This window comes from Henckelia pumila, chromosome 4 (genome assembly GCF_033568475.1).
Source record: "Henckelia pumila isolate YLH828 chromosome 4, ASM3356847v2, whole genome shotgun sequence".
In the NCBI taxonomy this organism is placed as follows: Eukaryota; Viridiplantae; Streptophyta; class Magnoliopsida; order Lamiales; family Gesneriaceae; genus Henckelia; species Henckelia pumila.
Genome location: NC_133123.1, coordinates 35964463 through 36036551, shown reverse-complemented (window position 1 = coordinate 36036551; position 72089 = coordinate 35964463). Strand labels below are relative to the sequence as shown.

Genomic DNA, 72089 nt, shown 5'->3' with positions numbered 1-72089 from the left:
CCAAGCCCGTTATTATAGAAATTAATATAAAATTCATCATGACTCCGATTGATAAACTGATTTCACCAATGTGCACAAAAACCATTTCTGCACCTTTTAAAGTCAAGATAATTTTTCTGAATCCGAATTCAGTGATTTCCAAAAATGTTCATCCCTATGTCATTTTAGGAAATTCCACTCCCTTTAGTTTAGAAGTCCAACTTCTCTTTCATTAAATTTAACTCTTTAAATTTCACTATCTCAACGGGGATTAGTAATCCATTACTTATGTAACCCTCAATGGTTCAGGGATACAGCTAGCCGTGGGCTCACAACTCCTTGTGACTCGGAACAACAATTTCCGACTTATCCATCGAATCATGGTAAGAGCACCTAGCAACATCGTCCCATGATTTCCTAGGTATCACTGATAGTGCCTGCAAGAACCAGTAGGTTTTGGTTAGCGTACAGTACGGTCCCTTCATCCAAATATCCCGATCGAATCAACAACCATTGGTACATCGAGAGTCGTTCGAGATTCGATAACTATGCAATGCATATTGAAGATCAAATAGTGACATCGCATGTGCTACTAGGAAACCAAGTAACCTAAATCACATCGAGTACTCTGGCCAGAGATTTGTCACACTAATATCTCCTCAGATCGCATAGGATATCCACACTCGCAAGCGTGTGGTGAATCCTTGACAACAAAACATCGACTCCTATATGTGTCATAACTGTACCCAATCCCGACACCTGATGACCCTCATAGAGTCGGTAAATGAGTCAAAGTATAGTACTAGCATATAGAGTCTCCATGATGTTTCAAGTAGTAAGGACTAATGGTGTACAACCAAAACCGCGGACTTATCCACTCAATTAATAATAACCACTTGGAAAGTCCGAATAGGTTAGTTCGATCATTCATCATATGAATATCCATTTGCATGCTTTAAACATCTCTATGTTCCATACCAATGAAACGTGGTACTCGACATCGCAAATGCTAGTCTCAATCTCGAGCGATCCTTATCCTTATTTGCGGACGGCTCAATTGACTAGGAACTGTTTAGAATATACAGTGACTATAAGATGTGTTTTATGATAGTGATCTCTCTTTATTCACTATCTCATCTTACTTACACTATAGTATATTCAAGGTCTTTATCAAAACAACAATAGTATATCACAATATAACATTATGAAGAAAGATAAAGAAAATGCCATTAATGAATATAAATTATATTAAACAAATATTGTTTACAATAAGATACTCTCAAAGCCCTTAGCCACAACTTGGCTAGCGGAGCATCAACTCTTTCACATCTATTATAGGTAAAGGATACCTGTTCTTTACCATCGCTTGATTCAGTTGACGGTAATCAAAACAGAGCCACATAGCCCAGGAAGGTATGTCACTCAATATCCACATCAGTGGAACTCAAAGCTCAGGCAGGTCTGATACTCAAAGTTCACATCAGTGGCCCACATCAATGGAACTCAAAGCCTAGGCAGGTTTGGCACTCAAGGTCCACATCAGTGGCCCACATCAGTGGAACTCAAAGCCTAGGCAGGTCTGGCATTTAAAAACTCACATTGATGGTACTTAAAAGGCCAAGTTTGGTTCGATCTTAAAGACTGCAGTAAGGCTTAAATAGTTTTACTTTGTGGTTTCTCTCATTCGGCCAGTCCGGGTACACGTAGGTCGGGCTTTAATGATTTACGCTTAATAAATTTTGGCTTAACTATCATTCGCATTCATAATGAATAAAATCATGTTAGAATATAAGTATCATTGTAGAAACCCAAATCGGGCAAAAATATGCATTCATGAAAAGGAGTAACAAGCAATGTATCAGCCCGACCTGGGCAACAACCAAAATCAATGACCGCGCAGGGTCTATAATACGGATCATATTGTTCAAAAAACCAAAAATAATAAGCAGGGGCTTTGAGCTCTGGTCGGGATCTGTTGTTTTCTCCAGCTAGGCCTCCTCCGAATCTTCATCGGGCATATGTCATCAAGAGCCTTGGTGCAGTCCAGGAAAAGAGTGGGGTGCTCGGTCTCCGAGTACCCGTTAGCTCGGAACTGGGCTAAGCACCCCTTGAAGCCTTCATCAAAGAAATTAGCTGCCTTCTCTGCTACTGAGCTAGCAAAATCTGCGAATTCAGGAACTCTTTCTTCCCGACTTCCTTGGCAGCCTCAAGCTCTTTGGTCAGGGCCCGCACTTGTTTTTTTTAATTCAATTTTATCAATCTCCAATTCAGCGGCCTTTTGTGGGAAGCCTCCAGAGCATCTCGCCCGGACTCGATCTCCACCCTCATCTCGGTCACTTCTTCATCATGTTCGGCCTTCATTTCACGGGCTTTGCAGGTCAGCTCGGAAATACGTGTCACGAAATCCTCTTGGTTGGTTGTATGTTCTTCTCGGGTTTTTAGAGACCGAGTGGTAATCTCACCTCCCCAAGCAAGATCCTGTAAAACAGAAGAAAGAAGTTAAGGAATTAAGTCACGGGATCATAAAGTTTTTGTAGTAATTTAAGGCAGAAATATACCTGCATAAACGCCAAGGCAAAATTTTGCTCTGCCTCCAGGTCGGGCACCGCTCACAAAATTCTTAAATCTGAACAGGAAATCAGGTTTTGCATTATGTCTAGGCTTTCTTTGGGGTCGGGCTTGGAGAAAAAAAGACATATCTGGGACCTCGGGCTGATTAGAAATTCCTTGAGGCTCAGCATCAGGTAGGGATTCGAACTCCACTACTGAGTCCTTGCCGTGAGCCCGGGATGAAGAAACAATCAGCGGTTGCTGAATTTCGGGCAGACTAGTGTTGCGTTGATCCTTGGCCTTGGAATTTTTATTCTTAGATGGCTCGGTAGGAGGGAGCTCGGGATGAGCACTGACCTCGCTATCTTCTATTTTCTTCCTCTTCAGATTCTTTAAAGCAGCTCTGAAATTGGCAGGCATGGTGGCAGATCTGATCCTGTCGTCTGAGCAAATAGAAATACATTAAATAAATAAAGTTTTCAAAAGGTTAAATAGAGGTAGTACGGGTACAGGTGTACTACCTACTTCCCCTTGGATCTCTACTCCCTTCTCACTGAAGCCGTAATGACAGAGCAGATCATCCTTAATCAGGCTCTCAATATCAAAGGTTTGCGCTGACATTGTGTTGATAAAGTTTGTGAAGTCATGAGTGGGCGGAGCTGGGGGTTCAGGAGTTGTGAAATTCATAGCCCAGTTGGACCGACATTCCCAGGGCTGGTTGGGTTTAACAAAAAAAATATCTGCTTGTCCAGCCTTTATGTGAGCTAGGCTTACCCCTCAAAAATGCGTTTTTAGGTCGCATGGAAATGTAAAAACGGCCCGGGGCAGTTTTCTTAATTTGCAGGAATTGGAAGAAATTTCCTATGTCTAATGGGATTCTAAAAAGCGTAATAAAACACCCAAATAAAGAACAGAACTAAATGAGTTCGGGGACAACTGACTGGGACACACGCAAAAGTATTGACACAAGTGTAGTATGTAGTCCGGGATGGGAAACCTCAAACCCATTTTTACTTGATCTAGGCTGAAGCTCAAAAAGTCAGGGGGTGGTTTGTGAGCTCGATCTTTACGGTTTGGGATTATGAGGTCATAAGTATCGGGCATGCCCGATCTCTCCCTAATGAGGGGACCTAGGTCAGGACTTAGATGGGAGGCCAATACCTTAAACCATTGTTTACCCTCTGCAGATAATCGGGCTTCGTCCGACCTAAGTCTATGCAATCGCTTCAATTTTTCCTCTCGAGTCTCAGATAAATCCAGGTCTGAGCTTGGATTATCAGAGCCGGAGGGCTCGGGGTTGTTTTGGGGAGAGTTGGGTGCTTCAACATAATCTACTATTTCTTTAACTGAAGTCTCATCCAGGGAGGGCATATTAACTAAACTAATGAAGGGATGGTAAGACTTACAAGTGGAAGGGTTGTAGATCGGGAATGATGAGCAGGCAGTCCGGGTCGGGAAAGATCTTGATATTTTGACAGCGTAACAGTGCAAGTGAAAGGTGAAAATCAAAAAATTTTACTGACCTATTTATAGAGGTGATGAATTGATCTCGACCGTTGATTATTGCCTCGATCTACGGCTCGGGACAGGATCGGTCAAGGCTATCTAGCTTTGGGAGGTGAACTGTTAGAAGTCATCTGGGCCGTTCGTTGAAAGCAAATCACACGGATCCTGATCGGGACCGTCCAAAGAAAACACATCACGCGGATTCAATTCTGGGCTGTTCGAACGAAGCACAAGGAGTTCGGAGTCAGGTTTGCATTATTGGTCTAAATTCATTCTTCTTTTAGACCAGTTCGGGAGGTACTATTGTTATCCCGAGAAAATATTTCAACCCGAGCCCGTTTATAATGGGTATACCTGGTATAGCCCAAGGTGGTAAGGTCTAGTCCAGTCCAAAATTATGTTGGACTTGGCCATGATCAGGGCTGGTTTTGTATGGGTTGGCCTGGGCTGGTCATTATGGGCCGATCTAGATTGTTTTTAATGGGCCGCAAGTGATATTTTCTAGTTCAAGTAGGACTCTGATATATATGAGATAAGCATGGATCTTTTCAAATATTCACGAGATAGAGATAAGCTTCCAAAGGGACCAATGGATGAAGAGTCCTATTACAGGACATGTTATAACTCGACTAGGTAGCTTACTCTATTTTCCCCTATAAATACAGGTACTGTTATGATTGTGTTCATTCATTACTCACTATTAATTATTCATCACACATTCACTCTCACTCTTATTTACGCACTCATATCTCTCAGTTTTCGCATTAATCATACCCTCTGCCTTCACAACACTGACTTAGGCATGGGAGGGGTCACGCCGAAAACACCTTCGGTGCCCCTTGACCTAGCTGTTGCTTGTGCAGATTTTAGAGGTGCCCGACCCGACCTGTTTCATAAAGGATTTGGAGGATTCATTCTACCAGACCGAACCCGAAGTAAAATTCCGACATCATCAACCTTGGTTCACACTTTTATAATTGGTATATATATATATATATATATATATATATATATATATATATATATATATATATAATGGCACAAAATTAATTGGGAGAACAAATAATATACAATATCCTTTATGATAAAAACTTTTCAATAAACTAATTTACACAGTTGAAAGATAACTCTTTAATTAAAAAGAAATTAAAATTTATGTTTAATTTTGTAAGTTCAAGTATTTGTGTTTAACCAAAAGTTATAAATCGTAGTAACAGTGTAACTCGAATTTTTTAAAATTGTATAGTAGCTTAAACATCATGTTTCGATTGCTGTACCCTACAGAAATAACTATTATACCCAACAAATTTTTTTTTAAAATACATATATATATACACATCCCAAACCATTTGAATTGCATGTATTATATTTCTTTAAAACATATGTAATTTATGTAGCATTGAAGATTAGAACAAATTACTTATTTTTGTTAAAGATAAAGAAAAAATGAACAAGTAATTTCTATAATTTTTTGCGTGATTTTATTTATTTATTTATTTTGTGATCCACTTGTTACCTCATTGTTAATTTAAAAAAACTATTAATATCATACAAAAAAATAAAATAAAAAGTAATATACTCCAATATAAGAGAAAACTTGTGTTTTATGTTAAAAATAAATAAATTGAAATAGATAGAAAGTTTTAAGGTAATTAGTTTGTTTTTTTAGAGAAAAGTTTTAATTAGTTTTGGTACCAAAATAAAAACTGGAACACTGTACTTACAGTTATAAGATTCGATTCCCATCCGAAAGCAGGACCATATAGTACCAAAAACAGAACATTATTCAATCTTCAATTTAAGATTTTGTAGGACAATGTAAATAACTTAACTTATTTTATATTAATCAAACAACGAAACTTATACAATTAACATTAACCCCTTTCTATTTTTAATTTAAAGTTGCATATTCAAAAAATTGTGTATTATATTCGTTACATAAATTAAAGTTGCATATTCAAAAAATTGTGCCTTTATTTTTTCCGACCATCAAATATTTTTAAATTATATGTTCAAATCAATTTAAACCATAACCAAACCGATACCACCTCAAAGTTTTGTGTTCCTACATACCATAATCGAAATAGTTGATTTTAGAACCACTACCACGCATAACACAAAAAATCTTGTCAGATCGTCTACCGAATTAATTTTGTGAGACAAATTTCATTCTCGATCTAACGAATTATAAAATTTTAAACCCTACTTTCAAAATAAATAAATAAATCAGTGAAATTACATTTTTACCATAAATTATAATTTACTTTTTTACATCTACACCCGTACACCATGTCTCAAAAAGTAAGGGGGTAAAATACAAAATAATTCCCAACGGCTCTTTGAAAAGACCATTGCTCAATTATGATCATATAAGATCCAAATTGAAGTTTATATAATTGATATTTTAGAAACGCACAAAATCAATCAAAAATCATTGTCGACTTTTCCTATATTTGCAAGACACCCCCCCTAAAATCCCCAATATTACACTACACCCCCAAGAAAATCCCGATGCTTCAGTAAAACCCCAATAGGTACTTTCCATCGAACCATTTTTTTTTTTGCACGACAACAATTAAGAAGCCTTTGGCTAATGAATTGCGATTTTATGGATGCGTTTTGGTAAAATGAACCAATAAAAATCAAAATTACAACATAAGTACTACTGTGGAAGCCAGATGTACAACGACGGATACTATTTGGAAGGTGGTACCAAAAGAACTTGTCCGAGTCGAGCCCCCAATCGCCAAATTTGCCAACCAAGACCCGTCCGCCAACATGGCTTCCGGCATTGAGCCGGACTCCGATCCAACACCCGAACCGCCCTCCGACTCGGAGCCATTTGCAGTTGCATCACTTGGTTTCGACGATTTTTTACTACAATAAATAAAAATTATGAAACATACGGTAAAAAAAACACGTAGAACCGCAATGTATAAAACAATGTGATCATATTCATGAAGTTTCTATTTTATAAATAATATCATTATAATTTGAACATGAAATAAAATAATTAAAACATAAATATTTACCGATAAATAAAATATTTATTCTTTTATGATAATAATAATAATATTATTATTATGATCATCATGATGAGGATTGATAAGAATTTGAGTAGGACATTATGCATTAAAGAGTTGTACCTTTGGTGGTTGGGGCAAAAGGTAATTAAATAGCTGGCGCCGGTGCAAGTGAAGGTGCTGGTGGCATCATCGTAGGCGTAACTGTAAGATTTCGGGCACGCATTCTTGAAAACCTGCGAGTACGCCGACGGCTTGCACGTCGCCGGAGACCCGTACTCCTCCCTGCAACAGTACTCCGGCGAGCCATACGCATCGCAAGCGCTTCGGCACGCGCCGCCGTCTTTAGTCCTCAGCTCCGCCGGGCACAGAATGTTCAGGTCCTCCGCGCAGCCCGTGGATTCGCATTGGCCGGAGCCGCCGCTGACGTCCACCATCACCGGCAAATTGTAGCCGTCCACCAGGCTCACGTCGTAGAAGTCCATGGAACCGGACCCGAGGGTGAACTCCGCCAGCGTGGCGGCGGTGGAGCCAGCCCCGTTGCACTCCGTCTGGCCGGAGCCGCAGTCCCCTGTGGCGCAGGAGCCACGGCCGGAGCCGTCGAAAGTGCAACCGGTTCTGCCCCAGAACCGTCCCGACCACCCGGTCGGAGCCTGGAAGGCCCGTGAGCCGCCTTTGGGTAGCTCGAATCCGGTGGTCTCCATGGGCGGATGGCCGAGAATCGCCGGCCAAACGGTCTGAGAACATTTGTTTAAGAATGTAAAAGTTGCAGCATCAACAATTCCTGCATGAAAGCAAAAATCATCACCATCAAATATCCAATTTTACCGAATCAATCTCGTCCCAAAATCTTTAACCAAAAAGTGATCCCGAATGAGTTTCGAGTCATCTATATGTGTACCTTTTTGCTGGAAAGTGCAGAGCAGAAAAATGGCGAATAAAGTAGTACTAGAAGAACCCATGAAAGATGAGCTTTAATTCTGTGAAATTTTAGCAAATTAATACAGAGCTTCAAATGAAAGGTGGGGTTTTGGCGGCGGCTGCGGCGGCGGAGTGTAGTGATTCGGCCGGTTAGGTGCAGAAGAAGAATGTGCAGAATGTATATGAATGGAGAGGAGTTAATGGGAGGGGAATCTTGATTATCTACAATATGCTGCTAATTATATATCTGTTATTTACAAAAAAGAGGATTCACCACAAAGGCGTGGTACCAATCTTCTTTAAATAAAATATAACTATATATGGTTAATTATTATTAACATCATATTTTATAATATAAAATAAAATAATTATATTAGAAAATAGAAACATCCAAAAGTCGAATAATATTAGGAATAGTGGACGATGTTGAGTGCTTCTTTCGATTTTATTTCCTATGATAGGCTGAAGTAAAAAAAAAAAGTTCACATGTTAATTCTCTCATATAATCTCCTAACTGGATTGGGAACTAAAATTTTATTCGGTCATTATATATAACCCGTTTGGTTCATGAATTGGACAATAATGAATTAATAATATAAAGATTTTAAATCAATATAACTTGGATTAGATGATGTTGCATGACACTAATCCTTGGAAGAACTTGAGCCAAACATTGGACAAAGTAAGGATGATTAATAAATCAATGTACTATTTTTCACACCAAACGATGCTAATTTTTGGCTAATTATTGATAATATTTTGTCGACGAGTTCGAAAACTTTCGTAATTAGAAAGTATTCAGAAATTATTTGTATTACAGTTATGATAATATGAACCTCGCTCTGACCCTAGCAAAGTCAAAAATCAATACCCAACCCTAAGTAGAGGTCAAATAACCCTGTTTTAGGACCATTTAGATTCTCAGACAAGATAAAAACCAGATAAAGCAGTTCTTTCTCCATAAAGAACATCAGCAAACCTCCGATTATTTTGCATAAATGATAAGGGATTAAAGGGATACCATTGTTGTTTCTAACGTCGTTCATGTGACGCCTAAGTTAAGAATTGTTAAGGAATGCGGAAAACAAATATTTGCTGAAAAGAACGATATGAGTGAATGAATAAATCGCGGATCGTGAGCATTTATGTTGTGTTGCATATTCCTACTTGTTTATTTGGTGCCATGATATTTATGTTACAATATATATCAAGATACTTTTATTGAGTAAGACTGGTTCAACCTATTTTTTTGGACGATTGGGTATCAAGAGTCACTCATTGATCTTACGAGACATAGTGCTACGATGACCTAGGACATCGTAGGTCTATGCCCTGATCGAGCGTGGGAGCCACCCATTGATTTTATCGAGCAGAGTGCTACACACTTAGACGCCTTTAGACTGAGTATAATGCTTGAGTATTAATTAATTTTGTTTACAATTATAGAGCAACTATTTCATCACCATCATCATTTTACAAGAATGTTAACCCCCCAATTTTCTAGTATATCATTGTAGGCCTCTATAAACCGGCCATTTCAAATATTCATTTTAAAAATGGTAAATGACATTTACTACAATAATTACTCCTTACAAACGTGATGACCTCGTTGTGATCTAACTTATTAATACGTGCACCAGTACTGAAAATCTAGAGATGATTCCTAAAATTTAACGAGATGATTGTCATTTATGTATTATTTTATCCAGAATGTTAAATATGTCTCTCATATATATAGCACTTCACGCTTATAGAACTTATCTTACGTTTTCCAACGTAGACCATAAACTCACTCATATAAATACAACTGCACAGTGAATTCTTATATCAATTCTCGTTCTATATACAAAATTGTTATACAAATCTTTATAAATAATTTTAAAACACGCATAACCACCTAGCTAGAGAGCTATGCCACAAGATTCAATGTTTTAAGCATTCTGCGATACTTTCTCGTACTAAAAAAATCGTAATGATTTATGGGATTATTCAATTGGAGACACTAAGAATGAAATATTATTTTTGTATCTTATTATTTTAAGTGTTTAATTTACTGTTTAAGAATTATGTTTGGTGGAAATTAAAAGGGTCCCCAACTATTAATGCTACTACAAACTACTTGTCTGTGATGCGACATGAGTGCTTTATTATTAATGGATTGAAAATGTAAATTCATGGACATATGATGATGATTTTTATTTTAAATATTTTGTTAATAAAATAATATTCTTTTATGCTATTATCTTTATTTATTTATTTGTCAAGTTTCACATCAGCCAATAGTTAAATCAAGGGTGAATTAATGTTCAGTCCCTAAATCCAAAAGCAAATTAAAAATCAATCCCTTGTCAGAAAAAATTTGTTTGCACTCCCTGGACCCACATTATTTTTCTCGGATAAAATTAAGTACAAAACATTGAAAATATGGTACAAATACAAGATATTTGAGCACTAATTGTTCAAGATCGAGTACAAAAAATATAATTTTGAGTATAAAATCTAAACATCTTTATTAATGTTAACTTGCAATATGTGTTTGAGTACTCAAAAATCATATATTTGTACCAGATCTAACACATTGGGTACTCAAAAATCACATATGCGTACCATATTTTCAATGTTTTGTACCGATTTTCATTCAAATAAGATAAATGTGTTATTAATATCAATATTTTTTAGTACTCAAAAATCATATATTTATACTAGATCTAATACATTTGATACTCAAATATCATGTATTTGTACCATATTTTTCATTTTTTGTACCAAATTTCATCCGAAACAAAACATGTGGGCCCAAGGAGTTTAAACAAAGTTTTTTCTGACAAAGACTGATTACCAATTTAAGTTTAAAATTGGGGACTGAATTATAAATTACCGAAAAATCAATGGGCCTGCTTTCTTATATAAAATTGGAGAAAACGTGTCATAATATAAGACAATATATGCTAATAATAATATGGTAGTTGATAAGTGAGTCATACGCAATAATTATAAGGCACGGCACCCACACACCATACCAATGTGTCCCAAATGTAATCAAAAATTTAATTTACTAGTGACTCGTTCGATATTGTGTGTTTGTATTATTTTTTTATTTTTTTATTTAATTGATTTGTATTATAAAATGTGAGTAATATTATAATTGTGGAATTTTACTTTAATTAGGGATGTGAAAGTAAGTTTATTTTGATATAATTTGGTCGTATTAATAAAAATAATTGCAGCTTAATAAGAAGGAAATTACTTTTTGCTCAAAGATGACAATGAGTATCACAAACCTGACCCGTCGTAGGATTTAGGCCACAACATCATCTCAAAATTGATGGTTTCGTTCCGTAATCAATGGTTTTTAAATTTCAATGAAATCGATTTGAACTAATTTATTTTTAGAAAAATTTAAGGAAAAAATTATGACGTACGATACAATATATAACAGTGAAACTAATTGTTCAAGAATCATACTTTTCTCCAAAAAAATAAAACAATGATAATAAAAGACTTTAAAAGAAAACAATGACGGTATAAAATACTGTTAATATTTCACTTTTATTCAAAAAATAGAAACTTAAAAACAAGGGGTTAATTCATATGGATCAAATATTTAATTACATATTATTAATTTAAAGTGTCTAGATATGCAACAAGATCATAAAATTTAAGAACAATTTAAAGTTTGGTTTTGTTCTGGTTTCGATTTTGGGATGGGTAATAGTGGAAAAATTCAACTGTGATGAATATTGTTGTAACTTGTAACATCTTCCGTTACATTGACAGTTAATTTCATTCGTTACGTTTCTATTGATGTGACAGTTTTTTAAACATGTAATGATGTGGTGGTCCCATGTGCGGTATCACGATATAGAAACTATGGAAATCGAAGAATAAATAGACACCAAGATTTACGTGAAAAACCCCCAAAAATTATTAGGGTAAAAACCACGGGCAAGACCAAAAAATTTCACTATAATATTTGGAGAATTACAAACTCTCTCTTTGTTTCCAAAAAGACACTCACTCTCTTATACAGGAGAAAACCTATCTCACAAATATATAGAAATAACTAGGGAGAAAGAAATGCACTCAAGAACAGAAGAATGCTTGAGGCTGAGGGATACTGGAATGAGAAGCGGAGGGCTCTATTTATAGAGCTCCTCCTCAGTATAAACAAAACAAAGCGAATTCAATTTTGAATTCGTTTTGCCTCTGCCACCTATCTAATTAATGAGGTAGGTACGTGGCAAGACTTTTCTTCCCACATTTGCCGACATTTCTCCCACTAGGATATTTGATTGACAATCAAACACATCTCCACACATCTTTTCAATCTTGCATTTTCCTGCTGCTTACGTTCCTGCTAGGCCACTTGAGGATCTACACCATTCGAACTTATCAGTATTCACTGGCTTGGTCAAAAAATCAGCTATGTTATCCATTGTATGGATCTTCAGCATGTCCACACTTTCTTCCTCTACTACTTCTCGTACAAAATGATATTGAACTCCAATGTGTTTAGTCCTGGAATGAAAGGCTGGATTCCTTGCAATGTGCAAGACACTTTGTGTAACGCCCCGTTTTTATCTTAATTGAACTTATTTGAGATATTCAGTGATTTCAGAATTAGAGAGCCGAACTTTTACTTATCAGGGACTATTTTGCAATTTTTGGATTTTCAGGGACTAAATTATAAATTATGATATTGTTATATTGTGTGAGTTGACTAAGTCTTTTCATTATCCTTCTCATCCCCTCCAAGACGCCATGCTCCATTGAAGGCGGTTCCAAAGCTTCCCAAGCTTTCAGATTTCAGTCTGAGCTCAATCTGTCTGATAGAATCGATTTCTGACTTGATATCTACGATCACAGCTTCGAGTGCTCCGTTTGGATGTAAGTTTATCTTAATTCTGAGAGTTTTGAACTTTTGGATGTTGTTAGAATTAATTTATATTCGGAGAGGATGATTATTAGATAGCTGTGACAGTATATCTAAGACGGTTCGAAGATCTAACGACGATCAGATTTGAAATGAATTTTCTTATTATTTTTGAAAATCTGAATTTTGAGATGTGTTGGTTTTGTTTTGGATATGATGTTTGAGGATTTGAATGAGTATATTGAATTGATATCCTGTTGTCTGCATTTCCGGTTTGATCAGTTTATAGCCGTTATGCCGTCAGTTTGAAGTTTGAATGTCGTTTTGATGCTTTGAGTTTTACCGAGTTTGATATGAGTTTTGATGTCGATTTTGATCTCTGTGACTTCTTCAGATAGATTGAGTTGAAGTCCATGAAGATTGTGAACCCGACAGTCTTGATCAGTGTAGAAGAGTTGAGCCAGTATAGTATCGATGTCTTTATTTATCGATCGATTGAACTTGACTTGGATATTGATTGAGGAATTTTTGTTTTCAGATTAAAGTTTTTGGAACGACAAAGAAGAGGTATAAGACGGCTTTGGAATGGAATAGGACGATTAACTCGAATCCGGAGTTGATTCGAGTGTCCTAGAAGAAATCACATATTGCATGTTTATATGCTTATTTGAATTATATGATTGAATTTATATTGAATGCATGAGATGACATATGCATTCATATTGAGCCGAAGATTATTCATTTTGAATTAGACGATCTAGGGATTGTAGTCGAGTGGCTTGGTAGGTGTAACGCCCGAAATTATTTAATTTTAATCCAAGAATATTTAATTTGGGAATATTGGGAATTTTAATTTAAATTCTAATTTCTTAAATTATTTAGGATTGAAATTGAATGAAATGAAAAGTTGAGGACCAAATTGCAATTATTGAAGACTTGAGGGACCAAAGTGAAAAATCCTTATTTTTAGTGGGACACTTGTTATTCTGAAAATTATTCACGTGTATGTTACAATATTTCATCAGAATTTTTAGAGAAGGAACCGAGAGTAAGAACAAGGAAAGCTTGAGTTCATTCTTCATCTTCAAATTGCAATATCTTGAGTTCCGGTTATCCAAATTCGATTCCGAAAAGTGTTTTGGAATCCTTGCGACGAGGCCTTTGAATTGATGTAAGTTTTCTTTTGATTCTTCATGGTTTGAGAATTCAAAAATGGCAGAGATCAGATTTGTGTATGAATTGGTGTTCTTGAGATTACATGTTTTGTATATTCAAAGGCGGATTGAAGATTGAATGTCGTTTGAACTTAATGTTACTTTCCAGAAAGTGTTTGAAAATTATGCCATCTGATTTGCTTGTTTATTGATGGTATTCTTGCTGGTATATATATTTTTATGAATTTGTGTTGAATGATTGAGTTGATAGGATTGATTTTCGGTTGCCGAATTTATACCGTTATGCCGCCGGATTGTGAATTGAGGCTGTTTTGCTATCTTGTATTGAGCTGTGATTTTGGTGAGTCCTAGATAATGTTGTAAGCTTTCTAAACTTCATTTCAGATTGTGTTTGAATACCATCGAGCTCGAGAACGTCACCTTCGAACCGATAGAGATTGAAGCAAGGTTTGAAGTTAGTTTACAATGGAGTTTGAATGGTTTTACATGCCGATTTTGAGACAAGGCTTGTGGTTGTTTATTGTACAGATTTGGACAGCTAGAAGACACCATAAACCTTACAATCGAAAGGTAAAAGTGGATTATTACTTGAATGGGATTATAACTCGAGATGGTTTGTATCGAGTTCCCTAAATCACATACTTATTTGCTTATTTGCTTTTATGTGCTCTTATATGAATTCTTGACTAAGGCTATGATGTAAATGAATGCTATATCGATGTTATATGTTGCATTCATCTTGTGAGACTTGTTCTTTGATTTTGAAATGAACGAAAACGTTCGAGTAGACGATTTGAGGAACTATATGTGTATGGCCTGGGTGGTTGAGATAGTCTAGCGTCTGATTTACATGTATGGTGGCTTCAAAGTCTAGAGAAGCAAGATAAGTAGCCCCACCTCGATCGGGAGAGTCGGTGGTTAGTTATGATATCTTCTTCTCGGGATCCCAACCGAAGAAACGAGAGAGAATTTTTGAGAGCAACCTATTTTTAAAGCATGCATTGTCTCTTATTTTATATCATGAGATTGATATATATGAATTGATTTGCATGTTAGTTGATTTTACTGGGAAATATGTTTCTCACCGGAGTTATCCGGCTATTGTTGTGTTGTATGTGTCATGGCAATAGGCGGGAGTGGAACAGGGCACAAGCGAGCTTGAAGAACGAAGAATGAGAGATTAGAGTGGTGATCCGAGTTTAGATGTCCTTTATGCTGTCAATGTTAGTGTTAAGTCTAGAAGCATGATCATGTTGTAGCTACTCTTACCAAGACTTGATGGTTGTGAAGTTGTTGTCTTGTGATATTTATAAGACTTGAGATGGTGTATGTAAATTCCTATGACTTAACTTGATATCACATGTATGATATATGAATCCATCTTGAGATTATTTTCAAGGCTTTGACATGATTTACTCATATCAACTTATATCATGTTAGAATGCATGTTAGCCTATGATTATGTATAGACCATGTATGAGTTGATGCTAGATGAAAAATGGATGAAGGGACTCGTTTTGACAGCAAAAGAACTTCTGTTTGTGTTCTGGACAAGAAGCCCGCTCGATCGGGTGAATATCACCGATCGAGCGAGGCCCTTGAATTGGAAACAGAGAATCGAGCATTTTGGGCTCGCTCGATCGGTGGAGATTACCCGATCGAGCGAGGCCAAAATAATTCCAACCCGAGAAGTTGGGCTTCAGGGCTCGCTCGATCGGGTGCTTTTACCCGATCGAGCGAGGTGCTCTATTTCAAAAAAAAAAAAAGAAAATTTATTTTATTTAGTCTTTGATGCTTGGATATTATTTATGATTATTTGGTGAATTGTATTGAAATGAGAGATTAGAACTCGGGTCGTCACAGTAGGCGATTTACTACCTCGTCGATTAACTCACTATGATGCTCTGGAGTCTAGAGGATTAAAACATGCCACGTCCATCTCGAGAGGGGAGTCGGTGTGATCGTTGGATGTTTTAACCTCGGGATCCTAAACCGAAGAGAGAAAGAATAGAGGAATTCCATTTGATTATCTGAGTCTGATAATCTAGAAGTTTTAAAGATATGCATATCATTTTAATTCAGTACTTGATTGTATTAATTGATTATATGGTGAATAGAATCATATCGTGACTTGATATGTTTATTTGATTGCATGTCAGTCTCTTTTACTGAGAATATCTATTCTCACCGGATTATCCGGCTGTTGTCTTTGTTTGTATGTGTACTTGGCAACAGGTGGGGCAGGATCAAGCCAGAGACATCATGGATAGGTGGATGAGAGAGTAGAAGTGAGGCCCTTGGTTTTAGGAGTTGAATTGAATTCAAACTCAATATGTATTTTGGTATTGTAAACCTAGAATTGAAGTATGTTCTATTAGTTTGGATGAATGTATAACTCTAAAACTACTTTGTATGGATTATGCATGTTGAATAAGTTTATGCATATTGTTGGTTTGTGTTTTGATTGAGTTGGGATTTGAAATTTTGAAAGAAAACCAGAATTATTTTTTGGTATAGAGCATCTCGCTCGATCGGTTGAATCTTACCGATCGAGCGAGCACCCCTGTACCAAGGCAGAGAGTTGGGCATTTCTTGTCCGCTCGATCGGTAAGATTCTACCGATCGAGCGGAGGCCTTTTATTTTCCCGGCAAATCTTGGAAATTTTTGGTTGCTCGATCGGTAAGATTTTACCGATCGAGCGAGCACCCCTTTCAAAAAAAAAAAATTTATTTCTTATTCCTTATTGTTTAATTGAGTTGATTAATTGGATTACAATTAATTAGATGATTAGAATCGAGGCCTCACACTTTGACTGTCACAAAATAGAGGAATTTTTTCTTGTTTGTGTCCAAGCTCCTCCAATAACCTTTTAATCCATATTGTCTCCTTGCAAGATTGAGTAGCTTTCATGTATTCTGCTTCCGTTGTAGATAACGCCATAACTGTTTGCAGTTTTGAAACCCAGCTGACTGCACCTCCTGCAACTGTAAACACATAACCAGTAGTAGATTTTCTTTTATCTGGATCACCTGCATAATCTGAATCCACATAGCCCCTGAGTCTAAAATCTGATCCTCCAAAACATAATGCAGCATCCGAGGTACCCTTAATATATCTAAGGATCCTCTTAACCATACTCCAATGCTCTTGTCCAGGATTCGCCATATACCGACTGACTGCTCCCACTGCTTGTGCAATGTCTGGTCTTGTACAAATCATAGCGAACATTAAACTCCCCACTGCTGATGCATACGGTACTCGAGACATCTCCATCTTCTCTGCTTCACTGCTAGGACACATCGTAGAAGATAACTTGAAGTTAATTGGAAGAGGGGTGGAAATTGGCTTACTATCTTGCATGTTGAAGCGCTGCAAGACTTTATTCAAATAATTTTTATGGGAAAGCCAAATCTTCCTATTACTTCTGTCTCGGTAAACTTTCATCCCTAGAATCTTGTTTGCTGGTCCCAAGTCCTTCATATCAAATTTCCTAGCCAACTGTGCCTTCAATTCTTGGACCCGAACTTTGTTGGGGCCTGCTACCAACATGTCATCCACGTACAACAGCAAAATGATATATCATCATCACCAGACCTCTTGAAATACGTACAAGGGTCTGCACTGAGTCTGTTGTACCCAAGGCTCATGATATAGGAATCAAATCTCTTGTACCAACATCTCGGCGCCTGTTTGAAACCGTACAGAGATTTGTTCAACCTGCAAACCAAGTTCTCTTTGCCTTTTTCTGCAAAACCTTCTGGCTGGAGCATATAGATTTCTTATTCAAGATCGCCATGAAGAAATGCCGTTTTCACATCTAGTTGTTCTAGATGTAGGTCAAACACCACACACATTGCCAATACTACTCTGACTGTTGAAAGTCGAACCACAGGAAAAAATATCTCATTGAAGTAGATTCCTTCTTTCTGAGCGTACCCTTTGACAACCAATCTTGCACGATACCGCTCCACTTTGTTATTGACATCACGCTTGATCTTATAGACCCATCTGTTACCGATAGCTTTCCTTCCTCGTGGTGGTGTAACAAGATCCCAAGTTTTATTTCTGTCCAATGCTTCCAGTTCTTCCTGCATCGCTGTCATCCACAGGGATACATCCGAGCTTTGAGTAGCCTCATGAAAACTCGATGGCTCACCATCCTCTGTTAATAGACAATATGCAATGTTGCTTTCAGTCACATAATCTGAAAGCCAACCTGGTGGTCTTCTCTCTCGAGTTGACTGCCTCACTTTGGAAACATTTGACTCAACTGGTTCTTGTACTTCATGCTCTGGTACTGCTTCACAAGAAACTTGATCTTTATATGTCTTATTTTCCACCTGAATGATAGTAGTTTCTGAATTCTGTATGTCTTTGTCTCCCTTCACTTTATTTTCCTCGAAGATAACATCTCTGCTGATGATAAGCTTGTGGACAGTAGGATCCCACAAGCGAAACCCCTTTACTCCATCAGCATAGCCCAAGAAGATACACTTTCTGGATTTGGAATCCAACTTCGATCTTTCTTGTTCATTTTACAACACGTACACCGGACTTACAAATGTATGTAACCGAGAATAATCGGCTGGCTTGCCAGTCCACACCTCCATCGGAGTCTTCAAATCAATCGCCACTGAAGGAGAACGATTGATGATGTAAGAAGCGGTTTTGACTGCTTCTGTCCAAAATGACTTTGGTAGACCCGCAGTACTCAACATGGCCCTTGTTCTGTCCAATAAAGTTTTGTTCATCCGCTCCGCCACTCCATTTTGCTGAGGCGTGTAAGCCGTCGTGAACTGTCTTTTGATGCCCTTATGCTGACAAAATGCATCAAACTCATCACTGGTATATTCTCCTCCATTGTCAGTCCTCAAACACTTGATTTTTTTGTCAGAATCAAGTTCAACCCGCGCTTTGAAAACTTTGAAGACTTCAAAAACATCTGATTTCTTCTTGATTGGATACACCCAACATCTCCTAGAGAAATCATCAATAAACGAGACAAAGTATCTCTCTCCTCCTAGGGATACCACCGGTGCTTGCCAAACATCAGAATGAATCAACTCCAATATGCCTTTGCTTTTGGCAGTAGATGTGCCAAACTTTAATCGGTGTTGTTTACTGGTAACACAATGCTCATAAAAGGGTAGAGTCACTTTTGTAAGCCCCGACAACAGCTTTCGTTCTGAGAGAATCTTCATTCCTCGTTCTGACATATGCCCAAGCTTTCTATGCCACAACACTGTTGATTCTTCTCCCGAACCAATTGACGCAACAACTAGTTTCTCCTCTTTGTGTGTTTCCCCCAACAATACATACAGATTTGCATCAACCTTTTTCGCCTTCATAACCACAAGCGCGCCTTTCACAATCTTCATGATCTCTTTCTCGATACGAGTTTTGCACTCAATATCATCCAATTGCCCCCAAAGACAAAAGATTCTTTGTCAGGCCCTTCACATGTCGTACTTCCTGTATGGTGCGAATAGTACCATCAAACATTTTGATTTTAATGGTACCGACCCCAACGATTTCCAAGGCATGATCATTTCTCATGAATAAAGATCCTTCCGAGACTGGTTCATACTGGTCGAACCATTCTCTCCTTGATGTCATATGCCACGTCGCTCCTGAATCCATAATCCATGCATCACAAAATTTGTGTCTGCCTTCCGCAACCGTTGCTGCTTCGCTGAATAATATTTCACCACCGCCTGAAGTACTGGCCACATTTCCTTGAGATCCCTTCTCAATGCTCTTCATACTCTCTCTCTTGAAGTGCCCTTTACCGCCACATTTAAAGCAGTAAATATTCTTCTTCTTACTTCTTGACTTGGATCTACCATATCTGTGGCTTCCACTGGAGTTATGCTCCGTCAATCTTCCTCTCGTCATTGGTAAAGCCTCTGCTTGCTTCGACGTTGCCAACCTATCTTCCTTGTTCCTTCGACGACTCTCTTCTCCAAGAACCGCAGTTAAGACATCGTTAAAATTTAAATTATCCGAAAGAACATTGTTGGTAACATTGATGATGAGCTGATCGTATGAATCTGGTAGACTCTGAAGTAGAAGCTCTGCACGTTCTTTTTCCTCTATTTTATGCCCCATAGACGTGAGCCGGGAAAATAGAGTATTCAGTGTGTTGATATGGTCGGTCATCGATGAGGATTCCGCCATCCGAAGAGTATAAAGCTTTCTCTTTAGGAAAATTTTTTTGTGTAGTGACTTGACCTCGTACAGTTTTGTCAGAGTATCCCAAATAACTTTTGCGCTTTTTATTTCAGAGATACTTGACAAAAATTCATCCGCTATAGCCAAGTGTAAATTGGCAACAACATTGTGATTCATCTTGTTCCACTTTTGATCATCTGTGATCTTCGCCGGTCTATCTTCAATAGCTTCCAAGCAACGCTCCTTTGTTAGAATTGCTTGCACCTTCAATTTCCACAGCAAAAAATTTCTCCCATTGAACTTTTCTATCTCGTATTTTGCCGTCATCTTGACTACAAGAATCCTGCCTTATAAAATCTTCAAAAAATCTTTTCTGATGTGGAAGATCAGTCACAGCTGCAACCACATAGCATACTCAGAATTTTAAGAAATTTTATACCAAGGCTCTGATACCACTTGTTGGTCCCAGGTGCGGTATCATGAGATAAAAACTATGAAAATTGAAGAATAAATAGACACCTAGATTTACGTGGAAAACCCCCAAAAATTATTAGGGTAAAAACCACGGACAAGACCAAAAGATTTTACTATAATATTTGGAGAATTACAACATCTCTCTGTATTTTCAAAGAGACGCTTACTCTCTTATATAGGAGAAAACATATCTCACAAATATATAAAAATAACTAGGGAGAAAAGAAATACACTCAAGAACAGAAGAATTCTTGAGGCTGAGGGATACTGGAATGAGAAGCGGAGGGCTCTATTTATAGAGCTCCTCTTCAGTGTAAACAAAACAAAGCGAATTCAATTTTGAATTCGTTTTGCCCCTGCCACCTATCTAATTAATGAGGTAGGTACGTAACAAGACTTTTCTTCCCACATTTGCCGACATGATGTAAATTATCACACGTGTCAATCAATATTGGTTTTTCTCGGATAATAGGGCCTACTTATTTAGTTTCTATTGGTGTGACAATTTTTTAAACATGTAAATTATCACACATATCAATCAATTATTCAGTTGTTGGTTTAACATAGAAGAATTTTTCCCAGGAAATGGGCTATGAGAATTGACTGGAAATACAATCGCTTTAAAAAATGTTCGATTTAGATTGAATAATTTGATATTATTTTATTTTACTATTATTATTATTATTATTATTATTATTATTATTATTATTATTATTATTATTATTACTACGCCAAATTAGTGCTGGTTGTTATCACAAGACTTTGGTCAAATTTTTTTATGAGTTAGATTTCCGATTTATTGGAGTTAGATTTCTGATCCTAATAAATCCTATCCAAATTCCATTTTAATCTTCTAATTAAAATTCTTCGAGTTCATGAATTTTCTCAAGGCCAAAATTAATATATAAATAAAATTACCTTGAGAAATGATTATATATATAAATTAACTAGTGTGAGAATGCTTTTAAAACAGTGATTAATGAGCTTTTCTTAATAGAATTTTCATATGTTTACCAATTCCATATATGCAAACCAGCAAAACTTACAAAATCATGGACATTCGATCAGGGGCAGATTCGGAAACTTTGTCGAGGGAGGGCAAAGAACCAAAGATAAAAAATAGTTCATATGTTTCAATTATATAGACATATTTTTTTAAACTCACAAATTAAGAAAAATCATTGAAAAAATAATTTTACACACAAAATTCATATTTTATCCTACTCGATTCATTCAAAAATGGTTATACTTTTTTCAAAACTTATTTAATAGAAGTATATATATTAGTAAAAGAGTAGAAATAAGATTAATAAATACATTAGATAAGCCTATATATTTGAGAAAAAAAATGTGACATATATAATCGAAACACAAACAAACTAAGAAATATATCATTTTCAATACACATAATTGAATTATTATTCAGATATTCATCTCTCATTGGATTACGAAGACGACTCTTAAATGACATAAAGAGTGGTAAACTTAGACTTCTAAATCATTGATTTAATTTTATGTCCATGATTTTAATTTTAAAATCTAAATACATACTAGTACTTTGACATCAAAACTCAAGGAGGGACATCTGCCCTCCCTTGCCCTTAATAGATCCGCCCATACATTCGATATACTCACTTTCCATACCTCTTTCCTCCAAAAGAAACCTTCACTAACACATCAAAAGAAGTTTTAAAATAACGCCAATAGAATTAATTACAATATCGTCCAACAATATATATAGTTATAATACCATCAAGGCAAAAATGGATAAGAATAAAACTAGGAAATGAGACGTGTTTGTGTGGTGCTTTGATCAAAACACATATAATTAAATGTCTCTAGAAAGTATTTTTATGCTTAACTTTCATAATCTTCTATAGTAATAAACTAGACAAACGTGGTCACGGTGGGCATGGTAACCACCAATTAGGACCCCCAATTATTTTTTATAAAATAATAATTGCAATTATAATAATTATATAATTTTAGTTAATTAGAAAAATGATATAACAAAATTAAGAAATTGGGGATATGTTTTTTGACAAAACTCTTCTCCTTTCCTCACGCGGCCTTGGAGACAATTTAATTTAAACTCAAAATTTTTTTCACAAACTTCATTGTTTCATAGGTAGGCGACTGTCAAGTTGAAAAACACTTTTTCAAATTAAAATTATTGAAACATTGTTTTGGAGTCACGAGAGATTGATTAATGGATTAAATTAGCTTCAAAAAATTTGAGAGAGTGCATTTTAAATAACATTGGTTGTTGGATACATTATTTTAAAAAATTATGTAAAACGTTCTTTTTAATATGTAGTTTCTTCAATCATATATTACAGTCTACTTTGATTTTGATAATCAATTAAGTTTATTTATTATTTAGTAAATACATATGTGTGTGTGACTTTTCAAATTTATGGAAACGGGGCTATATTTTTAGCTTTGCATACCTTGCATGTCATTGATACTTTAAAAAGACGAAATACAAAACAAAGTATAAGTCAATTATAAAGCATTATGTTGTGAAAAAGTAAAAATTTGCGTTAAAAAGTAAATACTTCAAAACTCAAAATATATCAAACTCTACACTTTATAATATTTTTCTCTCAACTCAATTGTATTTTTCATCACAAATGAAGACTTATTTATATATCCACATTTGAGATTAGTCCAAAAATTAATACATCATCATCTACATCATCACACACTAATTTTTCACATTTTACAACTCAATATTCAACATTCAATATTCAATATTCAACATAATAATAATAATAATATATTTTTCAACACTCCCCCTTGTGATGATGATCGTGATATGATGATTGTCTTCATTACGTATTTTATACTGACTCGTTAAAAACCATACTAGGAAAAACCCAGTGGGATAAAAACCATAGTAAGGAAAAAAGAGTGCAGCCACGTAAACTCCCCCTCATGTTAACATGAGTGATTCTTCACATATTCCGCAGATTGCGCATCCCAATGTTGTATATATGCTTTCTGAATATCGTCGTGGAAAGTGTCTTTGTGAAGAGATCTGATGAGTTCTCACTTGATTGAATATAACAGATATCAATATCTTTATTCTTCTCAAGCTCTTGAGTGTAGGCAAAGAACTTTGGGGGTTTATGTTTTGTTCTGTCACTTTTGATGTATCCTTCTTTCATTTGAGCAATACATGCAGCATTGTCTTCATACAACGTCACAGACTTCTTGTCTACTGATAATCCACAAGAAGTTTGGATATGTTGTGTCATTGATTTTAGCCAAACACATTCACGGCTTGCTTCATGTAGCTCAATAATCTCAGCATGATTTGATGAAGTTGTTACGAGTGTTTGTTTCTGTGAACGCCAAGAAATTGCGGTGCCTCCATGAGTAAATACATACTCGGTTTGGGAACGTGTCTTATGTGGATCAGATAAATATCCAGCATCGGCGTAACCAATGATACTTTGATTGGTGTCTTTTGAGTACAAAAGTCCCAAATCTGTCGTTCCTCGTAGATAACGGAATATATGTTTAATTCCGTTTCAGTGCCTCTTTGTTGGATATGAACTGAATCTTGCCAATAAATTTACAACAAAAGATATATCTGGTCTAGTGCAATTTGCAAGATACATAAGGGCACCAATGACACTTAGATATGGTACTTCTGGACCAAGAATAACTTCATCATCTTCACATGGACGGAATGGATCCTTTTCTATGTTTAATGATCTTACAACCATTGGTGTACTTAATGGATTTAATTTATCTATATTAAAACGTTTAAGGATCTTTTCTGTATAATTTGCCTGGTGAACAAAAATTTCACATTTTTTTTGTTCTATTTGCAAACCCAGACAATACTTGGTTTTTCCAAGATCCTTCATTTCGAATTCTTCCTTCAAGTACATCATAACCTCTTGAATTTCTTTATTCGTTCCAATGATGTTTAAATCATCAACATATACAGCAATAATTACACATCCGGATGTTGTTTTCTTGATGAAAACACAAGGGCATATTGGATCATTTACATATCCCTTTTTCATCAAGTGCTCACTTAGCCGATTATACCACATTCAGCCGGATTGTTTCAACCCATATAATGATCTTTGCAATTTTATAGAATAAAATTTTCTGGGTTTTGAACTTTGTGCCTCCGGCATCTTAAATCTTTCAGGGATTTTCATGTATATATCACTATCAAGTGATCCGTATAAGTAAGCCGTAACAACATCCATCAGACACATTTCCAAATTTTCAGACACTGCCAAACTAATTAAATATCGAAATGTAATTGCATCCATAACAGGAGAATACGTTTCTTCATAATCAATTCCAGGCCTTTGAGAAAAACCTTGTGCAACAAGTCTAGCTTTATATCTGACTATTTCATTTTTCTCATTTCGCTTTCGAATAAAAACTCATTTGTATCCAACAGGTTTTACACCTTCAGGTGTGAGGACTATAGGTTCAAAAACATTACGTTTATTCAGCGAATCCAATTCAACCTGGATGACATCTTTCCATTTTGCCCAATCATGACGAGTTTTACATTTACCAAAGGTTTTTGGTTCATGATCCTCGTTTTCATTTATGATGTCATATGCCACATTATAAGAAAATATCTCATCAATATCTTTTATATCTTTTCGGTTCCATATTTTTCCAGTATTAATATAATTGATAGAGATTTCACGATTCTCGTCAGTTTGTGGTTCTGACAGAACATTTTCATCATCAGGTGTTTTTTCTGGAACACCATTTTCTATTTTATGATCATCGTGTTTCTCTATGCCTTTTCTTTTCCGAGGATTTTTATCCTTGGAACCGATTGGCCTTCCACGCTTCAAGCGTTTTATGACATCATGAGTGTCTTCAATTTGTTTTTTTGGAATTTCAATTCGAGCAAGGGCATTTACAGCATGTAAATATGATTTTGTTACCCCTTTTGTGTCTGCAAATGCATCTGACATTTGATTTGCAATTCTTTGCAAGTGCACAATTTGCTGTATATCTTTCTCACATTGTTTGATCTTTTGATCCAAATGTAACAATGATGGTACATACCATGTGATTTCTTTTTCGATGTGTTTCTTTTCTCCCCCTAACATTGGGAAGATTTCTTCATTAAAATGACAATCAGCAAAACGTGCTGTAAACACATCGCCTGTCTGAGGCTCAAGATATTGAATGATTGATGGGCTATCATAACCGATATAAATACCGATTTTTCTTTAAGGACCCATTTTTTATCGTTGAGGTGGTGCAATAGGCACATACACCATACATCCAAAAATTATCAGATGAGAAATATTTGGTTCTTTACCAAATGCAAGCTGCAATGGGGAGAATTTATGATATGCACTTGGTCTGATGCGAATTAATGCCGCAGCATGTAAAATTGCATGTCCCCATATAGAAATAGGGAGTTTTGTTCTCATAATCATTGGTCTAGCAATCAGTTGTAGACGTTTAATCAATGATTCAGCTAATCCATTCTATGTATGAACATGAGCAACAGGATGTTCAACAGTAATTCCCATTGACATACAATAGTCATTGAAAGTTTGGGAAGTAAATTCTCCAGCATTATCAAGTCTTATTTTCTTGATTGTATAATCGGAAAATTAATTCCGCAATTTTATTATTTGAGTCATTAGTTTTGCAAATGCCATATTCCGAGTTGACAATAAGCATACATGTGACCATCTGCTGGAGGCATCGATCAATACCATAAAATATCGAAATGGTCCACATGGTGGATGAATTGGCCCACAAATATCACCCTGTGTTGAATCCGATATTTTGGTGATAACAAACAACAACTCATTGTATAGGAATGTGCTGCCAACCATTGTATTTCAGGAACCTACTACAACTTCTACCGGAAGCTTGTCAACCGCCTTTGCTCTCGACCGGCTGAAGTCACAAGCCTATCAACTGGCTATCAAGACCAGCAGAGGATAAATCTATCTACCGGAAGCTTGTCAACCGCCTTTATCTCTCGACCGGTTGAAGTCACAAGCTTATCGACTGGTTATTCAAACCAGCAGAGGACAAATATCTCTACCGGTAGAATGCCAACTGCCTATCTAGATATCTCGAGACAAGTACCTATGACAAGATGTTCTTTGCAGGATCTTTTATTAAAAGCAGAACCGGCGTTTCAGAAGATTTGTTGACTCCTGCAAATCAAGACAACAGGTTGTACCAAAATGGCAAAAACACAGAATGACTGCAGATAAAGCATTCGACCGTTTATTCCAGTTTTGGACCCTGGAAGTTGTCTGCAGTGTACGATCCTCATGCAGAATCATCAATGCATTTATGAGCATTAAATGTGCATTCAATGCAGCATCAGAACGTTCAAAATAAAGACGTTGATGATTGACCTATATAAAGGGAAGATTGCTCAAACAACAACAACAAGTGATACGAGACAACGAAGAGAGACAAGCAACTCAGAAAAATTTCAATCACTTGACTAATATCAGAAGTCCTCATCTGATATACTTGAGCACACTTACAAGATCAATCATCTGCTGCTCAAATAAACCCTCGCCTACAGTTCACACATCTGATCGTCAAGGATCATCCTAGGGTTTTCAAGCCTCTCGACCGCTCTGCAGTCTGAGAAGCTCAACTCAACTATACTCAGTGTTGAAGAGACTTGAAGCTGCTCTGAAAGCTTCCACCAGTCTGATAAGAACTGAGAATCTTATCTGTGTAAATCTAGGAGTTTCGGATTAGGCATTGGATAAGTCCTAAGTCTGAAGTGGGTGTATTACAAGACGTTGTAATAACCAAAGTCTTCTAGTGAATTCCTTCCTAAGTGGAAGAAGGGGAGACGTAGAAGGATTAAGCCTTCGAACTTCCATAAAATCGTGCTTTAGCATTTACTGCCACTTATCTCACATCCTGCTCATACATTGCATTATAAACTTTGCATCACTAAAACCTCTGAACTATTTCCGCACTATTTAAGTTGTTCAAAACGTTTTAGAAGTTGAGAAAACTGATTAAGTGAACTAAACTTCACTTGATCATTTTAAAGAAGTAGAAGAAAAGTTTCAGAGTGTATTCACCCCCCCCTCTACCCTCTGAACCGATCCCAACAAGTGGTATCAGAGCGGGTTCCTTTCTCAACTGCTGATCTGAAGTTTTCAAATCATGACTTCTTTCAACAGAATTCCTATGTTTTCTAAAGAAGAGTATGATGATTGGAAAATTCGCATGCAGGCACATCTTGCAGCACAGGATGATGACATGCTATATGTCATAACAGACGGTCCTATCAAAATTATGAAGGTCAACCCAGCTCTAGCCGATGGTGCAGGACAAATGATTGAGAAACCAAGAGCTGAGTGGACCACTGAGGACAAAAAGAAGGCCAATCTTGACAATGTGGCCCGGGACATCCTATACAAAACACTGGACAAGAATATGTTCAGCAAAATCAAGTCATGTTCCACAGCAAAGGAGATTTGGGAGAAGCTCACTCAGCTGTGTGAAGGGAATGACCAGACAAAGGAAAACAAGCTCACTCTGGCCATTCAAAAATATGACAACGCCAAAATGAAGCCAGGGGAAACCATGGCTGAATTTGATGAACGGTTCAGTAGTATCATCTGTGATCTTACTGCTTTAGGTAAAACTTATACTAACCGAGAAATTGCTGTGAAGGTTATGAGAGCTCTGCCCAAAGAATGGGAGATCAAGACAGTGGCCATGAGAGAGTCAAAAGACTTGAGCAAGGTTGAACTGCATGATCTCTTTGCTGATCTCAAAGCCTACGAGTTCGAGCTCAACATGAGAACAGAAGATGAACCATCCACATCTCAACCAACCAAGGCCTTAACCTCAACCGTGATACGTCCACCGGTCGAGGAACCTCCAAAGAGATCAGCTGAGCAAATCAGCAATGAAGCCATGACACTCTTTGTCAAGAAATTTGGTAAATTTATGCGTAAAAACAATTCTAAATTTAAAAATTATCATAAATCGGACCATACAAACGATGGTCCTACTTGTTTTAACTGTGGAAAGCCAGGCCATTTCATTGCAGACTGCACCAAGCCTAAGAACAATGATCAGAAGCAATTCTCCGAAAGAAGAAGGGGTAAGGAGGATAAAAGGACGTTTAGAAAAGGAAAAGACCAAAGGGTTCTAGTAGCAGATGAAAGCAAAAGCAAGTGGGCTGAGTCTGACTCTGACAACTCCAATACCGGAAGCTCTTCAGATGACAGCGATGATGAAAAAGTGGAATGCCTTATGGCCGACATCGAAGAAGAAGCTGAGGAGGTATTTGACTTTGGCTCACCTGAATTTACTCACAGTGATTTAGTTACTGCTTTACACGAAATGGCTAATGAATACAAAGCATTATCCAAGGAGTTCGAGGAAGTAAAGGCAGAAAGAGCTAATCTAAAAGATAAGTCAAGCAAATCAAGCTGCATGCAGCAAAAAGAGCTTGATGGTCTTAAGGTCAAGCTAAGTCTGCTGGCTACTGAGAACGACACCTTGAAAAGAGTATTCCAAGCTACCTTGATTGAAAATAAAAAACTACTTGAAACCATTAAGGCTTGGAATAAATCTTCGGTAACCATTGACAAGATTCAAGAAATCCAAAGATCGGTACATGATAAAACCGGTCTAGGGTTTGGAACAAATGAACAGTCTATGGAATCCTGTATTCAGTCAAGCCTGGACAAAGGCAATCTTAACAAAATAAGATTTGTCAGGTCCAGCACGATATATGAACACGATGAGTGCAGCTTTGACAAAAATCAGAAAGTATCGAACGAACGAAGCTCTAAGCATAAAGGGCTGGGATATGTGGATCCCCAGACCTCTAATCAAAGAGGAACTTGGATCAAACCAAAACCTAATGAAAGAAGAAAGGAAAACCAATCTAATTTCAAAAGGCCATGGAATGAGTCTAACTACTCTAAGAAAATATGGTCAAAGGTGAAGCCTTACCAGTACTTTAATTGCAGGCCAGTTCAAAAGAGGTACATGCTAACTGATGAAAATAAAAAGGCAAGCAGCACACAGCAACCTCACAAGCACACACATTTACTGCCTATCAACCGCACAGATTTCTGGACACACACACGGGCAAACCTGTAAGGGTGTTCCAGGTGTGGGTCCCGAAAGGGCTAATCCGACCTGGACCCTACTAGATATGGGTACCAAAAGTTCTTCACTCTTTGCAGGTACTAAAAGTCCAAACGGGCGAGAAAACCACTTCTATCAAGGACACTACCTGGTATTTAGATAGCGGTTGCTCACGACACATGACAGGGAATCCAGAACTTCTAACAGAAGTGGTGTTGTGCAAAGGACCAAAGATCAGCTTTGGAGACAACTCCAAAGGTAAAACCGTGGGTAAGGGTAAGATCATCCATGGTAACATCATTATTAAAGATGTGTTACTTGTTGACAAACTATGCTATAATTTGATAAGTATTAGTCAACTATGTGACAATGATCATTCGGTCGAGTTTCACAAACACACTTGCCTCATAAAAAATGACAAAGGTGAGACTCTTATGACCGGTGTACGAGACCTAAACACCTACAAGGTAAACTGGTCTTGCTCACATATTTCTTCACCCACTTGTCTTACTGCTCATCATGATAAACATTGGTTGTGGCATAAGCGGTTAAATCATCTAAATTTTAAGTCCATTTTTAACTTGAGGAAGCATGATTTGGTCTCTGGTCTGCCCGAAGGAGATTTTATAAAAGACAAAGTTTGTCCTGCTTGTCAACTAGGAAAGCAGGTGAGAGCAACTTTTAAAAATAAAGGGTGTATGTCTTCTTCCAAATGTTTAGACTTACTTCACATGGACCTATTTGGTCCTATACCAGTAAGAAGCATAGGGGGAATGAGATATGCTCTTGTTGTTATAGATGACTTTTCTCGATTTACTTGGGTCATCTTTCTCTCTTCAAAAGATCAAACTGCACCTCACCTGATTAAGCTTTTTAAACGCTTGCAAAATGAACAATCTTCTGTGATAGATAGAATCAGGAGTGATAGAGGGACTGAATTTTTAAACACCACTCTTATGACTTATCTAGATGATCAGGGAATCAAGCATGAGTTGTCAGCTGCTAGATCCCCACAGCAAAATGGGGTGGCTGAAAGAAGGAACCGTACTTTAAAAGAAGCAGCCAGAACTATGATTGCTGATTCAAATGTTTCTCAAAGACTTTGGGCAGAAGCAGTTAACACAGCTTGCTATACTCAAAACAGATCTATGATTAATAAACGATTTAACAAAACTCCATATGAGATCTGGAATTGCACAAAACCTGACATTTCTTATTTCAAAATTTTTGGGTGCAAATGCTTTATCCACAACAATGGCAAAAACCATTTGACAGCCTTCGATGCCAAAGCAGACGAAGGAACTTTTATTGGTTACTCAGCCGTTAGCAGAGCTTATCGAGTGTTCAATCAAAGATCACTAACGGTCGAGGAAACCATTCATGTTGTTTTTGATGAATCTACTCTATGTACAGAACAAACTCAAGGGAGCATAAATGATCTGAGTCACAGACTGGAAAACACAAATCTACAGGAAGAGAATGACAGTGATCTATATCCTCCAAAGAAGGATGATCCAGTTCCCTCTACCGGGTGTGATCAAACAAGGCCAGAAGTGGATCCACCGGTTGATAACAATCCTCCAGCCAATGATGATCCAGTAAACGAGGACGTTCATCAACCAATTAATGACAACCCTTTAGGGAATTATTTTAGGTGGAACAAAGATCATCCACCTGGGTTGGTCATAGGTGACCCTTCTGCTCCTCGAAAAACACGTGGTCAAATGATTAATGAATTCTTGCATGCAGCTTTCATATCTCAGGTAGAGCCCAAGAAAATAGATGAAGCTCTATCAGATGCCAGCTGGATTGAAGCTATGCAAGAAGAGTTGAATCAATTCACCCGCAACAATGTTTGGCATCTAGTTCCTCGACCGAAAAATCAAAATGTGATTGGAACTAGATGGGTGTTTCGTAACAAGCTCGATGAACATGGCACTGTTGTGCGTAACAAAGCTCGACTTGTTGCTCAAGGATTCAGACAAGAAGAAGGCATAGACTTTGAGGAATCTTTCGCGCCAGTTGCAAGACTAGAAGCAATCCGCATCTTTCTTGCTTATGCAGCCTTCAAGAATTTTAAAGTTTATCAAATGGATGTGAAGTCTGCATTCCTCAATGGTCTACTTCAAGAAGAGGTGTACGTTGAACAACCACCAGGTTTTGTCAATCCTACTCATCCTCAATATATCTATAAACTTGACAAAGCTCTCTATGGATTAAAACAAGCACCGCGTGCTTGGTATGACACTTTGCTAAAATTTTTACTGGAACATGATTTCCAAATTGGAACGGTCGATAAGACCCTGTTTAAATTTGTAAAAGATGATCATGTGTTACTAGTACAAATTTATGTTGATGACATTATATTTGGGTCAACTAACCCCAAGTTGTGCTCAAAGTTCTCTAAACTGATGAAGGAGAAGTTTGAAATGAGCATGATGGGCGAGCTAAACTTCTTTCTTGGACTTCAAGTAAAGCAACTTGAAACTGGAATATTCATCAATCAGTCCAAGTATGCCAAGGAATTGGTAAAGAAGTTTGGAATGGAACAATGCTCAACTGTATCTACCCCCATGAGTACATCAATTAAGCTTGATAAAGATGAAGGGGGAATTCCGGTCGAGGTAACCATGTATCGAGGCCTTATTGGTTCACTGCTCTATTTGACTGCCAGTCGACCGGATATCATGTATTCAGTTTGTTTATGTGCTAGATTTCAAGCCGCACCTAAGCAATCTCATTTCATTTCTACCAAACGAATACTTAAATATATTAAAGGAACTACTAATGTGGGTCTTTGGTATCCCAAAGATTCAAATCTTAATCTTATTGGCTATTCAGATGCAGATTATGCAGGTTGTAGAATTGATCGCAAAAGTACAAGTGGCACATGTCAATTCCTTGGAGATAGACTAATTTCGTGGTCAAGTAAGAAGCAGACATCAATTGCTACCTCGACCGCCGAAGCAGAATACCTTGCTGCTGGCAGCTGTTGTGCTCAAATACTCTGGATTCAACAGCAGCTTAATGATTATGGGATTCGGTCGAGTGAAGCTCCAATCTACTGTGACAATACAAGTGCCATAGCCATCACTCACAATCCAGTGATGCACTCTCGGACAAAGCACATTGATGTCAGGCATCACTTTATCCGAGATCATGTCTTAAAGAAGGAAATTAAGCTGGAATACATCTCTACCGATCAGCAAGCAGCAGACATATTCACCAAGCCTCTACCGGACGCTAAGTTTTCATATTTTCGAAATATTCTTGGCTTAGTAGATTTAAGTTAGTATGCATGTGTTTAGGGGGAATGATTGTCAATATGACATTAATAGATTAGCTGTTACGTTGCCATTAATATTGGCATATCATCCGCCTTTAACTAGTCTCTGACAGGCTTCGTACTAGCAGCTTGGTGCTTTGAACCAAATGACATTAATTGGGCGCCGTGATTATGCTCTTCAAAACTTTTTGAATTTCAAAAATACTTTTCATGACATCACCCTATGGCCCATAGGTTCCTATATATACTTCTTTACACTCGTATATCAATTTTTCACCTTTGCTAAAAACTTTCAGATTGTATTAAACGCTCCATCGAATTACTCTCAAGCTTTTGCTTACTCTTTGCTCGAGTTCTTATCTATAGATATCATGTCGATCCAGAAGACTTGCCTCGCCATCAACTTTGATTCCGTTGTTAAGGCAAACAACGCAGGAATAACTGAGGTCTTCACCATGCTTGAAGCCTCTGGACTGAGGAAATTTCTGGAATGCAGCGCCATCTGCGATTTGCCTGTTTTGAAGGAGTTCTTCGCAACCGCTCAAATCGAGCATGGGACTATCAAATGCTTGATCAAGACAGAGGTCTACTCCTTCAATCAGAAGTTCTTCGCCAGCACATTTGATCTGCCCTCCAGGGGTTTGACAAAATGCACGGATCTTCCAGATGGTAACTGCTCTTATTGGTTGAAGGAGTTCTCAACTACTGATGCTCCGATCAAACTGCCGGCCCAGAAGACATCTCTCAAAGCTCCATTCAGGCTACTGACTAATATCGTGGCCAAGAATCTTCTGGCCAAGGCTGGATCTTACGACAAGGTGACGCTGGAGAAATTTCAATACATGGCTTGTATTGCCTCCAAGATCAACATAAACTGGTCAGACATTCTGTTCAATATTCTATGTGAAATGATCAGGGGCAAAGGGCAATCCGAGGGATTTGCTTTGCAAATCTGCCACATCTTGGGCGTCCTTGGAGTGGACTTTTTCAAGACTGAGCCTCTGCATCCCACCAAATGGCTCAACAAGTCTACGATTCTCAAATTCCTGAACAAGAAAGAGACTGCGATCGACACCTTGCCCTCAACCGCAAAGGTTATTGCTATCCCTCAACCGCTTTCAACGGTTTCGGTCGTGGCCAAACCAGTCCATACCAAAAAGTCTGCCAAGCGTCAACTGATCATCGAATCTGACTCTGAGGATGAATCACGTGAGAATGTTCCACTGATTCAAGCTTTCAGCAGGTCATCCCCTTCGGTCTCCAAAGCAGCTGTGTCATCCACGCCTGCAGGCGAGAAGAAGAGGCAGCACAAGAAGCTAAAGTCTCTTTCTGGACTTGCTCCTACCCTGCCAACGGTCGAGACTACTACCGTTGTTGCTTCTACTGCTCCTCGTCCTACAAAAGGTGTGATAATCCGAGAAGGTGCCTCATCAGCTCCTGAGGTCACTCTAGCTGATCCCAAAGACAAAGGGAAAGGTGTGATGATCTACACACCCAAGGCTCAACCAGCAGCTACGATAGAACTCAATATGATCATCTCTCACGTACTCCGTACTATCAAGCGTCATCTACAACGTTTTGACAGATGGCATCACTCCCGCACTCACTTGACACTCGCTCAAATATTTCCTAAATGGAAATCTCTAAACGTCATTGAGCAGAAGATGCTTCTACTTGCTGATACTGAAGACATCGTGGAGGCTCTGGGAAGAAGACATCTCATAGACTTGAAGCTTCGAGGAAGCCTGCTATCACTGCTAATTAATGAGCGTGTCAAGAATTTCAAATCCAAGAGTCCTACCGCTGCCGATGACTTTGTGATTTTGACTGGACTACAGGATAGTCTACGTCAAATCACTCAACTACTTCAGCACTTCCAAGCTCTCAACAATGTCAAAACACCAGCTTCAGCAGCCTGTTTGCAAGCTTATGTGCTGGAAGCACAAGTGATGATGAAAACCTTTCTCACTCAAGATCAGGGTGAAGAAGACGTCTATGCTCTTCCTTCTTCAGATGGGATTCTGACCGATCTCATCACTGCTGACCTCTTTCAATCATATGCTCTAAGATCGAGTGTAGCAGCATCTTCATCGGTCGACCCCTCCTCAACCGCAGTCCAAGTAGTTACTCCACCGGAAGCAGTTGTGATTGCTCGCTCCTCTCCCGTGACGACCGCTCACACTTCTCCCGGTCATTCACAAGATGTTTTAGAAGTGGTTGCACAAGAGATACCTGTCACCTCTGTGACAGAGGCTCCTTGCAGTAGTGAAGCAACAGTGCCCCCAACGGAGATATCAAGCACTATTGTATCACCTGCATCTCCAGAACAGCAAGTGACTGATGCTGATCCAGCACTTCAACCGTCTCCATCTACTGAAAAGTTTATGGAAGATCTCATTATGGATGAACCAAGTGCTGATCCTGGTACTCCACCAACCATATTGGCTGCAGTCGAAACTATTACATCTCCCACTGTACCATTATTGGAAGGTCCATCGGGTAGCTCTCCAGCAAGTTCACCCGCACCACATCATCGTGAGTCTAGCCCTGTTTCACCAAGAAATGACTCAGAAGGGCAAATGATTCAGACTGATGATTCTTTAATTGAAGCCATGGCCGCAGCTCTAGATCATACCTTGATAAATCGGCTTCATGAGCTCATGCAAACGGTTAGGTCCTTCTCTCAAGACATAACAAACTCATCCTTATCGGTCGATAATTCACGCCAGACGATGATTCGGCATTTCGAGACCGTGTCTCGAGACCTCGCTCGTCTGTCCACAGAGATCACTAATCATCATCGCACTCAAATCAACACGCTCTCTACCGTCTCCGAACAAGTTATCCGATCCGAAAATCGCCTTCATAAGCAGTTGAATGATCGGATGGACACTATGCAAGCCACTCTACTTGCTCAAATCGATGCAAAAATAGACACTATGCAAGCCTGCCTTGGCACTCAACTCACTGAGGTCATCCTTCGGCTTAACCAAGGTGATGCCAAAAAGGGGGAAGAAGAGCAACGTAGAGCAGCAGAGGCAAGAAGACGTGAAGAAGAGTCCAGAAGAAAAGAAGAAGCCGACAGAAGAAGAAGAGAAGGCGATAGGTCAGGAGGAGCCAGTTGGTTCAAAAGATGAACAACTTATCTCTTCTTTACTTATCGCAGCCGCATCTTTTTTTCTGTAGGTGTAATAAAAATGCTTATTGTACTTAATGAAATTCATTCTCTCAATGAAGTTCATTTTAATGCTTTCATATTGTTCTTGGAGCACTTAAGTTTTGTCATCACCAAAAAGGGGGAAATTGTTGAATCCGATATTTGGTGATAACAAACAACAACTCATTGTATAGGAATGTGCTGCCAACCATTGTATTTCAGGAACCTACTACAACTTCTACCGGAAGCTTGTCAACCGCCTTTGCTCTCGACCGGCTGAAGTCACAAGCCTATCAACTGGCTATCAAGACCAGCAGAGGATAAATCTATCTACCGGAAGCTTGTCAACCGCCTTTATCTCTCGACCGGTTGAAGTCACAAGCTTATCGACTGGTTATTCAAACCAGCAGAGGACAAATATCTCTACCGGTAGAATGCCAACTGCCTATCTAGATATCTCGAGACAAGTACCTATGACAAGATGTTCTTTGCAGGATCTTTTATTAAAAGCAGAACCGGCGTTTCAGAAGATTTGTTGACTCCTGCAAATCAAGACAACAGGTTGTACCAAAATGGCAAAAACACAGAATGACTGCAGATAAAGCATTCGACCGTTTATTCCAGTTTTGGACCCTGGAAGTTGTCTGCAGTGTACGATCCTCATGCAGAATCATCAATGCATTTATGAGCATTAAATGTGCATTCAATGCAGCATCAGAACGTTCAAAATAAAGACGTTGATGATTGACCTATATAAAGGGAAGATTGCTCAAACAACAACAACAAGTGATACGAGACAACGAAGAGAGACAAGCAACTCAGAAAAATTTCAATCACTTGACTAATATCAGAAGTCCTCATCTGATATACTTGAGCACACTTACAAGATCAATCATCTGCTGCTCAAATAAACCCTCGCCTACAGTTCACACATCTGATCGTCAAGGATCATCCTAGGGTTTTCAAGCCTCTCGACCGCTCTGCAGTCTGAGAAGCTCAACTCAACTATACTCAGTGTTGAAGAGACTTGAAGCTGCTCTGAAAGCTTCCACCAGTCTGATAAGAACTGAGAATCTTATCTGTGTAAATCTAGGAGTTTCGGATTAGGCATTGGATAAGTCCTAAGTCTGAAGTGGGTGTATTACAAGACGTTGTAATAACCAAAGTCTTCTAGTGAATTCCTTCCTAAGTGGAAGAAGGGGAGACGTAGAAGGATTAAGCCTTCGAACTTCCATAAAATCGTGCTTTAGCATTTACTGCCACTTATCTCACATCCTGCTCATACATTGCATTATAAACTTTGCATCACTAAAACCTCTGAACTATTTCCGCACTATTTAAGTTGTTCAAAACGTTTTAGAAGTTGAGAAAACTGATTAAGTGAACTAAACTTCACTTGATCATTTTAAAGAAGTAGAAGAAAAGTTTCAGAGTGTATTCACCCCCCCCCTCTACCCTCTGAACCGATCCCAACACCCTGAATACGTTCAAGAAATATGGGTGATTCTGTTTGGATTTTAGCTGGCGATGGTCTTATAATAAGTTTTCCAAGAGAACATGATTTACATTGAAACTTATTATTCTGAAAGATCTTCTCGTCTTTCAATGGATGACCATGCGTATTTTCAATAATTCTTCGCATCATTATTGAACCAGGATGTCCCAATCGATCATGCCAATTGATTAATATTGAAGAACTATTAACCACCATATTTGATTCAATTGGTCTTATATGTGTATAATGCAATCCAGTAGGGAGCATTGATAATTTTTCAACCACATATTTCTTTCCTGATTTATATGTGGTAAGACACATATATTTCTGATTTCCATCAGTTATCGTCTCAGTATCATACCCATGAGAATATATGTCATTAAAACTCAACAAATTTCTTTTTGATCCTGGTGAATATAAAGCATCATTTATCAAAAATTTTGTACCATTAGGTAACAAAAAATGTGTTTTTCCACAACCTTCAATCAAGTCTACAGGACCTGATATTGTATTCACCATTGTTTTTGTTGGTTTTAATTCCAAGAAATATCTTTTATCTCGGAGAATGGTGTGCGTTGTACCACTACCGGGTATGCAAACTTCCATGAGTTTATCTTTGCTCATAGCATTTTCCATACTTCAAAAAATGCAATAAATAAAATCAAGGATAATATATATATGCAAAATATAGCATGTTTCATAAGAATGCATGAAAAATATAGCATGTTACATTTCAGTCCCACCAATATATTAATCAATGTTCTCGAAATCATTTGAAAAAATCGGCAGCATTGAAATAAGTTAAATGGTTACTGTTTTCAACAAAATTGGTCTCTTTTTCTTTCCCCTTTATCGATACTTTAAAGAGCTTACATAAGTGCTCAGGGGTACATGACCAATGTCTTGGAGTGCTATATTTATAACAAACACTCTCATATTTTTTTGAGTGATTTTTATTTTCACTCATATTTTCATGCTGCCTTTTTGGGTGGTTCGTGACGTTCTTTTGAGATTAGTTATTGAAGTAACTATCTCGATTATTTTCATATTCATGGCCATAACCACGACCACGATCATTTCTACGTCCACGTTCATGACCACATCCTCGACCTCAACCAAAATCTAGTTTATGCCTTGGATTTGGTTTTCATTTTTACTTACGACATTTGCTTCTGGAAATGCCGTAGATACATTGAGTCGGGATTGATGATTTTTCATTAACATTTCTTTGCTCTTTTCTAGTGATATCAAGAGCAACGAATTTAAACTTTGCCAAATTTGACATGGTGGTACTAGAAAAATAACAATGCATTTTATAAGTTAATTTTCATTAATATGAAAATACAAAATAATGGATAAACGATGAGTACAAGTACGTGTACAAATAGAAAAAAAGTATGTGGTGGAAAATCGTTGGTGAGTACAAGACTCGTGAGCATGATGATCATAGTCGTTATGAAAAATATCCTTAGAAATGTCATCATCTTCATCTTCGAAAAAAACCGAGGAGAAAATATTTTGAGAGAAAGAGTGAATTTTGGTGTGATTGAAAATGAGTTTGAGTGAACATATTTATAGGCCAAAAACTAGCCGTTTGTGACCGTTGGGGGTAAAGAAAAAATCGAGTATATGTTGAATAAAAATTCGTGATAATGATGCAATGCATATAATGATAAATTAAATAATTATGTATATCATATCACATTATTATAAGGTCAGTGTCGTAGACAGCCTTTTATATAATATTGTGAAATTATACCATTATAGTTAGTATAAAGTCAGGTATAGTATATCATATCACATTATTATAAGATCAGTGTCGTAGACAGCCCTTTTATAATATTGTGAAATTATACCAATATAGTTAGTATATATACATAATAAATATATATCATATCACGTTATTGTTTAAAAACTTTAGAGGCTTTTATACTTGTCGTATCCCTTACTGGGAGTGTGAGATGTCGTCTTAACATCCTCCCAGGATTTATAACAAGTTTTTAAAAAACTAATTTTTTTCATTTCTGATAATAACATGATATTATATATTAATATATACACAATAAAAATATATAAACAGTAAAATAAAAATTCTTACTTGTTGAATATTTTTGACTTCTTCTTGTATTTTGGAGCGTCGAAAATTATAGAGAACCTTCGAGCGATCGTGCTGATAACGTGTTGTGAAAAATTAAAAATTTGCGGTAAAAAGTAAATACTCCAAAACTCAAAATATATCAAACTCTACACTTTATAATATTTTTCTCTCAACTCAATTGTATTTTTCATCACAAATGAAGACCTATTTATAGATCCATATTTGAGATTAGTTCAAAAATTAATATATCATCATCTACATCATCACACACTAATTTTCCACATTTTACAACTCAATATTCAACATTCAATATTCAATATTCAACATAATAATAATAATAATAATAATAATAATAATAATAATAATAATAATAATAATAATATATTTTTCAACACATTACACATTCTCATCTCTACTTTCGCTCCTCCTATCAACAATTCATCATTTTTCTTTTGATTTGACTCTCATCCAAATTATTATTATTATTTTTTGTGTGTTTGTTTTATTTTGTTTTTTTTTATATTCTCTATCTTTAATTTTCACCTCTTCAGAATTTTGGTTTGCAATCTTGCCCCTTTTTCCTATCAATTAATTCTCACTTTGTTCCCCACAACTTTGAACATGAGAGATTTTGCAAATTTTAAAGTGCATGCAGGTTACTCATGTGCTATAGGAAAAAATCTCGGTTCAATCCTAAATATTTGAACACATTTCCGGTTCAGTTCTAAATATTTGAACGTTCCCGGTTTGGTCCCAAATGTTTTTCAAAAATTTTCGGTTCAGTCCTAAATGTTTTTATGTTTTCGGTTTGGTCCCAAATGTTTTAAAAAATTTCCAGTTCAGTCCTAAATATTTTACGTTCCAGATTTCGTCCTAAATTTTTTTCAAAATTTTTCGGTTTGGTCCTTCCATATACAAACAAAGCGTGATAAAAAAAACTTATAAACAAAATAAAAAGTTAAATAAAATAGAAGCTAATAATAATAAATGAACAAGAATTTCTTTCAAATGAAAATATAATATAAATTATGCAAAATAAAATTATAGAATAAAAAAATAATTGAACCGTGCAATCATATAGTTAAAAATATTATCAATCACAAACAAATAAACAAATGTTTTAGCAAATAACTAGTATTACTTATTTCACAAAATATTTGAAATTTTCATTAAATTTTTCAAGAGAAGAATACTTATGGTTAACAATTGAGAAAATATAATGAATTATTTGACCACCGTTAAAGTGGTGATATGAAATTAAGTTTTATTTAATAGTAAAAATTTCTCAAATACTAATTATTTAAATTATAAAAAGAGTTTTAAAAAAATATTTTTTTTTTCCAACCTCCAAATTTTTTCTTAAATGTCCAAGCATCATGAATGAGAATATAACAAAATTAATAGAAATGTGAAATAACATCATTAAATTTTAATTCCTCAAGTTTCGTTTATTTTATTTAAGTTTTTATTTTGTAGCATCATGAATTTAATATTTTTATTTTGAAAATTGTGTAAAATTGATTTAAATTTGGATAAAAACTCTAATAAATTTATGTTTTATTTACAACTTGTTTAATGTTAAATATATAATAAATAATATAAAACTCAATCATAAATGATATAACACTACGCGGTGTTAGTTTTAACACACGAGTAGATGGAAGGATCAAACCGGAAAATTTTGAGAAATATTTTGCACAAAATCGGTAATGTAAAAATATTTAGGACTGAACCGGGAACTTTTAGGAAACATTTAGGACCAAACCGGGAACGTATAAACATTTAGGTCTGAACCGGAAACTTTTGAGAAACATTTAGGACCAAACCGGGAACGTCCAAACATTTAGGACTGAACCGAGAATGTGTCCAAACATTTAGGATTGAACCAGGATTTTGGCCTGTGCTATATATAAGGTGGTTGATATGATATTTTGAAACGATACTGGAGGGGTCAATCATGTGCTTTTGTACATGCTGTTCATTTTTAAATAAGCTATGAATTGATATCCAAAATCCATCTCCATTTGTGGTTGAAGCTGACTTCTATAGTTTCTATCATCTAGCATCTTTCATCACAAGCTTCCAGTTGTATAGTGCATGCAACGTTGTATTAATCGAGCAGCATATGTTCTAGCATCTTTGAGAGTGTTTGTAACATCTTAAAAAAACTGATCATCGAGTTTTTCTTCACAAATTTGTTATGAAAGAATTTATTATATTCATTTTCTTAGATATTGCAAACATTACAAAACTCGGCAGATTAATAAGTCATATATTTATTTTCCTCAAATATATATATATATATATATATATATATATATATATATATAAACAGTTTTTCGATAATTTGTTTTATTTGAAAATTATATTAATTTATTATAACATTAATATCACCATGGCCATGGTCGATTAATGTTCTTATATTTTTGGATAAATCGTTTTTTTTTTTTTATCATGCTTGCTTTATGCTAGCTCGATCTATTTCTTGTTCAAAAATCAAAACTTATTTTTAGAGCACGGCCAGAGAAATTGATATTGATATTTTTTTGTTGAGCGAGTGATTTGTTACAATTGAGTCTCGTACTAGAGATTCATTCCAAAGTTTTGATAATGATATTTCATTTCAAATTTTGATTTTGATATCAGATCGATATGAATTATGAGTCATCGGATATAAATTAATGTATTGATCACAAACACATATATCAATGAATCTCAAGTATACACCCACACCCTCAGTATTATAATCTACATATATATATATAACATAATCTAACCATAAATGGTAGCAACTTATGATTTCACCAACTCCAACTAAATAATATGGTTCAAACACTAATTATCTTTAAATGCCAATAATAAAAATTCACCAAAAATCTTGACAACTTATCAATTTATAAGCTGACTGCAAACCCCTCGTGCTCTTGCTTTTTCTTGAATTCTTTATGCCTCCACCAACATCTAGGGACTCCATTAATTGATTCATTTTATTAGGATAAGATTTCTTGAGCTTTTTAAAGAATCTTTTTATATATCTCTCTTTTTTTAACTCATTTTCTAATCGTACTAATTCTCTTATTTATTAAAGATTTGCATCACCCACATTCATCTTTGAAAAACATTCCTTTTCCAAAAAGCTCTCGATCAGTTTTTGTTTCTTAACACTTTTGCAACTCTAAAAATACCTTTAAAAAAGCTAAAGTCTTGTATTTATTTGGGTAATCTTAAAAAGGATTTTTCATGATAACAATAATACAAATATATGATAATAAAAGCAAAAGGTAAAAGGGAAAAAAGTGGGTTATAAAAGTTCAATGTAGAAAAGGGTGGAAAATTATTTGTTTTGTCAATTAATTGTTACAAAAAAAAAAAGGAAAAAAAAAGGGAAATAAAGGGAGAGATCTCATTTATCGACGGAGACGGGGGATTTTTAGGGGAAACAATTCTATTTTTGTTTGTCAAGGTTCTATATTTTCTTTTTCTTTTTTTTTTAATCTTTGTTGTAGCTTAATTTTTGTAATACCTAATTTTCAGTCATGATAAATTACATATATCACTAATGTGAAATACCGAATTTGCTGATAACCCTTTGTTAAAGTTTTTTGAACTAATAATTCACTGCGATTCCAGATCTATAGCACACACCCTAACTCAGAATTTAATCAAATAAAAAATTATAAAAATGAAAAAAATTGTCTCTACTTAAATATTAATTAAATTAATTTTGTTTATAATTTTATATTTAATTGATAAAATATCAAATTTTAATAAATAATTAACCATGAAAATTATATATAATTATTATATCTTAATATTAGTTATACGAGAAATATATTTTAATTGTAAATTTATTTATTATATTAAATTAAGTAATTGGTTTAATTATTTTTTAAATAAAATTTAATGTTTAAATTAATTAAATTAATTGTATAGATAAAATTAATTGAAAACCTAAGTTAATGTATTGATTTTTTAATTAAAGATTTCTCATTTTCATTGTAAATTGATTTATTAAATTAAATTGAGTAATAAATTTAATTATTTTTTAAATAAAATTTAATATTTAAATTAATTAAAAGTAATTGTATAAATAAAATTAATTGAAAATATAAGTTAATGTATTGATATTTTAATTAAAATTTTCAGGAAATGTGATAAAAGTGTTCATAATTATTATTTAAGAGTAGTTTAGACATTTTTATCCAAAAAAACTTGGATATCGACGGATAATAGCGCGTGTAGTACAAAACTTAGCCGGAGGGATGTGTGTACTACTGACCTAAAACAACAGAAGATTATTAGCTCAAAAACCTTTCATAGAGAGTTATCAGCAAACCCGAGACTTCACAAGAATTAATATGCAATTTTCCACTTTTCGGTTAATTTCAATTTTTTTGTATTATAATTTCACAAATTAGAATCTACAATAATGGGGAAAATTTTTAATGCCATAAAATTCTCTTAAAAAATATCATCTTTAAAATTCTTAGTTTTGATATAATCTACAAAAAAAAGCTACATAAAAGTTTTATATATTTGTAGCTAGAATACATAAAAATTATTGAGTTATAAATAATTGTATACACAAAAAATTGATTTATATGTACATAGCATGTAGACAGAGAAAATAAAAAATGAATAAATTGCATATCCACACATTTTTGTTTTTGTCTTCAAGTTTGTTATTGAGGCTCGCAACCTGACATGAAGATAGTGTAAATGCAATGGCCGGCCTATATATAATATTTGATGCGAGGCCTAGCTCAAACATTAAATGTCCATCAGTTTCTGCAAGATATAAAAGTGATCGCATCACTAATAAAAAATTAGTTTTAGATATTCAAGCCTAGTTTTTTTTAATATTATTTATGCAAAATGAAATATTCAATTATAAAAATTCGAAACACTATTGACTACCAATTTTATGAATATAAATACATATATATATATATATATACACACACGCGCATATATTATAACATTCAAGACTTGAATTTGGCACAAATTAAAAATACTCGAGCTTGATTCAAAGCTTGATTTTTTTCTCGAATCAGAACTTGAGTTTGAGTTCGGTTCTTAATATCAAACACATTCAATTCACGAGCTATTTGAAATATTATTCGGAAACAAATATTTATTTAATTTAAATTTAAATATATAATAAAGGTATGAACATTGGCGAACGGGTTCGAAAATGCTCGAACATTTTTCAAGTTGGTTCAAAAAATTCGTTAGTTGACTCGATTTGTTTCTTGAATATCACCATGTTGGGCTTTAATATGGGTCAATCGGGAATATATATATATTTTTTCCTTGAAAATAACCAAGTTCCGAATTTGGTAATTTTTTTCAACCAAGACGAAAATAAGAGGAGAAAGGATTCAATGTAACGTTGATTTATCACAAAGGGAGGGAATGTCAACTCAAATTATGCCATAATATATTATATAGCATTGTATCAAAATTCAAAGCATCAAATTCTTTCTACACTTGAAAACATCATCTAAATTTGTTGTAAATGCTATTTTCAATATTTTAAAAGTAAAAAAAATTGCCCGTGACGTCTTTGATAATTTGGTGATTTGACAAATAGACCCACCTGAACATTAATTTCACAAATCTAACATTCTCGAGATTAATATTTTAAAATTATTAAATGTTAATTATTAAGTGCCAAAAAAGAATTACTAAATTTAGACAAGTTTTATCCTCAAGTCGAATTTTTGGACGCACACATGAGTCCATGACCATTTCCAACATGTTAATGTCATGGAAGAGGCAATTTCAGCACGAAAATCCAAGCATGGAAACTATATTAGAATAAAAATATTAATAATGTTGATCAAATATTAAATAGTAGAAAATTTTAAATTTCTCAAATCTTAATTATCAAGTCTGAAAAACCAGTTATGGGATCCTAATATAGATATGAAATTCATGTATTTCCATTCATAGTCCATCTAAGAACAACCTCGGACAAGTTTTCGAGCAAGATATCTAAATTAGTAGTCCTTCAAGATTTTAAGTTTGTCCGATTTTTTTTTTTTAGTTGGGAGATGAGATTTTTGTTGCAATTGGGTCTCGAACTCGAAACTCGTCCCACATTTGGAACTTTGGTATCAAATGAGCTACACATCATAGACAATTTGTCCAATTTTTTTTTTCGCTTTAAAATCCCCCATTTCAAGAGAATTAAGATCAATACTTGCACTCTTGTTACTTTTTCTATAATTTTAAGAGACATAATTTGTTGCAATTTGTACATATTTGTTGTGATAGTGTCGATATTGCTTTATACAATAGTGAAAATAAATTATTACAAGAAATAAACAACACGAGGAAAAAGACAGATTACGGGCAAGAATCAGTCTCTTGTTGATATTACAAAATAAAATATCAATATTATTTATGTATGCAATTGACTTTTTCTCTCTTGGGAAAAAAAATACCCCTTCAAAATCCACATAACCTCAATCATCCAAAATTGGCCAAAAATGGCAAAAAGCAGTCTCGGGCCGGCCTTCATCTCTCTAGTAGTAATGATCCTTTATCGTCGTGCGGACCTAAACCCCACCCATCATTATTAGATAAATTTAATGGGCCTAATAGTTGGGTCAAACCCATCATCGCAAGTGCCACAACTGCCAAGAAACTGATAGAAAGATGATAAAAAGGGAAGCGTAGGCCCAATGAGGAGCAGCACTTGATATCAACGAGGAGCCGTCGGGCCCACTTGATTGATCTCCGCTTGATTTCTTATTACTGCACACAATAATAATGATAATAATAACATTAATATCCATCATTGCTCTATATATGATATATCCTTCATCGAGAATCCCAATAACGGAGATCAAATGTCAAAATTTTTTAGACTGTATACAAATTGCTAGGTGCATGTTAAAATCATCCGAATCATTTTCTAGAAGTGTTGAACCCGTTACATGAAGAAATTCGCATCATAATTCAGGTGCGGCAAAAAAAAAATCCATCTAAATTATCGACAATAAAAAGTCAACTATAGTTCCATTATCTAGCAGCTTTTGTTCATGCCCGGCCCTAATAAAACCGCAACGACGAAGACGAAGACGATGATGATACATCATCATCATATTTTTGTACACATGTATTGTAGTTTCAAACAGCAATTGTTGCAATATTTGACAAACAATTTAAGTTGTAAGGGGACTGTATACGGCGTGGTCGGCGCCTCTTTTTTTGAAAGGGCCAAAGCCAGGACAAATTACGTGTCCATTACACACATAATAAGATAGATACTTTGATAATAAATACTAAGGGAAAATATTGATTAACGATGCCAGATTGATATAATATAAAGTAAATTATGTTTAAATAATGAAAAAAAATGACGTCTAAAGTGGGAGGCTAATTGGTCTGTTGGTGGCACTAGACTTGGATAAGAAAGTGAAAATATCCATTTTGAGGGTAGACAAATTAAAGAAGTCATGCAATGACTCATAATTCTAAGCTAAGCACACACATTCGCACGTGTTGGCCATTACGGTGTGGGATATCCACCACGTTTACAATCTCCAATTCTTTTATGTTTATGCTATAGTTTTTATTCAATTAATCTTAATTAGGTCATGGAAATTAAAGGAGTTGCAAAGCCTTAAAATAAAATATCTTTAGCAATCTATATTGACGTGTTTCATTCGAATGTCTTTGCTAATCAGGACCTATCTAAAATATTACTTCTAAATTAAAATCATAGTTTCTATTTTTACACATATATGTAATTAATGATATATTGTTAACGTAAAGATAATATTCATTTGCTAAGTTGAACACTAAAGTCTACACTTATGGATTAGTAATTAATAAAATAATACTTGAAAAATAAAAAGAAAAAGAAAATGACCTGGCAGAAAGAGTGGGACAGAAGGTGATGACGTAATCAGCAGAAGCGCACGTAAAAGTGCTGCTGCCATCGTCGTATGCATAACTGTAAGCTCGGGGGCACGCGTTTTTGAACAATTCCGAGTAGGCGCTGGGGCGGCAAGTGTCCGGCGTGGCGTGATCGCCGCTGCAGCAGTATTCTGGGTCCCCGAACGCCTCGCAGGCGCTCTTGCAGGCCACGCTCGACCCCACGTCGTTCGTCACCTTCAGATCAGGAGGGCAGGCGGCGTTCAGGTCCGCCACACACCCCGTCACCGTGCAATTCCCGCCGCCGCCGTTCTGCGGGACCACTAACATGGGGAGGTTGTACCCGTCCACGAGGCTCACGTCGTAGAAGTCGAGCCCGTCTGCCCCGTCGAGCGTGAACTCCGCCAGAGTGGCTGGAGGCGCCGCTCCACCTCCGCTGCACTCCATGTTTCCCGAGCCGCAGTCGCCGGTGACGCAGGTGAATTTCCCAGTAGTGGGGTCCTGGGAACAGAAACTCCGTCCCCACGTGCGGCCGGACCAGGCGGGTGGGACGGGGATGGGAACGGAGCCGCCGGGGTCGAGTGCGAATCCGGTAGTCGGAAGCTGGGGAGTTCCGGCGTTGGATAGTATCCCCGGCCACACCGTGTAAGAACACTGGTTCACGAAAGTAAACGTCGCTGAAAACGCCCCGTCTGGATTCAAGAACAAACAAATCAACCATCAAAGCTCAAGAACAAACCCGATCGAGAAAACAAACCCAAGAAACAAATGAAATCATGCAATAATACCTGAGATCAAAACAATGAGCCATGAAACAAGAAAAGACAGCCGGAAATTACGATGTGCAATCATCATTCTTCTCGTTAAGTTATGGGAACAAATTTAAAAAAAAAAAGGAAGAATATAGGAAAGAAGAGAGAATCACATATATAGGGAGATCAATGAAACCGCCATTGTTGATGGTGTTAGGTCGGCAAGTATGGGAAGCTGGTTAAGATTAGGAGAGCTAATTGGTGAATCGTGGAGGGTTTTTAATTTGTCAGAAAGGCGTGGCGGAGTTAAATAGGTCTCATAAATCATTTATATGGCAACCAAGGAAAACAAACCTAGGGAATATTTATTTATTTATTCATCACAACGATCATGGACTTTTTCCCAATATATTATGTGTTGTTTCCTTTTTCGTACGATTTTATGAAATTAAATTAAATATATGCTAATTATAAAAAACTTACCTTTTGTTTTTTCCGTTTGTGTCAAAATATGAACAATTGACGATTCTAATTAATCTCTTAATTTCTGTGGGAAAAATTATGTATATATAATATAGAGACGATTACGAAGGTGGGTATAAGATTTGATTTTTGTGTAATATTTTAAAAATAAAAAGAATAGAATGTCAGTGTTTTGAATTTTAGTATAAGATTTTATGCGTAACATTTAAAAAATTAATGTTTTAAAATGTCGGATTTATGTATGGTGAATGTTTAAAAAAGTTATTATTGATTTTTCTATACAAAATTTTGCAAACTTTGGTCTACGGATGTTATTTTTATTTTGGAGAGGTAAACTGCTTCGTTAAAACTTGGTTAATTCGAGTTTGGATCGGATTTTATTGAATTTGAAGAGAGCTTGTCGCTTGATGACTTGGTCGGTAGCTTTTCGAGCAATATCTCGAGTTGTAAGTTTCTGGTTCGGTTTTTTACAGTAATTTTTTAAATAAAGTATTAAATCGTTATTTTCGTTGTTAATTCCATAATTAATTAAGCTTAATTTTATAAACGCAAAGTCGAATTTAAACTTTAATTGTTATTTGAAAAACTCGAGCTACTAGGAGTCAAGGTGGGATAACTAAAAAAATTCTTAAAATATCAATAATGATAAGAAGTATTTATAATCATCTTGTTAATCTAAATTCTCATGATAACCAAGTCATTTGCTATGATTGAGTCTGATTAGATTTAAAAAGCCCTTGATGATTGGTCCATGATTGTGGCGGGCCTTTGAAGAGTGGGAAGGGGTTTGCGTCTACTTCTTACTGGGCGGCAGATGGGCCCAGATGTCGTACGAGAGGGTACACGCCCAACTGACGCTTGCGGATTTGGCCCGAATTCCAATAACACTTAAAAGCTGTAACGTGGCAAGAATATATCGCATGCAAGTCAGTTGACCGTAAAGTTTGATTTTAATGTTCTGAAAAAAAATTAAAAGAGGCAAATTTAAATTTAATATCCCATGAAAAAAAAATTTACACTGTAATTATGACTCATATTAAATTCGTTTAAAAATATATGAAGAGGGAAAATGATAATTACTTAATATGGCTTTTTGAAAATGGCACTCTTGTGGGACGTACCTGAAATCCATTATAATTATAAATTATAATTTCATACAAAGTCGATTTGAAATTCATTTCAATTTCGTCTATCTAAACAAGTCAAAAATTTGAAATACATTATCTCAAATATCAATTCAATCACACCCTCGTGAGTTTTCATGCATGTAGATGTATGGGTATACAATTTCAATAATAATTGTGGCACATTTAAAATATTACAAAAAATGGTTGTCACGACTCACTAGAGTTAGCATGATTTGATATTAATTTCAAGTTTCTTTTTGTCCTGTGTCCAAAGTTTTGAGTGTAATTTGATGTTATATTATTAAAAATTAGATAAAGAAAAACAGCAATTATACCTTAAAGACTTCTCACTATAAATTTCTAACAAAATAATTAATATATAACAAATATGATGAAAATGAGAAAATCTAATAATTTGGAATGAATGAAAAAATCTCGTTAAAAAATATTCAATCATATTAAAAAAAATTTAACACGCCAACTTAATTTTTTTAATTTCCAAATCAAATTTTAGGTCGATCATATTTTCTTTACCAACACTTTATATATTAAAAAAAAATTCTTTTGGAAAAAATACTAATTTCTTTCTTATAATTACAATATATATATAATACATATAATTTCGATCAAAATATTTTGCTGCTGTTATCATAATTTATTTACTAGGTCAATTTCATTAATGTTATCATTTACTCAATGCTTTTTATATTATTATTACTAAATTCCATTTTATTAATTCTTATTTTTCTTTTGAATCGTATTCTATTTTATTATTACCAATAATATATAGTTTTTACAAATAGAATGTCTTTTGGTTTCGGTGAATCTTTATTTCAAATAGTGGCCTTTTACCACTTTTTAATATTCAAAATTTTAAAATATCAGATTAAAAAATAGCATGTTTTGACTTCGGTCATTGAACTAGAAGAAACTGATAAACAAATATTATATTTAAAGATTTATGGGTATTTTAGTAATAAAAAATAAAAAAAGTAAAAAATGAATGATGTTAGGTTCACTTCGGTTCATTTCAATCTACCTTTACAAGTACTACATCATGATAGATCTAAGTGTCCTCATTTAACAATATATGCGAGGTCCACTAAAAATAATGGATCCCACATTTATTGATGAATGATGACCGTTGGATGTATATCAAGGCAGTGCCTTTATAGGTAGGATCTAACTTATGACTTCTGACAGAGAAGTTTCTTTTAAAAGTGAAGGACTGAATAGCTAATTATTATTTTTTTAGGGTATATTGTGTTATATAGGAATTTTATAGGGGGGTGAATGCGATTATCCGAGATATATATACATATGCATGTCCGCACAAGCATTTAATTAGCATTAACACTCTTGGATCCAAACTTGCTTATCGTTGAGGAAAGGGTATCGTTGGTTTGGTTCCGGCCTAAGAAATGGAGGCCTCAATCGGAGAGAAGAAAAGGGTGGTGGTGGTCGGCGGCGGAGCGGCGGGATCTCTCATTGCCAAAAAGCTTCAGAATGACGCCGATGTCTTCCTCATCGATACGTCAGTCTCCTCTATTTCCTCGATTTTTTTTTTTTTTTAATTATCGTATTGTTGCTATTTTCAGTCGCTTTATGCATGATGAATTAATTGTTTTAGCTGGCATTTCTTGCATTAGTTGAAAAAAGTTGTAGGCTTTGATTTAGAAGTCCGGGACTAGTTTTTTGCTCAATGAGGCCTGGTTCGGTGTCGCAATTGCCGAAAGGAATGGGAACGATCGCGGAAGCGAGACAGTTTCAGGCTAAAAATGTTGAATGACTGCAAAACGGTTATTTTATGGAATGTTGTTGATTTTTTGGCTGTTGCCGAACGGAACAGGCATCAGGGATGTTGCGAAACAGATTTTGAATTTCTTTGCAAAATTTTCCGTTGTTTAATTTTTTTTCCCCTTCAATTAGGCTATAAGTTTGCATAGATGGTCGATTCAGTTGTGTCGAAGCTCGTCAATAGACGGCCGGATTAGAGCTGTTCAGGGAGGATTTCTTCACCTTTCGAATATTTTACTATGATTTCTGGAATTTGGATTGAAATGGAATGAGCTTTACATCAGTTTCTGGGTGTTTAAAAATCAGGCAATCTTGTTGCTTCATGATTAGGGAAAAAAGAAAAAGGAAATATATGCCAACGACTGAAGTAAAAAAGATTATTTTTTTCTCCCGTGATATTACATGTCCCTCCCTCCCTCGTTTGTTTTGATTTCATTTGTTTTATGGTCGGTAGTGGTAATCTAAAATGAATGGGGGGTGAACGACTTAAACCAGTTGAAAATAACTTGCCAGAAATCCAGGTTTCTTCACACGATTTGTTATCTGAAATTTCTCTGGCTGAAGCCTCTTCAGAGTTTGGTTTCATTTAATTTACTGAAATAAATTGCAGGAAGGAGTATTTAGAGATCCCTTGGGCAAATCTGAGAGCCATGGTCGAACCCTCATTTGCCCAAAGATCTTTAATCAATCACTCAGACTACCTTCCTAAAGCTCATGTTATTGCATCTGCTGCCACTGGTATCACAGAGGAAGATGTATTGACTGCCCAAGGCCATTCAATTGCCTATGATTATCTTGTCATTGCCACAGGCCATGTACACACTGGTGATTTTACAAAAGCAGAGAGACTTCATTATTTCCAAGCAGGTAAAATTGATAACACAACAGCAGAATGCGATCAATATTACATGTTATTGGATTAATATCAATTCAATGTATTGGTTTGGTACAAAAGGGTTTTGTATGAAATGCAGCTAGGATCTATCCTGTGTTTCTCCTCTTGTTGTATCGAATCCCTTCAGTTAACTCAGTCAAGTCGAGCTCCTTGTTTTTTTGTCTATTGAAATGGCATGAATTTAAAACTATGATTTACATTTGGGCAGTGATACTGTCATTTTCTATTGGATGAGGGTTATGTGCTAGGGTGTCAGTCTAGTATGATACATTCATTTATACATTTTAACCGAGTGAACTTCTAGATGATATCCACAAAAATATCAAGATTTGCTGGATTTGAACACCTAATTTCATACTACTTTCTCCTTGCATCATTTGAGATTCTTCATAAAAATACACAAAATTTACTGCTGGTCCTCTGGTGGCTTCTGACTTTGATAAGTATTGCAGAGCAAGAAAAGATAAAATCTGCCGATTCAATTTTGATCATCGGAGGGGGACCGACTGGTGTAGAGCTAGCAGGAGAAATCAGTGTAGATTTCCCGGATAAAAAAGTAACACTAGTGCACCGAGGCTTGAGGTTATTGGAATTTATTGGAGAAAAGGCGGGAGAAAAAGCGCTGAATTGGTTGAGTTCAAAGAAAGTTGAAGTCATTCTAGGCCAATCTGTCAAGCTGAACTCTCAGACTGATGGTGTTTACGAAACATCGGGTGGAGAGAGAATTGTAGCTGATTGCCATTTCCTTTGCGTGGGTATGGGAATTGGTTCAAATTGGCTGAAGGAGACGATCTTGCAAGATAGCTTAGACATGAATGGACAGTTAATGGTTGATGCTAACTTGCGGGTCAAGGGTCACCCAAATGTCTTTGGTATTGGAGATATAACTGATATACCAGTGAGTTTTTTTCTCTTTCATGAATTCTTTTCTTTTAATCATAATGGAACCATATAACCACTGTCGCTTGGTGAGATGAATAAGGCATTAAATCAAGATCAAATGGTGCCATATGTATGACTTATGGAAGACCTGCTACTAGTTGGACAAAATGAAATCCTAACAAACAAAGGAAGGACAAGATCAAATAAAAATTAAGATGCAAAAGAAACATGTAATTAAATTAACTCGGGTTCCTCTTTCTATGTGACTTTTGTCACTTCGATGTCTGTTATTTGGGAATACATATTCTCTAAGGTCTTCGGATTTTATGTGTCAGAAAGGCCAAATTAACTGTTTGTCCTGGTTTTTTCCAACGGTCTCACGGTAGAGTTTCCTCAGCTTGAATGAAGGTCCATTTGCCGAAGCACAGAAACCTTGAATGTTTTTCCTTTATTACATTGTTTTGGCAAATTAAATGGCATACAACAAAATCACAATTCTGTTGCACTTGAAAGTGCTACCTAATAACTCATGGATTTACATATCAATCTTGTTTTGTGAACAATGAGGTTGTTAGCAGGACAAAGATTTCTTTGATAAAGACCTTTATGTTTCTTATACTGCAAAGATTGTGACATCAATTTATACTAATAAATGAATTATATGCTGCTATGCTGTTTGGTAATATAAAGACCTAATGTTATGTATTGTTTGGACTTGATCGAAACTTGAAATAGTAATTTCTTAACATTTTTATTGTCTCTTCTCCTGCATTAGAGTTCTTTCTCGTTGACAATATGAGGCTAGATTAGGCTACTTGTCCTTTGCTCTATATCACATTGTTTTTCCGGCACTTACAGAATCCTATTCTTGGATTTTTCATTTATAGTAATTTGGCATTGTGTGTCTTGTAGGAAATAAAACTCGGATATTTGGCTCATAGTCAAGCCTTGGTTGCTGCCAAGAACTTGAAGTTACTAATGAGAGGTGGAACCGAAACTAGTCTGTCTACCTACACGCCAGCATCACAAGCGGCGGCAATCGTTTCCCTTGGACGAAGAGATGCGATTCTTCAACTCCGTTGCCTTACTCTTTCTGGGCGTATTCCCGGCATTTTAAAATCTGGAGACTTGTTTGTGACAAAATCGCGCAAGGAACTTGGTCTGAGTTCTTAGTCAAGTTGCTGAATAATTTCTTTTGTGGGATGTTAGTTAGACATTTCTATATTTTTCTTTATATATATATATATATATGGGTAAGGGCTCTTTTCATGCTAAAATAAAGGAACTCTTTCTTTCTTTTCTTTTTCTTTCTTTTTTTTTTGGCTCTTTTTTTAATTTGTAATAAAGTATTCTTTGTCTGTAACAAGATCTTGACATTATGGATTTCATTAATGGGGGAACTTTGATGTATATTTTCGTACAATATATAGCAATACTCGGGTATTTTTGTATCTTCACTTATTGTATTTAGATTATACAAAAATATTTGTGAGACGCTTTTACTCAATTTTGTGATATGAAACTCTTATTTGGGTCACTTATGAAAAAAATATTAATTTTACATCAAAATACTACTTTTTATTATAAACATGATCAAAATTGATATGTTCCACGTTTAACAATACATTAGACTTCTCACAAGTGATTTACTCATATTAATGGATTTGAAGATAAAGGATTTCAAATTAATAATATCAAATTGATTTGTTTGATACCGTTTGAACCTCGACTGGTTTTTTTTTTTATTAATGAATTTAAAATTCATCTAAATATGAAGTTATTTTAAATAATTTATTCATTTTTTCAGAGTTAAATCCTCGAATCCACCTACAACACTATCTAATATTTGAATAAAGTCGTGTTCAAACATTTTTGCCTCGAGTTAAGAAGCCGCAACCCTAATATGGATTCTTATATATTCAATAGATGAACTATTCTATAAAAACGTTTCTACAAATAAAAAGTAATGTGTTTTGTTTTTTATTATTGCTCTCAATTTTAAAAACATTATAAAACACGTCTCAATTATTTTTTAAAAATTATACTTAAAGAACACCTTTCTAAAAATATTTTACAAAAACTTTGTTCAGACATATATTTCAATTATTTTGAACTTACAAAACACTAAAAATGTTTTTAAAATATTTATATAAATAAACCCTTAATGCCTTTCCTCTCTATCTCACAAAGATTTGAAATGGCGAGTAGCAACCATCTATATATGACTTCGACATTCAAAATGTTTCAAATAATTTGTTAATGCAAATATATCAATCCAAACACAGAGTGAAGGCAACATACGGCCGTTTTAAACGATTTTGAATTTATTTATATTATCATCTTAATTAGAATCAAATAGATAACGAATTTATATTTCAAGAGTTATTATATTATAAAGGTATTTAAATTTTATTTAAAATTAAAGTCGCATAAAATAGATCAGTATTATTGCTTGATATTTTTATCATGAAGTATAGATATATAAACTTTTGGGTACTTAATCCCAAGACCAGGGCAGATATTGACTTGTGAGCCATAGTTGTATTTGTAAACTAGTAACAAGCTGCCGTCTCTTAAAGCCGATGAAAAAGAGCCATGTACATTTCTAAATCTCAAGCTATAAGCCAATGACAATAGACAAGGAACCAAGTGATCTTTTAGCCTAGCCCGGATCTGGACCCAGACTAAACAGTGGGTCACCTGGTTATCGGTGACCGATGTTTTGACCAATGGATCAATTCTTTATCAAATACAATGAGTATTTTGTTGTATAAAAAAATCATGCATGATAATTGACATTTTATCACCTTATCCATGCCCATGGTAACTTTGTGTATAATTTGCTTTGAGATAGCATCTCAAACCAAGCTCTTTGCCCTCAATTCAATTGCATAAGCTATTCTTCAAACGTATATTTCCCCCCTTCGGCTGTTGCAAGGATCGCGCAGTTCCATGCTCCAAGCAACCAAGCCCCAGTTATGCACAGGCTAACCTCAAGCATAACAAATTTGGAAGCCATTTTAGGAACTTTAGAAGTTACAATAAACAAGAACTTGGTTAAACAAGACAGCATGTCCGGCGTATTTCTTTCATTTATGCCACACAGCTTCTGCTTCTCATGCATCATGTACACAGTTGATATGGTTGAGAGGACTTACCACTGAGAGCAGAAGAATACATAGCTGTAATGCATATTCATACAGATAGCTATGTTGCAAACGATTCCTCACGCTTTAATTGTCATCCAGTCATCGACATTGTCATCGTTTCACCTTTGAGTTTGAAGTTGCCCATTTGAAAAAACCACAGTTTGCTTCAGCATTAGATGCAGGTCCCTATGATACAAGAAAAATGCTCGTGAAAAAAGAGAGATCTCTATTTAAGAGTTCCAATACTAGACACCAGCTACATCAACCCAAAAATTGATTGCATTAGTCCATAAGCAACGCACCGCCCCACAATCAGGAAACTCCACATGTAAATGTTAAACAATACTATTAAATAATGGTCACTTTCAGAATATTGTTGACCGATCAGCGGCAGGGATAAATGCACGTGTAAGTCGACCATGATCTTTTGACAAGAATTGGTTCTTGAAGCTATAAAAACAATGTGGGGATATATGTAACAAGAGTAAAAGGGGGAAAAAATTCGTAGCAGTGCATGGCTATTATCTGAACTATCTATTTATCAAGTGTCAATGGGATGAGTAGGAGACCTCCTAGAGTTCAGGTAGGAAATATCTTCAAGAGAGGCAAGACAGCTGAAAACTAAGTAACAAGACAGGGATACCTCAGCACGCGCACAGACATAAAATCGTCGCCCTATATTAGGTCCAGGTTTCTTCACAACTCGAGGAACACAAGGTTCCTTGTGGCCCTTACAAAGAGGTATGCTAGTTTGCATAAATTGCTGAATCCTTTGCCACTCGACTAAGGCCAAACCAGTCCTCTCTTTTTCTGAAGATTGAGAGGAATCATCTTCTTCAATTGAAGGCCCTTGTTCTGACTGCATCTCAGAGTCACATTGAGCACCTTCATCGAGAGTTTCATTCACTTCAAAGCAAGGACTCGACATTTCCGCTTGACTAAGCTTCTTATCAGCACAGATACTGTCTGAATTATCAATTACACCGACTGTTTTCTTGAAATATGATTTGAGTGAAAGCTGAGACAACTGGCTTTTCCTTGCTTTTTTATTACTTTCCAAAGTGGAAAATGATTTAGATACCTCTTCAGTGCCATTAAAGTCATTTGATGATTTTTCACAGAAGCCTTCAGAAATATCGACCGAAGATAAATCTTCATGCTTCCTCAAGGTAGATGAAGATGCACTAAAGGATTGTAAAGATCTTTTCATTAGCTGACTGCAACATTTACTAGCAATACTGTCTTCTAAAATAGAACTGGATCCTCCGGACAAGCTAACATCTTTGGCAGGTTGCTTTCTCTCTAACATTGACACTGTACATGATGGAACTTATTGATAAACAAGTAATTAATTTTTTCCTCAGCATTGACCCCAAATTTTTATGAAGTAATGTGCATATTACCTACTTCACAGAATCACATTCAGGGTTTCTGGTGTAGTAATAATTTAAAATTTCAGCAATTTTTAGAACAATTGTAGCCTTAACTAGACGACAACTTCCAGTTATATCATTGCAAAATAGTTTGCATTCTTAATTATTATTCTTTATGCCTGGTTTTGACTTTTGCAACATAATGATAACCACCAATAGGAAACATAGAGCACCCTGGTAAAAATGTTAAAAAAGACGGTACATCGATTTCCCAATGTGATCCACACTTCTCGCATATTCGGATTGAAACTCACACACCAAAGCACATGAGTGGCACGTATCTTATAAGCTACTTTTACATAAAACCAACATAGTCAGGGGCGAGATCCAGCAGGAAAGAGGCAGTCATCCAGGAAAGTTTTAGAACTCATGTGAACTTTTTCCAGAATTTGTATTCACCCCCAAGCATACTTCAACACACAATCATGTAATTCTAGCACATTGAAGTTAAATGTTTAAGAAACTCACACCTAGTGTCTTCTGGAAACCATAGACCTCCGGACAATATCTACTAGACAGTGAAGGTGTATTATGCAATGGTACATTGGGGATCTCCATCAAGCATATATAGACCGGAACATGATCTGAGCCTTCCAATTTGACATTACTCCCCGCTTTCCACCTGAAAAAGTAAGAGATTTAAGCCCAAGAAAACCAGTCTGTGATATATTTGTAGAAAACCAGGTGCTAAAAAACTTTGTTCTTCTCATGGAATGTCATTTTTTTTTATGAGAAACATATTTTATTACATACGTAAAGGCCATTAATTACAATAAGCGGACAAACGATCCGCAAACGACCAAAGGCTAAACAAGACCCTGATCACATCAACAATAGACAAAAAGACCAATCTCTCAATAAATCTGAGATCGAGAAATTCTCAAACTTTACATGAGACTCAATCCAAGTAGATATTCGAATCTAGATCTTTCCCCCGCACTCGTCAATCAACTCTTCAATATTGTCAAAAGTTATGGAATATTATAATTTTGCATCTGTGACTCACATTAAATGCAAAAGATGCTTTTTTCGCGTTGGCAAAAACATAGATTTTTTTTATTGTTCTTGTCTATTATCATATCTGGAGGGGAGAATGAAAAGAAATATAAAGCTAAAGAACAAAAGAAAAGAATCAATCAATACCATACAAGAGAACGAGTTAAAATAACATGCTGAAATACACAGAAGCACTGTATCACAAATTCCCCTACTAATTAAAAAGATTCTCTCTTACCTAGGTGTGTTGCCAGGTTTCCAACGTTTGAACTGTTCTAATATGTCACACTCTTCAATATGGCAATTCACAAAGCTATGACTCTCATTTTGGTTTTCATGAAAGCATGGTCCAGCGATAAGAATGTGGTCAATACGTGACCCAAAGTTGAATTCCTCTGCACCGGAACTAGTTGACCAACATGTGTAGGCTTCTCTTCTACAATTATTTACAGAACATAAAATGGAATGACACAAAATATAAGCAGGAGACGAAAGTCGCATATATCAAGATAGACACAGTACAATATTGTTCATTGCTTACATTCCAACCAAACTGTAATACCTTCTACACAAATAAAACAATGAAATCAAGAAATTATAACCTGTCAGGATGTTTCTCTCTAAAAGCATCGGAAAATTGCCCTCCATTTCTCACCAGCAAAGATCTGAACCAAGTTCTAAACCTGCAAGACAGAATCAAGTATATCAAGTATAAACAATTAACTCTAGTTGCAATATCAAATCCAATACAAATATTTGACCAATGAGCCAAATGTATATTAAAAATAAGAGCCATACAACAACTCACTCATTTTTCTCGAAATTTGGTCCAGCATCACAACGGTCTATAGCAGCAGGAGCAATGTTGAGATCCCCTACAACAAACACCCTCCGTCCTTGCCTCAAAAGGGATTCCAATCTTCTCTATAACAATATCATATTCATATCAATATGAAAGCTTAAAGTTCAGATCCAAAATGAATAACATGTACAACTCATATCATGTCATAAATGAGCGACCAGCCATAATATTCAAAATACAAATATAACTTCTAATAATGATGCTGATGCTCCTGCTACTGCTAATGAACATGATGACAACAAAAAATAACACGTGGTGGCAGACAACTAATGTCTATATTCCGATATCCTTCCATTTTCTGTACCTGAGTATATAACCTTTTATTTGACTCGACTCCAGTGATGTTGGTCAGTTATAAACTCCACGATCCTATTAGTAACTTAATTAAAGAAAATAAACAACAAAGAGCGAATGGTTTAGCGGGGTCTGCTCTCGCTGCATTTCATGGATTCCAATTTAGAATCCGCTTGGGCCTTTAGAAACAGCCTTTCTAATTGCAAATGTTCACTCATTTTACCGGCCTTTAGAAACAGCCTTTCTAATTGCCAATGTTCACTCATTTTACCATTAACTATAAGTCATTATCAGATCTTGGTAAATAGCAATTTGAAACTTTATAATATAAGACAAACTATTACCGTGCATCAATATTATCAAGAAACTTAATTTTAAAAAATTATTCAAACACAGCATACATGACGTAATCAACAGATGGCCATATACGGCATCTTTGATTACGAAGCATAAGGCGTAATAGAATCACCTGAAGTATGTTGAAAAAATTGAGCTTGAACTGAATTCTTTCTGCATCATCACATCCAGCTCTAGGACCATAAACATTGAAAAGAACTGCATGCATTCATTAGTAACCAACATAAACTAAAATTCAGTGTTGACTGTTGACACAACTGGAGAATAGGTAGCACATGAAGAACATCAATGCAATATCACTATACCAAATATTATGCTACTTACCGAAATGCCCATGATCAGTTACGATACATCGTCCTTCACCATCAACTTTCAGAAGCTCTATAGTGGAAAAATCTTCTAGGCCTTCCACTATTAATGGACATTCACTTTTCCGTGATCCAAACCCCGGGGAATTCCCAAGAACTCCAGTGAAGCCCTCCTCTGCAGAAACTGGCAAAGCAACTTCGTCGCTGGAAAATGCAGATTTGACACGGCAAAATGTCGCTACTCCTAGTTACCCAAGGAAAAGAATACTGATCATAAACAGTAATTTCTAAATGCAAGGCAGAGCACATTACTGCAGGACAAGATTAGAAATATTAGCAATAACAGGAACGGCTATGCATGTAGAAGAAGTATGCCATCCAACAATGTGAATAGTGATTTTAAAACAAAACGTGTAGGAAAGTACTATTTTAAATATATGTAGGATTTGGAAACAAATGTCTTCACATTTTGATTAAACAATGATTATGCAGCGGCTCAAAAGCTTCCTCACAAACTATTGTGCCAATAAACGATCATGACAGATTAAGAAATTCAAACACACATCACACGGTGGTCATTCTAATTCTATGCTACGGGGGTCATATGAACATCTTGCATAAAAACAAACAATGTGAAGCCCATCAGTATTCTTAATATAGCTGAACAGAGGCCAAAGCTAGAAACTTTACTAGCATTTATTGACAAAAATAATAATACATGAATTATTAGTAGAAGGAAAAGCATTTCTGACCAGAGTATCCAGTTCGCCCTTTGTCAGAAGTGCGAGTGCAAGAGAAAAAGGACTCATAACCTTCCGCCCGCACCAAATCCGCTCTCAATTCATGCCTCGATAGCTTCGTCTCCTGCACATAGGATCAATGAAATCGGTGCTGCAATTATCAAAGAAAACTCAAACCCACATACAAAACTTCGTGATTCCGTTGAAGAAACCTGGAAACATATAACATCGGCGTCAAGAGAATCGAGCAGCCTGCGAAGAGAGGTGTACTGTGAGATTCGATGCCTCAGCCCATTCACGTTGTACGTCACTATCTTCATTCGCTCGCTGGGTGGAATCTCGGCTCTCGCCTTTATTTTTTTATTTTTGCAAAAAACAGTGGAATTTGTTATAATAAATAAATAAATTTATTCATTCAAAAAAGAAAAAAACACTAATTGAAAAAAAAATTAATATATGTGTGTTGGATGAAATTTTTGTAAAATGTTTTTTGGAATTTTATTATTTAAAGAAGGTGTTATACTTGATATAGTTTTCAAAGAACATTTGGATATGCTTTTATATATATGTATATATATATATATATTTGTGTGTGGGTAGACCTGGCCACGGGCCGGGTCCGGGTTGACATTTAGCCAACCCTTAATCGGTCCGTCCTTGGCCGGTTCCGGTCCGGGTTGGTGAACCGGCGGTTCCGGTCCTGGTCCGATTAACCGCCGGTTCAGGATCCGGGCTAACCCGTGCAATTTTTAAAAAAAAATTTCGCAACGCCCCAGCACTGATTTTGCAGCGCTAGGGCGCTGACCCTTCGAATCTGATTTTTTAGCATTGGGGTGCTGATCCTTCGAATTAAATTCGAAGGGTCAGCGCCCCAGCACTTCCAAATCAGAGCTGGGGCGTTGCCCCTTCGAATTGCGCTGGTGAACCTTTGAATTAAATTCGAAGGGGCAAGTGAGTAACTTCAATTTTTTTTTAATTTTTAAACAAATTGTTAATAAGACATATTTTTTAAATAATCTCAATCAAATATTTCATATCTCCATAATAAAAATCTATTACATTTATTAAATAAACAATATATTAGAATTTCAACATCTTATGACTTATATTACAAATCTATTACATTTTATTCTAATTCACTCGCATTTCCTCCCGTCGTAGTTTCGGATGTTCCTTCGGTATCATCTTGGTCTTCTTCATCACTTTGAATATGTTGTGTTCGAGTAGCGGCTTTTGACCAATCATTGAGCAAACATTGTGCTTCCAAATTTTTTCGCCCTTAAGCTAGAACGTCTCTCGTCCAATGTATTTCCTCCAATACTAAATGATTGCTCCACTGCAACTGTTGAAACTGGACAAGCTAGAATTTCTTTTGCCATTATAGCCAAAATTGGATATATTTGTATTTTTTGCGACCACCATCTCAAAATGTCGAAGTTTTCCTCATCTGTAACACTAAAATCAAAAGTAGTGGTAAAATAATTCTCAAGTTCCTGACTGGAACTTGAGGATCCTCGTGGACATTTCGTCTGTTTCCTTAATAAAAGTTGTGCTTTAGTAAGTTTAGAAGTAACATTACTAGTTGCAGTGGATTGTGTTTCATGTGAAACAATTTGTCCACCATATTTGATGTTATATTCATTATAAATATCAAGTAAATGAGTTTTAATATTAAACAAAATCAATGAGATAGAAGGAATCGTTTCCGCAATAGGCTCCAAAAATTCATAATATAATGTTAACATGTCGCTTAAGCCATCTAATTTAAGTCTAGGATCTAAAACAAAAGCACATAAAAAAAATTTCAAGAATGAGCAAAAAATATTTTTCCCATTTTGCTTTTATGACGAGAATACATTGAGATAAAACACTATCATTAGATTTAACATGTTCATGAAAAATACAAGCAATGTTGCAACAATGTGTTAAAACTAAATGTGAAGTAGGGTAATAAACACCGGATAATTGGTCACTAGCATCATTAAAAACTTTTAAAATTTCACAAATTCTAGTGCATATGTTCCATTTATTTGAAAACAAATAAATATCACGAGCTTGAACAAATTGATGAAAAAATGTACATAATAAATCTTTATATTCAAAAGAGGATAATAATAATTTATATGTTGAATTCCAACGAGTTGGAACATCTCGTGCAAACCGCTTAGGCTCCATACCATTTACTCTACAAAATTTTCCCCATTGTTTCATAACTTGAGGATGCGTCCATAAATAATGAATAGTGTTCCTAATTGGTTGAATATGTATGCCTAAACGTTTTAGCCCATCTTGAACACACAAATTTAAAATATGACATGTGCATCTAATATGAAAAAATTTGTCACCTATTGATGGTTTACATATTTCAATAAGCTCACTAATACTAGAAGTATTTGCACTAGCATTATCAAAAGACATTGAAAAAACTTTGGTAGTTAGACCATATTCTTCTAAAATAACAAATATAAGTTGCGAAATATTTTGTGTCGTGTGTGATTCGTTGAAACATCTATATGCAAGCAACCTTTTTTGAATGTTCCAATTATTATCAATCCAATGACATGTAATACCCATATATGAACAATTTTACCAATGATCACTCCAAATATCGGAATACAAAGAAATTTTATTATTCAAATTATAAAATTCCTTAATTAATTCTTTCTTTTGATCAACGACTAACTTTTTCATTGTGCGTTTGAGACTATTTCTTGGAATACGTCTAATAGAAGGATTTGCACTTGTAGAAAGCCAATTTTCAAAATATAATTTATCGCTAAAACTAAAAGAAAGTTGTTCAACCGCACAAAATTTAGCCGTTTCTTCTCTAAATCTAGCTTCGTTATATTTAAATAGTTGAGATTCATTACCCGATTGAGAAGAGAATGCCGGAATTTGAGTTTGACCACGATCAATACCAATTTCCACCGGATGATTTTTCTCGATATGCCGCGTCAAAGTTCCATAACCACCTCCTTGTTTAAATTTGTAACATTTTGAACAATATTTGCATTTGACTTGCAAATCACCGAAGGGAAGCGTCACCTTATCAAAATATTTGGTGAAGATATCGGATGTCGGGCGAGGCACCGCTCGAGTTTGTCTTTGAGAGGCCGCCGGATAGTTCATACTTTCTTGACTTGCATGATGACGTGGTGGTGGTGGTTGTTCAACTTGTTTTCTTTGTTGCGCCTCTTGTCGAATTTCTTGAATTTCATCATCGGAATATTCAAGATCAAAGCCATCGACATTGAATTGAGGATACTCGACCTCGGGTGGTATGATGCTCTTTTCATTTCATTTTCCTTTGTCACCCCTACGACTTGATCCCGCTCCGGACATTTGTAATTGTATAAATATGAAAATAAATCAACAATTGACAATAAACCAATAATCGAAACTTGATATTTTTGATAATTCAAGAAATTAAAAGGAATTGAGAATAGAAAGAATGAAGAGAGAATTGTGTAAACAAAATGAAAGGAGGTTGGGGGTATTTATAGATAAAAAGTAGGTTTTTTTTTTAAAAAAAAAAATTTCGGTAGACCCGCCGGACCCGCCGAGATGGCCGGGTTTCAACGGCCACGAAATCGTGGCCGTTGATCTCAACGCCAGTCAACGGCCACGAAATTGTGGCCGTTGAGAGATCCAACGACCACTTGGTAGCGGCCGTTGGATCATCTGGGCGCCCCCATGGGCACCATGTGTCCAACCCGCCGGGTTGGACGGTTCCAACCCGGCGGGTTGGGTTGACGGTTTTCCAAAGGAAAAATCGGGATCGGACCGCCTAATGGCCGGTCCGGCCCCGGTTCCGGGTTGGGCCCTTTGACCACGGGCCGGTTTCGTGCCGGGTCCGGGCCCAACCCGGCCCTTGGCCAGGTCTATGTGTGTGTTTAGAATAAAAAATGAGGATTAAACAAGAACTAAAAAATTTTTATAGAATAATTATCCAAATATTTATTTTAACTGTAACAACATTTTTTTAAAACTATTTCTCCAAATATATTGTTAAATCTAATTTATAGAATACTGTTCAAACTCATATTAATTTGCTCTTACAATAACTTTTAAAATTTTCATAAAAAATTTATAAAAATTACTTTTATAAAAACGTTTTATAAGTATTTGTCCAAACATGACTCTAGTGCATGGGATAATAAATTTGTGCATTTTGTGTTAATTTTTAAAATTTTCTTACATATATTTTTAACTTTAATGGTTTTTTTACAAATATTTATCATTCATATAATAATATTACCAAAAAAACAAAATAAATTTAATATACCAATACCCTAAAATTTTAATTTAATAGAGAATATTATGATACTAACATTGCTCCAATAACTTAAAGCATACAAAGGGAGAGCACAAAGTTTTAATTCTAAACAATAATTATGATATTTTGATCAAATTGACAAAATAAATAATCTAGTTGGAAAGTACATTATTATCCTTAGCAAGCTAAATCCCACTCCTTTTCCCCCTTCAAACATAAATTTTCATTTACAGAATTCCAAAACCCAAAATGGCAGAACACAACAAATTGTGTGAGATTCTTTGAAGCCAGCTTGCTTTGCCAATACGTGAAATTCCTTTTCTGTCCTTTCCTTTCCACCAAGGTTAAAGGTCAACAGAGCCAGATCGAGTTGGAAACTACATATTAGCCCTTCACTTGGGGTCTCTGGAATTATATTTTCTAGAACAATTACTTTTCCATTATTGGGAAGTGCTTCGTAGCATCTTTTCAATATTTTCAAGCAATGTTCGTCACTCCAATCATGAAGAATCCACTGTTGATATAACAAAAGAAACTCATAAAATAGTCATATGGGGAAAAAAAATCACACAAAGGACAATATTTTTCAACTATGATTAATTTTTACTCGCCTAAAATTCATCTGTTTTCACATGTATATATCACAGCATATGTAACACATATGTTGTCTCTCCTACTACATGAATAACTTCACCTTCATAAAAATGGCGTCGGCTTTTGGGACGCTGACAAACATGTCTCCAGCAATGTTCTCCACACCTGCGTATCGATTCATTTTTAATATGTGCATGATTTCTTAAAAGTGATCAAGAAGTAATTATCTCGATATCATGGCATACCGGCATAAGATGGGGCATTTAGAATAACATGGGGCAAATCGAAGTTAATGGTCATTATAGTTGGATATTTGGATAGGATCATGTGCAGTGAAGCTCCGGTTCCACCTCCAACATCCACCAAAGTCTTCAAACCATTGAATCCATCATATGTCTCCACAACTTTCTTCATCAAAATCGTCGAATTATTGGACATTCCGGTGTTAAACACCTTGTTGAACGTAGGATCCTCGGCCAGATACTCGAATGCACTCATTTTATGTGCATTCTCGAATGCATTTCCTCCCTCAAGAATTGCATCTTTTAGGTGGTTCCTTCATATATCATCAATAACAATATATATATGTCATCAAACATGATCTAGCAGGTAGTTAAATTGTACTATATATAATTCAAATATTTATATATATATTGGAACCATGCAAATGATCATTAATAATATAATGAAATAATTACTTGCCTAGTCTCCAAGAGGATCCTGTCTAGATTCATGATCAACAAAGGGGCCAGAGAAACTCCATCATCATTCTTAGTGTAGAACTTGCAGACAGGAGCCAAGGAATATAGCCGCTGGACGCTGCCATCCGCGGGCGTCGTTTTCAGTACTCGGCATTTTAAAATAGAAGAGCTAGCCAGCAGGCGAAGGATTCTGTCCAGCATGTTGTGCATGTCTGGATTGCTGCTGGAGGGGAGTTGTGAGGCGAGTTCTGCCGGCGAAACAAAGGCGTCGGGCCCCTTCTTCTTCATAAGCTCGAGGAGATCGAGCTCGACCGCGACTTTTAAGGCAAAAGGTAGCACAGAAGCACTAGCTAGTTGCATGGCGAATAAAAAAGTGGCATCCTCTTCATCTGCATTAACCAGCTCCATTGTTGAACCAACTTTGATACTCATGATATTCAAGCTGCGACAAGTACTTTGCATGTGTGTGTTTGTTATGTATATACATAACAATTGGGAATATAATATAATACTATAATATTTGTATGAGTTTATTGGGAAAGCCAACCAGCACTAAATGTGTGTGTTAATTTATTTTTTTAATGAAAATATGTTAGGATAGGAGGAGTCTCGCGTGTTTGCATCGGATTTTTAAAGAATTTTCTTTAAAAGTTATATCTAAATTCGATGCAATTGTTATAAAACTACGTGACGAAGAATTTTACAGGGAACCGTAACTCCCAAACCTAACCAGTTCACAAACATTTAAGATTCTTCTATTTTGAAAATATATATAATATTATATTATAGATATTATATTATAGATAAAAGGGAAATTAACATAGCCTTTACTATTTTGCGATTATGGTCTAGCTAATCTATCCATCTATACCTAGGTATTATGAAAGTGTGAATAGATGTCAAAGTTTTATATTGTGTATTGTCAAAAATTTATCTTTTATTTATATATATATGAGATATTTGGTGATGATGTTTTTGTAAAATTACTTATTATAATGAGGTCAAAATCTTCAAACTACGTACGTAAATATTATATAAAGATTCAATTTATAAGAAAATTGAAATTTCAAATTTTTTTGGTTTTTATTTGTTTGTAGATGAATATTAAACATATACTATTTTTCACGAAAATCTTATGAAAATATGTTAGGATAGGAGAAGTCTCGCGTGCGTGCAATCAGATTTTTAAAGATGTTACTTATTGCATATCTAAATTCGATGCAATGTTATAAAAATACGTGTCGAAGAATTTTATTGCAACCGTCCCAAACCTAACCAGTTCACAAATATTTAAAATTATTATATTTTGAAAATATGTAAAATATAGATAAATAAATTTACACAGCCTTTACTATTTTGTGCGTATAGTCTATCTAACCTATCTATCTATATTCTTTTCTTCTATTATAAATGTATGCATCAATGTCAAAGTTTTACATTATATATAATTAAATTTATCTTTTGTTTATACATATTTAATATATTTGGTGAGGATGTTTTTGTACAATTAGTTATTATGAAGATGTTAAAATTGTCAACAACGTGATTACTAAATTAATAAGATTAAAATTCTAAAATTCTTTAGTTTTTATTTGTTTGTAGAATAATCGAACATATTTTTTCACAAAAATTTTAATTAAAGAATTTTTGAAATTTCAAAATTCATTGATTCATTTTCTTGTAGATTGAGTGGAATTAATTTTTCCACAAAAAACTTAATTTGTAAAAGATTGAAATACCAAAATTCTGTTGTTTAATTTGATTGTAAATAAAGTGAAAAGATTTTTTCCCAAAAAAAAATTATTTTGTTTCAAAACCTGATGTTAATATTATTTATTGACTTAAATTAGGATTAATTATTTTAAAACGACATTCAAATAACAAACTTAAATAATTAAATCGTGTATTACCAAAGTTGGTGTCATGTAGATTGTTTGACAGTTCATTACGTACATTTTACAAAAGTGATGCGTGCATTATATTATCAGATATAGAAGAGAAATAATACTTATTAAACATTTCGTGAGAATTTATTTTATATATATTTATTTGTAAAAAAACAGCGTAATATTTTTCAAAGTCTTAACTTATTATTAAAATTCAACAATATATGATCGAATACATATATTTTACTAATTTTAACTTTTTTTTCCTCTTTGTAAAGGCTAAAAACTATAAATTGTTACTTTATAAGAATAATCTTACGATTAACAAATGAGTATTTTTACAAGAGATAGAGATGAGAAAAAAAGAGGACGTCCAATTAACCGCTTGTTTCACAAAGAAGAAAATACAGATAACAAAGCTAAAAAAAAATCGTGAAAGAGATAAAAAGTTCAAAGTATAAAGAAAGAAAAAATCTGACACAATAATTTAATTTAAGATTTAGAACTTATATATTGTAGTAACTCATACTCAGTTTTAAGTTAGCTAAATGTTCAACATGATTAAGGGTTACTAACTAAACAAATAAAGTTATTAAATGGAATTAAACTATACATTTTAAGCTTCGCGGTCATCGGAGAGTTCGGAAGATTCGAAGTGCAGTTCGAAAGCACCTAACTGACCCTTGAAAATTTTGGAAGATCCGAACGTGTTGGAGTCACAGTTCAAGATCGGATGAAAATGATGATCAGTTCAGAACGTCCGAACTAGAGATCGGAACATTTGATCCCTACCAGACAAGTAGGCCGATGAGTCCACGATTGGATGTATTCCATGTGGCAAATCAGAAGGTCTGAAGTCTTGATTGGAGCTTCCGAAGCCAGCTGTCAGTGAGTTGTTTATGCATCGGTGACTCGTCCACTACACGTTGAGTCGTATATTCTTCGAGATAGCCTTTCTCGTGGGGCCGCTCAGCCCTACACCTGGTTATATGGTCTGACACCGAGAGTTACCACAATGGCGGAGACTGATACTACGGTGATATAGATGAGTGTATGAGCGACCCCCGCGGTTGGATTTTTAGATGGTGCTAGATAGTATTCATTGACGCTTAGTCTGAGCAAGATTTGGTAGTTGACCAGACACACAATCATCTTATGTTGCATGCATCATATTAGTTTTGTATTCTCATACTTTCGTACTGGGTGATTGTCTCTCACATCCTTGGTGTTACATTGGACACCCCCATTCCACGTGGCGATCTCAGGTTGGATGGAGCGGGAGGATCGAGGCATGGTTAATTGCAGGTTCAGGGGCTGCTAGGAAGATTATTTGCCTACATGAGTTAGTTCTATAAATATGGTCGTATGAATACATTGCGTTTTTAGTAGTACCGGTTGTATTCCGTCGGTTTATCATGTACTAAGTTTTTAAGTTTTTGTAATAAACTCTATTATTTTAATAACTTTTTGTATTAAGCTAATTGCATGCTTAAGACTACTAGTTATTATGTGATCCGGACTGGGTCTGATCTACATATATTATCTGTTTTATATTTTTATTTTTCATAAATCAAAAGTACGTAGTAAAATAAGTGATCGACACTATGAATTATGATTTTTCCTTCCCTTAAATTTTATTTTAATAACACTATTATGATATCCATTCTATATTATTTTTTTTCAATGTCTAATTTATACAAAATTATAAAATTGATCATTAATGTACTTTTCAACGATTATAAATTCATTTAGATTTACAATACATAAAATGTTTTGAACGAAAATCATTTGCACATATTTTATAATACTAGTAAAAGTTACGTGCGTTGCACGTGGGAACACTTTTTATTATGGATGAATATTGTTAAATAAATGAGTTGAGATGAGAAGAGATAAACATGCATTAGTTAATAATTTTCATGATATTTTAGTAAATAATAAACAATGTAATATGATATTTACAACATTTTTTATAAAATGAGTGTGAAGAATCTTTGTTTAAAGATTTTATATGCTACAAATCTAATTGAATTTATAGAAGTTATTGCAAATAAATGTTGTAACAAATACTATAATTTTGTATAAATTAGACATTGAGAAAAATATATAAGTTGATATCATGAAATATTTAATTAATAAAATTTAAGAAAAAATATAACAAAAAATATATAGTGTTGAAAATTTATTTTACCACTACTGATTTTGAAAAAATAATAATAATACAGATAATTCATTCTATACTTTAAATTAAATTACAGCGTTTTTTCTTTCTTCACATAACGATTTTTTCTTCTTTCGCGATTTTTTCTTCTTTCATCCATTATTTATTCTTAAAAAAATAATTTTCTCATATTCTTCGATAATAATTCTTGTGATGTTTTCTCTATCTTTATTCTGTGATTCTTTTATTGGATCATGCTGAAATAATTCTTTGCAAGAGTATAAATAATTTCATTGTCTCCAACCTCCAATCTTGTGTTATTATCTTCTATTACTTGTAAGTCAATATCGTTAATAATCAATACCTTATTGGACGGTTTTTCTATTTTTAATTTCATGCTAAGTTGTTCGAAATCTACTATTGCAATAATTTTTTTTGCTAAATTTTTGCTCGAATTTTGAATGCTTTTAATTAAAAATGTTAACATTTCGTTTTATATTTCAACCGTCTTATCTATTTTGAGAATAAATGTATATTTTTTTTATTTAGTGTCTCTAAAATCTTATAATATATTGAAGTGGTGTTGTCCTATAAATAAAGAAGCTTTTATTAATAATTTATAACAACATACCGGACCGAGCGCTTGCTGTTTTACCAAAAGCTATAACTTGCGGTAATAGTGCAACTCA

General features: G+C 35.3%; 5 protein-coding genes across 5 annotated transcripts; 1 reads left to right on the top strand and 4 right to left on the bottom strand.

Moving 5' to 3' along the window:
* Positions 1 to 6533: 6533 nt before the first annotated feature.
* LOC140860967 (pathogenesis-related thaumatin-like protein 3.5) lies at positions 6534 to 8246 on the bottom strand. The gene is made up of 3 exons (XM_073263964.1): positions 7960 to 8246; positions 7182 to 7842; positions 6534 to 6912 (listed from the first exon to the last, which is right to left on the bottom strand). Exons 1-3 carry the CDS (start codon positions 8018 to 8020, stop codon positions 6684 to 6686), a joined length of 951 nt encoding a protein of 316 aa, XP_073120065.1. The 5' UTR covers positions 8021 to 8246; the 3' UTR covers positions 6534 to 6683.
* Positions 8247 to 46103: 37857 nt separating this feature from the next.
* Positions 46104 to 48742, bottom strand: LOC140862970 (thaumatin-like protein 1). The gene is made up of 3 exons (XM_073266014.1): positions 48496 to 48742; positions 47703 to 48399; positions 46104 to 46582 (listed from the first exon to the last, which is right to left on the bottom strand). Exons 1-3 carry the CDS (start codon positions 48560 to 48562, stop codon positions 46444 to 46446), a joined length of 903 nt encoding a protein of 300 aa, XP_073122115.1. The 5' UTR covers positions 48563 to 48742; the 3' UTR covers positions 46104 to 46443.
* A 2691-nt stretch (positions 48743 to 51433) lies between these two features.
* On the top strand, positions 51434 to 55078 carry LOC140862969 (uncharacterized). The gene is made up of 4 exons (XM_073266013.1): positions 51434 to 51603; positions 52477 to 52733; positions 53214 to 53659; positions 54556 to 55078. Exons 1-4 carry the CDS (start codon positions 51491 to 51493, stop codon positions 54814 to 54816), a joined length of 1077 nt encoding a protein of 358 aa, XP_073122114.1. The 5' UTR covers positions 51434 to 51490; the 3' UTR covers positions 54817 to 55078.
* A 1074-nt stretch (positions 55079 to 56152) lies between these two features.
* Positions 56153 to 62137, bottom strand: LOC140863116 (DNA-(apurinic or apyrimidinic site) endonuclease 2). Its single transcript, XM_073266287.1, has 11 exons — positions 61995 to 62137; positions 61795 to 61906; positions 61059 to 61286; positions 60847 to 60932; positions 60030 to 60145; positions 59824 to 59904; positions 59460 to 59657; positions 58696 to 58847; positions 57436 to 58106; positions 56802 to 56978; positions 56153 to 56630 (listed from the first exon to the last, which is right to left on the bottom strand). The coding sequence occupies exons 1-10, from the start codon at positions 62100 to 62102 to the stop codon at positions 56904 to 56906; spliced, it is 1827 nt and encodes a 608-aa protein (XP_073122388.1). The 5' UTR covers positions 62103 to 62137; the 3' UTR covers positions 56153 to 56630; positions 56802 to 56903.
* Positions 62138 to 66281: 4144 nt separating this feature from the next.
* On the bottom strand, positions 66282 to 67767 carry LOC140866517 (caffeic acid 3-O-methyltransferase 2-like). Its single transcript, XM_073271517.1, has 4 exons — positions 67355 to 67767; positions 66898 to 67208; positions 66753 to 66817; positions 66282 to 66572 (listed from the first exon to the last, which is right to left on the bottom strand). The coding sequence occupies exons 1-4, from the start codon at positions 67759 to 67761 to the stop codon at positions 66282 to 66284; spliced, it is 1074 nt and encodes a 357-aa protein (XP_073127618.1). The 5' UTR covers positions 67762 to 67767.
* Between the last annotated feature and the right edge of the window lie 4322 nt (positions 67768 to 72089).

Coding starts and splice junctions, on each gene's coding strand:
- LOC140860967 (XM_073263964.1), bottom strand. CDS start 8,020: ATGGGTTCTTCTAGTACTACTTTATTCGCCATTTTTCTGCTCTGCACT. Junction 7,843..7,959: donor CTGCACTTTCCAGCAAAAAG/GTACACATATAG, acceptor GCTTTCATGCAG/GAATTGTTGATGCTGCAACT. Junction 6,913..7,181: donor TTTTGCCCCAACCACCAAAG/GTACAACTCTTT, acceptor TATTTATTGTAG/TAAAAAATCGTCGAAACCAA.
- LOC140862970 (XM_073266014.1), bottom strand. CDS start 48,562: ATGATGATTGCACATCGTAATTTCCGGCTGTCTTTTCTTGTTTCATGG. Junction 48,400..48,495: donor GCTCATTGTTTTGATCTCAG/GTATTATTGCAT, acceptor TCTTGAATCCAG/ACGGGGCGTTTTCAGCGACG. Junction 46,583..47,702: donor TGTCCCACTCTTTCTGCCAG/GTCATTTTCTTT, acceptor TATTGTGTGCAG/TAATAAGAAATCAAGCGGAG.
- LOC140862969 (XM_073266013.1), top strand. CDS start 51,491: ATGGAGGCCTCAATCGGAGAGAAGAAAAGGGTGGTGGTGGTCGGCGGC. Junction 51,604..52,476: donor GATGTCTTCCTCATCGATAC/GTCAGTCTCCTC, acceptor AATAAATTGCAG/GAAGGAGTATTTAGAGATCC. Junction 53,660..54,555: donor GAGATATAACTGATATACCA/GTGAGTTTTTTT, acceptor TGTGTCTTGTAG/GAAATAAAACTCGGATATTT.
- LOC140863116 (XM_073266287.1), bottom strand. CDS start 62,102: ATGAAGATAGTGACGTACAACGTGAATGGGCTGAGGCATCGAATCTCA. Junction 60,146..60,846: donor ATTTTTTCAACATACTTCAG/GTGATTCTATTA, acceptor ATATTGTTATAG/AGAAGATTGGAATCCCTTTT. Junction 59,905..60,029: donor CCAAATTTCGAGAAAAATGA/GTGAGTTGTTGT, acceptor TCTGTCTTGCAG/GTTTAGAACTTGGTTCAGAT.
- LOC140866517 (XM_073271517.1), bottom strand. CDS start 67,761: ATGGAGCTGGTTAATGCAGATGAAGAGGATGCCACTTTTTTATTCGCC. Junction 67,209..67,354: donor AGGATCCTCTTGGAGACTAG/GCAAGTAATTAT, acceptor TGATATATGAAG/GAACCACCTAAAAGATGCAA. Junction 66,573..66,752: donor CCGACGCCATTTTTATGAAG/GTGAAGTTATTC, acceptor TTATATCAACAG/TGGATTCTTCATGATTGGAG.